The sequence below is a fragment of the Helianthus annuus genome, chromosome 12 (assembly GCF_002127325.2).
Source record: "Helianthus annuus cultivar XRQ/B chromosome 12, HanXRQr2.0-SUNRISE, whole genome shotgun sequence".
Lineage (NCBI taxonomy): Eukaryota > Viridiplantae > Streptophyta > Magnoliopsida > Asterales > Asteraceae > Helianthus > Helianthus annuus.
The window spans coordinates 40,300,875-40,372,963 of NC_035444.2; the positions used below are offsets into that span (position 1 = coordinate 40,300,875).

General features: G+C 35.6%; 4 protein-coding genes and 1 long non-coding RNA gene across 16 annotated transcripts; 3 read left to right on the forward strand and 2 right to left on the reverse strand.

Moving 5' to 3' along the window:
* Window positions 1–9,736: 9,736 nt before the first annotated feature.
* LOC110869085 (glutamine--tRNA ligase-like) lies at window positions 9,737–13,775 on the forward strand. 11 transcript variants are annotated; one of them, XR_004874825.1, is made up of 10 exons: window positions 9,738–9,856; window positions 9,954–10,113; window positions 10,302–10,507; window positions 10,689–10,754; window positions 10,844–10,992; window positions 11,988–12,114; window positions 12,192–12,328; window positions 12,406–12,505; window positions 12,586–12,681; window positions 13,163–13,775. XR_004874825.1 is itself a non-coding variant. In XM_035980948.1 (9 exons), exons 5-9 carry the CDS (start codon window positions 12,105–12,107, stop codon window positions 12,750–12,752), a joined length of 357 nt encoding a protein of 118 aa, XP_035836841.1. In that variant the 5' UTR covers window positions 9,739–9,856; window positions 9,954–10,507; window positions 10,689–10,754; window positions 10,844–10,992; window positions 11,988–12,104; the 3' UTR covers window positions 12,753–13,775. The 11 variants fall into 11 exon arrangements, 4 of the variants coding, with proteins under 4 accessions (XP_035836841.1, XP_035836839.1, XP_035836840.1 ...); XR_004874824.1 differs by adding an exon at window positions 11,899–11,952 and having other exon boundaries at window positions 9,737–9,856; window positions 9,954–10,507; window positions 12,040–12,114; window positions 12,586–13,775; XR_002552920.2 differs by having other exon boundaries at window positions 9,737–9,856; window positions 9,954–10,507; window positions 13,149–13,775.
* A 3,399-nt stretch (window positions 13,776–17,174) lies between these two features.
* On the forward strand, window positions 17,175–21,580 carry LOC110869084 (protein CROWDED NUCLEI 1). The gene is made up of 3 exons (XM_022118381.2): window positions 17,175–18,546; window positions 19,400–20,086; window positions 20,781–21,580. The coding sequence occupies exons 1-3, from the start codon at window positions 17,392–17,394 to the stop codon at window positions 21,360–21,362; spliced, it is 2,424 nt and encodes an 807-aa protein (XP_021974073.1). The 5' UTR covers window positions 17,175–17,391; the 3' UTR covers window positions 21,363–21,580.
* An 810-nt stretch (window positions 21,581–22,390) lies between these two features.
* On the reverse strand, window positions 22,391–24,622 carry LOC110869086 (UDP-rhamnose/UDP-galactose transporter 2). The gene is made up of 5 exons (XM_022118382.2): window positions 24,304–24,622; window positions 23,770–23,954; window positions 23,310–23,510; window positions 23,057–23,224; window positions 22,391–22,968 (listed from the first exon to the last, which is right to left on the reverse strand). Exons 1-5 carry the CDS (start codon window positions 24,431–24,433, stop codon window positions 22,615–22,617), a joined length of 1,038 nt encoding a protein of 345 aa, XP_021974074.1. The 5' UTR covers window positions 24,434–24,622; the 3' UTR covers window positions 22,391–22,614.
* Window positions 24,623–29,426: 4,804 nt separating this feature from the next.
* Window positions 29,427–34,396, reverse strand: LOC118484880. Of its 2 annotated transcripts, none has more exons than XR_004874827.1 (3): window positions 34,322–34,396; window positions 29,986–30,092; window positions 29,427–29,543 (listed from the first exon to the last, which is right to left on the reverse strand). It is a non-coding gene; the product is annotated as an uncharacterized LOC118484880 (long non-coding RNA). The 2 variants fall into 2 exon arrangements; XR_004874826.1 differs by lacking the exon at window positions 34,322–34,396 and adding an exon at window positions 32,666–32,717.
* Window positions 34,397–53,013: 18,617 nt separating this feature from the next.
* On the forward strand, window positions 53,014–54,042 carry LOC110867137. The gene is made up of 3 exons (XM_022116273.1): window positions 53,014–53,354; window positions 53,445–53,585; window positions 53,682–54,042. Exons 1-3 carry the CDS (start codon window positions 53,014–53,016, stop codon window positions 54,040–54,042), a joined length of 843 nt encoding a protein of 280 aa, XP_021971965.1.
* Window positions 54,043–72,089: the final 18,047 nt, after the last annotated feature.

Genomic DNA, 72,089 nt, shown 5'->3' on the forward strand with positions numbered 1-72,089 from the left:
ATATATTGTGTGGTTTGACTATATTGTTGCCAACTACGTCACGGTAATCCCCCACCGGGCCTACCGGTGAAACACATGGAAATCGGGGTGTGACAAAGACGCACACAATCCTAAGTTAAAATTTTTGTAAACTAAAGTTTCACAAAATCACAGAATAGCAATCAGATAAATTAAGTATTTCTAAATACTTAATTGGCTTAAACCAGTGGCTCTGATACCACCTTTTTCTGTCACGACCCCCGTGCCCGGTTAGTCCCGGTCCAGGAGCCGCGGGACAGAAAACCCGTGGTATTCATCTTTACAGCGGAAGTCTTAACAGGATCGTTTAAACTTGAAAATGCCCGAGTTTTGTTTATTTATAATTCGGGATAAACCCCGTAATTTACAGTAGAGGAATTTCATAATTCCTTTATTTTACAAAACATGTTTATTTATTCGAGCCACTACTTCAAGCTTGGGAGTGCTCCTGAGCACTTGTACTTGATTCAAAGTAGGTCACCTGAAACATGTTGTAAAAATATTTTGTCAGCGGGGAAATACTGAGTGAATCATTCAGTTTGATAAAATGACACTTTGTTATAATCCACAGTATTAAGAGCGATTACAATGTTTAGATGTCAACCAATTACCCACAGTATTTGTCACTCGACTCGTTTTTGTGACTATGGTCATATCGCTGTTGGGTCCGTTCACCCAAAAGTGACGTATATCATGATTTAGGCACGCTCGCCTAAAATGATAAAAACAGTAGTAATGTGCACAATACCCCACATACCGGCTGTAATTGAAGACTACAAAGACTTAATCCCTGTAATTATAACTTTGGAAAATAATTTGGAGTATTGTAAAACAGTTGATAAAAAGAGAATGACTCACATTGCAAGTTTAACGGGCAGAGTTTTAGCCTACTGAGTAGCTTGATTAACCTAATTCAAATAATAATGCACACGAAAACTAGGTCAGTAACTAATACAACATTTACGATAACTCACGAGATACAACCCTCACAACGAATGACAAAGTGCGATACTTAAATATCCAGCGGATTCGCAACGAATGACAGAGTATATCCCGGATTTGGGCGACACCCAAACATCCTGTCGGAATCACGACGAATAACAAAGTATAAACCTAATGCGGGCAGCACTTAAACATTCGTTGGATAGTTTCAATCGATCGGATATTTAATCGTAGCAGCGATCGAGTTATTACCCTGTTTGTCGTGGCAGCGTTTCGTGCGGTGTGTGTTTTGTAGTAAACAGTGTATAACTCAGTGCATGAAGCGAGTTTTAACGTCGAAGTGAGGAAACAGTTCAAGTCCCAAGCCCCCTATTTATACCCGAAATTTGCACCTCCCGCGTGTCGCGGAAGAATCCACGACACTTGCCGCGTGTCGCGGGGCAAGTCCCCCTAGCCTAGAGTAGGCTTGTCACTAGTATAGCCCTGATGAGTCAATGTACGACGAAAATTTGATTTAGACAGCGAATTGTAATGATAATTATCAATTAGGGTTTAACCCCCCTTGAGTTTTAGGGGCCCTGATCCTGATTCTAAAGGTTCTGAAAATTTTAGGGTTTATGCAGGATCACTTGGGGGTCTCAATTAGGGTTTTCTATTGGATAAATAAAATAATAAATTAATAGTTTTGGTGGGAGTTGTTACACCATGCGTGTACAGGACAAACCTACAGTTCATCAGCAAACACTCCGTTAATCCAGAGCTTCCTACATGTGCACCTCCACGTGTGCGCATTGTGACAGCTCACAAAGGGAACAAGTAGTACACGTGACAGTTATTTCCACGTGTGCGCATTTTTTTTATTCATCTTATTTCTTTAATTACTGTTAATGTCTTTTTTTATTTTTAATAGTTTTGTTTTATATATTATTCCATATATAACTTTGCAACTTTTTTGTGCTTCATTAGTTGTACATTGTGCTATGGGTGTTTTTCAAAAAAAAAAAGTTTATTTTTTACTTTTAACCCAAATGTTTTTACCTTTTACAATTTTAACCATACATAATTTATTTTTTGACTTTAACCCAAAACTTTTCATTATTTGCAATTTCACTTCACAACTTTTGTCACTTATACTTTTCATCTTTCGCAAATTTTCGTTTTACGTATAATTCTAATTTTTTCGAGTTAATACGACGCAACGTGCATGTGTGGTTCAACGTTTTTACCTCTATTTTTCCATGTTTGACAGCTTCGTCGCAACACGCGTATCCTAGGTCGAGTCAGTGTTGGTGGTCGATGACGGTGTGTGACATTAATACTATTTGACACCGTTTTACGCCCTGCCGCAACGCGGGGTGTGCTTTGGGGGGTTTTCAAAGAAAAAATGGTTATGCATATGGTTGTCGTAACGTTGGCTTTGGGGGTTTTCAAAAAAAAAATGATTTTTTTACTTTTCACCCAAAAGTATTTCATAAATTACTTTTAACTCAAAACTATTTGTTTTTTTTATTTTTAACACAAAACTTTTTATCTTTTGCAATCTATCCTTATAACTTTTTTTACTTTCAACTTTGGTCCTTTATAGTTTTCATTTTCCGCAAATTTTTCGCTTTATGCTTGGTTCTAAATTTTGTGACTTAACACATCGTAACGTGCGTCTTTTGTTTAACGTTTTTACGCTTCGTTCTAAATTTTGCGAGTTAACACGACGCAACGTGCGTGTATGGGTGAACGTTTTTACATCGTCTATTTTTCCCCGTTTGACAGGTTTAACATAACATGCGGGTCCTAGATTGACTTAGTTATAACTAAAGAATCCCCGCCGCATTGCGGCGGGTCGCAATCCTAGTTAAATATAAAATAATAACAAAAAAATGTATGTCATGTGTCACACTACGTCACCCTTTCACGCCCTATCCTACCCTGCCTTTTTTTTGCACCACGCCACTTTTATGACAAGTGCTGATGTCATGTGCTTCTTGCCCTCTTGGCAAGCCCTCTCACTCTATATAGTCTTAGATTATACGGTTTGGGTGTGGAAAACTAGCGTGGATGCCAGTTCATGCCGGGCACACCACCCTGGAAATGGTGTGGTCAGCGGCGTGGGGGAGAGGGTGGGGGATGTCTGCCGGCATGGAAGGCTTTTGTTTGATGATGTGGAGACTCTTGATTGGTGGATGTAGTTTGGGCTGGCTTTGAATGATTGATGTTTATGAGTTAAATGTCATTTTAGTCCATGTGGTTTGGGTCATTTTGTCAGTTTAGTCTAAAGGTTTCATTTTTCTCATGTGGATCCAAAAAGGTTTCACCGTTGCCATTTTAGTCCACTGGGTTAACTTCATCCATTATTTATGTTAACGAGAAAGGCGATTCGGTCATTTTATATGGCCGAATTGCCTTTCTAGTTAACAGAATTACATATAAAATGACCAAATTGCCCTTCTGGTTAACAGAAAAAATGGATAAAGTTAACCCAGTGGACTAAAATGGCAACGGTGAAACCTTTTTGGATCCACAAAAGAAAAATGAAACCTTTGGACTAAACTGAAAAAATAGCCCAAACCACAGGGACTAAAATAGCATTTAACTCGATGTTTATTATTATTATTATTATTATTATTATTATTATTATTATTATTATTATTATTATTATTATTATTTAATGACGCCACTATCATGCCCTTCCACTCTTTACCTTTTTTTATCACGCTCTTTAGCTAACGTGGCTATGATATAACGCTTCATACCCTTGTTTATGCTTGTCCACTCTATTTGTTCCTAGTGAGTTAAGATTAAAATATACATATTTAAAGTAAAAGTTTTAACCCATAAAAACATAGGATTACACATTTTTAGGCAGGCCTCTCATCCTTTATCTGGTCATATCTTCTTTTTTAACTTTAAGATTATATAGTGGTAATGTGAATAATGATATTTAAAACACATAATTTCTTCCCTGTTTATATATAAAAAATATATTAACTTCAATATTATACAAACCAGATGTCACCCAATCTATTGAATTTATACCAGAAAAAAGTTCAATTTTATAGCTTTATACGACACATTACTATTACTATATAAAAAAGCCTATGTCGGTTTTTGTCTCTTTTTTATTTTTTATTATTTTTTTGTTTTATCGTTTCTTATGCTTTTATTCTTTTAATATTGTAATATTATATTATTATATTACTTGAACTATATATTTTACTTCACTTGTAACCTTTAAATACGATGTTTCAACATTCTTTTTTATGGTTTTCATTCGATGTGATTGTTATACCGTATACCAATATTGTATTGGTACTGTAATAAACCAACCTGATACTAACAAAAACTCGCCATCAAGTGCGGGAAAACCCCAATGGTTTATAAAGTATTGCATCGTAATTTCACCATAGTTTTTTTTTGAATGGCTCAGCGGTACACCCCTCTACGGAACTTACCCACGTCCCGAGTTGGATTCGAACCCGCACCCCTCCAGAAGAAACCCCCCAAGGAGGAAAAACTCCTGACCTCCTCCCAACCACTTAGGCTGGGACTCTAAAAAGATGTAGACTTTATTATTTTTGAAAAAGGTATTTTAGAATACCTCATTATCTTCTTCCATCTTCCTCTTCCATACCAACCTCGAACCCGCGATCTCCCGATTCCAATAGGAACTTGGAAACCAACAAGCCACAGGAAAGGCGGTGTAATTTCACCATAGTTAACTCTTTAAAAGACAGAAAGAAAACATACATGTATAATAAATTCAAGTGTAAAAATATGTATCACACAAAATTTTATATTTATAAAACTAGATTAAAAATCCTTTGTATTACACTGACTGAATAAAGGAAATATTAAATAGTTAGTAATGAGAATATAATAATCATGAAACGATATTTTGAGATAAGATATGTTTAAAATCATGTATAAGAAATAGAATACAAAGGGTTGAAATAAAAGAAACGAAAAAAATCTAATACTTGATAAAAACCAAAGAGAAAAGAGATAAAACTGAATTCACTTCTTCACAATATTCAACACTACAATATATAGAGATAAACATAGACCATAAACCCTAAAGCCCATAAGTAATGAGTTGGGCCTAAAATGTCTGGTTTATAACACTCCCCCTCAGACATTTAGAATTATAAACAGTTTAACAACATACTTCAGGATGATGTTAAATAGGTACTTCAGGACCTGAATAAATAAACTGATACTACTGGATCAGCTATGCTGCCTAATTAAAAACCTTAATAAGAAAACCCAGTGGGACAAAACTTAGTTAAGGGAAAAAGAGTACAGCGTGTATAATTCTCCCCATGAATTCAATAAACATCTTTAAATCTACGAAGACCGATCTTGTATGATAGGTGCTCGAAACTGCTTCTAGGTAAAGATTTCGTGAACAGATCAGCTAGATTTTCACTTGACTTAATCTGGCGAACATCGATTTCCCCTTCTTTCTGCAAGTCATATGTTGAGAAGAACTTTGGTGAGATGTGCTTTGTTCGATCACCCTTGATATAACCTTCTCTGATCTGAGCTATGCAAGCAACATTGTCTTCATAAATAATTGTCGGCTCCTTCTTGATCTGTTCTAATCCGCATGCTTCTTGTATGTGATTAATCATTGATCTCAACCACACGCATTCTCGACCAGCATCATATAGTGTTATCAATTCGGCATGATTTGATGATGTTGCTGTAAGTGTTTGCTTAGTTGACTTCCAAGAAATTGCTGTGCCACCATATGTGAATACATAACCTGTCTGAGATTTTGCTTTGTGAGGATCTGATAGATATCTGGCATCAGCATACCAAACAAGCTGGGACTTTTGATCTTTCTGATAGAAAAGACCTAAGTCTTGTGTCCCGCAAATATACCGGAATATATGTTTCACTCCATTCCAGTGTCTACGTGTTGGATTTGAACTGTATCTCGCTAGTACATGTACTGCAAATGCAATGTCAGGTCTTGTGTTATTTGCGAGATAATTAAGAGCACCGATCGCGCTTAAGTACGGTACTTCTGGACCAAATACTTCTTCGCCTTCTTCTTGAGGGCGATAAGGATCCTTGTGTGGATCTAGCGGTCGGACAACCATAGGTACGCTAAATGGATGTGCTTTATCCATATTGAAATGTACTAACATCTTCTGGATGTAGTTTGATTGATGGAAAAATGTGCCATTGCACAGATACTCAAATTGTAGTCCGATACATACTTTTGTCATACCAAGATCTTTCATCTCAAATTCCTTCTTTAACAACTAAGCAGCTTTCTCTATCTCTTCAGGAGATCCGATGATGTTGATATCGTCAACATAGACTGCTATTATAGTGAAATTCGAGAGTGATCGTTTTATAAAGACACATGGACTGATTACATCAGACTTGTATCCTTCCTTTTCGAGATATTCACTAAGTCGATTGTACCACATACGACCAGATTGTTTGAGACCATATAAAGATCTCTGGAGCTTTATAGAACACATATCTCGAGTTGTTGATTTTAATGCTTCAGGCAATTTTAATCCTTTAGGGATTTTCATGTAGATGTCATTTTCAAGTGTCCCGTATAAGTATGCAGTGACGACATCCATTAGTCTCATATGAAGTCCTTCAGAGATTGTGAGGCCGATTAGGAACCTAAGGGTTATCGCATCCACTACAGGGGAATACGTTTCCTCATAATCAACTCCTGGGATTTGGGAAAACCCTTGTGCTACAAGTCGAGCCTTATATCGTACAATCTCATTCTTTTCATTTCTCTTTATTGCAAACACCCATTTATAACCTACTGGTTTGACGTCTATGGGCGTTCGGACTACAGATCCGAAAACATGTCGCTTTTCGAGCGAATTTAATTCGGCATTTATGGCTTCTTGCTATCTTGGCCAATCATTTCTGTGCATGCACTCTTCTAAAGTTTTAGGTACGTAATCATTTTCATTGATTACATCCGTTGCTATAGCATATGCGAATATATCATCAACACGTATTTTATTCCGGTTCCACATTGTACTGTCTTGTACATAATTAATAGAGATCTCATTTTCGTTCGGTACCGGTGTTTCTTCTGAAACTTCATTTTCCTCTGGATTCACAGTTGTCTCTTCTGGGACATTTACCTCTACCGGGGTTTCCCTTATAATCTTTTGTGAGTTTTCACCAACTGCGTTACTTTGCTCTTTTCGTTTCCGTGGGTTTTTGTCTTTGGAGCCGATTGGTCTCCCACGCTTTCGTTGTATAGTAATCGCTTTTGGGATTACTTCAATTCGAGCAGGTGCATTTGATGCTGGTACATGTGACTTTGTCACTCTATTCGTGTCTGTGAATGCATCTGGTAATTCATTCGCTATTCTTTGCAAATGTATAATCTTTTGGACTTCATATTCACATTGACCACTTCGGGGGTCGAGATTTGATAGCGATGATGCATTCCACGTTATTTCTTGTGTTACCAGTCTTTCTTTGTCCTTATCTCCCCCTAAGACTGGGAACATTGTTTCATCAAAATGACAGTCAGCATACCGTGCTGTAAACATATCTCCCGTCATTGGTTCTAAATATTTAATTATGGACGGGGAGTTAAAACCAATATAGATACCCAGTCTTCTTTGGGGTCCCATTGTAGTACGTTGTGGTGGCGGTATTGGTACATATACCGCACAACCAAAAATTCTAAGATGGGACAAACTTGGTTCTCGTCCGGAGACCAGTTGCAATGGGGAGTATTCATGATCAGCAGTTGGTCTCAATCTAATTAGTGCAGCGGCATGCAAAATAGCATGACCCCATGCAGAAGATGGTAATTTACATCTCATTAAGAGTGGTCTAGCGATTATTTGTAATCGTTTAATCAGAGATTCAGCTAAACCGTTTTGTGTGTGAACATGAGGTACTGAATGTTCAACATTGATCCCGAATGACATACAATAGTCATTAAAATATTGAGATGTGAACTCTCCCGCATTATCCATCCGGATGTTTCTAATTTGATTATCCGGGAAATTTGCTCTCAATTGTATGATTTGAGCTAAAAGTCGGGCAAATGCTACATTTCGAGTAGCTAAAAGACTCACGTGTGACCACCTTGAGGATGCGTCAATTAAGACCAAGAAATAGCGGAATGGTCCACATAGAGGATGAATAGGCCCACAAATATCCCCTTGGATTCTTTCTAAAAATGATGGGGTTTCATATATCAATTTAGTTTGTGAGGGCCGAGTTATAAGTTTGCCTAGAGAACATGCTGCACATAATAAGTCTTGTGGTAGCAAAACTTTTAAGTTTTTGAGAGGGTGCCCGGTTGCACTTTTGATTATTCGTCTCATCATTATGCTACCAGGGTGACCTAGACGGTCATGCCATATATTGAATGTGTCTTTATCTAACAGCTTTTGGTTACTCACCATGTATGATTCGATAGGATTGATATTAGTACAATATAATCCAGAGGATAAGGCTTCTAATTGTTCAACAATTGTTTCTTTGCTATTTTTGTTTGAAGTAATTTGAAGATATTCGATATTATGTTCAGATATTGTTTTTAGGTGGTAACCGTTTTTTCGAATATCTTTAAAGCTAAGTAAATTTCTTCTGGATTTACTTGAATATAATGCGTTATCAATAGTTAGTTGGGTACCCGAAGATAATATTATGTGTGCTCTGCCAGAGCCTTCGATAAGCTTACTGACACCAGATATAGTACTAATCGGTGTCTCTGCCGGAGACAACTCAGAGAAAAATTTCATATCTTTGAGAATAGTGTTAGTACTACCGCTACTACCGCTGTCTACCAGACATTCATCACCAATAATAGCTCTACTGGAGCTAGTATACCTATTTCATGATGTGGTAGAATAGAATAGTTTCTGAATCACAAAAATAGAGTCCGGTGAATATGTGTTGTGGCCGGTGAGACGGGGAAACGACTACAAATTCTTGTGATTGATTTCAGATGTCCGATAAATCTCAGTGGAGAGTGCTGATAACGTGATAAAAACCATAGAGAAAAGAGATAAAACTGAATTCACTTCTTCACAATATTCATCACTACAATATATAGAGATAAACATAGACCATAAACCCTAAAACCCATAAGTAATGGGTTGAGTCTAAAATGTCTGGTTTATAACATACTTACGTAATTATGACACATGATCCAATAATAACTTATTTATTAGGTATAGATTTTGGCATTATTTGACGTAGTAAAAATTATAATTTGATTTTGTATAGGGTACCCATGTTGTATATATCAATCAAGTAAGTAAGAGAAAAATAGAAAACCACCACTTATCAGTTATCGCCGCCCATTGGCCCACTTTGATCCGCCTATATTTTTATAATGAATGAATCACCCGGCCCATACCACAAAACGGCCATTTCAGGTTTTTTAATTATATCTCGCAAGTTCAATGCACATGGTTAAATAATTTCACATGTTCTCACAAAGTCACAAGTGTAAATAAGACCACAAATGATTCGAATTTATAACGACCTTGAAATATATAACAAGTTTTTTTTTAACAAGATTTAATTATGTTTTACGAGCCAATTATATATATCTATGGAACCCATTAAGTCTAATCACTTTTTTGAATCAATTCCTACCGTCGGATCATGCTGAGATTAAATCTCAGCCCTTTAAACTCATAAAATTAACTGCTCCAGTGGTGGTTCACAGCAGTTTTTTACAGTTTCTCAGTTGGTGGTTTTACTCCACATTTTTCTGACCATGATCAAGCCATTTAAACTACAGCAGGTAATACTCATCATTTTAACCGCTTTTACGTCAGTTATCAGCAGTTTTATGTTCTCCCCTTTTTCCTCCCATGTCCCAGGTAACCTCCATCCTCAATTTTATGGTCTCCTCTTTTTACTCCCTACGTCACAGGTAACCTCCATCCTTAAATCTGTACAGTATGCATTAATCATCTCCATCCTCACTCTTCTTTCTTCAGAAAGCCCTAACTTTTTTTCTTCTTTCTCAGATCCACCTATAGATGAACAAATGGATGTTTCTATGAATCAAACTCTCAAAAAGATTGATAGCTTTACTCAGCAGGTAATCATATCCAGGTAATCACAACCCGATGACATTGAGGAGATTCTCTATGGTTGCAAGAGTTCGAGACGTGATTTCATCCACATGTACGTTTTCAAAAACATACGATTAAAGTCTCTGAAACTTCATCTCTCTCTCTCCCTTTATTCTAAATCACTCGTCTGAATTTCATCCACACATAGGTGTTATCGATCAATTTTGTGTTTATCTGCATCTCTAGGATGTTTAGGGTCGAAACACTGTCAATTCTGCATTTTTTTGGCAATTCTTGCAGATGATTCTGTAACAATAGCCTTATATTATGGGTTCAAGAAGCAAATCCACGACGATGTCTAAAAAGGTAAAGGAAATTGGGATAATTCAAGACCCACTCTGCAAAACATACCCTACCATCGCTACATAATGGAAGAAGAACACGAGATTGGTATTTGGGGGATTCTAATTTCTGGTCTAATTGGAGCTACTGCCACTACTCTTACTGTATGTATTTGTTTTATTTGCGTTGTTAATCAAACAATGTCTTTCTCTTACTTGCTCCTAGGTTCTTTTTTCCATCACTAATTGTTTGATTCGTTTTAGGTCATGTATACAAGTTTATTTGAGTGAGTCTGCACAATATATGTGTGTTTATGCGTACTAATTACATCTATTCATGGTTTAGATGTGTATCAAGCACAAATACAGTTACAATTTTGCCCCTTCCACTGATTTGGTTAAAGAAATGCAGGTTGGATGTACCCTATTTTAGAAACATATGACTTTTTCATATTCTAATTTTGATTGGTTTCCTTTGATAACATAATAATCTTCTTTCAGATGTTTTCAAGGCATTGATTCTCTCTGTGGCAACATGTTTAAATAATGCATCAGGTCCTCGAAAGGAACACTTAGTGGTTCAGGTGGAACACTTAGTGGTTCAGGTGCTGGGCTCATAGTGTTGTCTTCACAATTGGCCAGATAAGAAGGTTTGCTATTCTTGCATATTTTCAATTTCCCAGTTAATAAAAAGTGGACCAGATTAGTTAGTTTCATGGTATGATTGGTGCACTAAACGTTAATTGCTTATGTTTAAGTTCCTACCGGTACTTTTAAAAGATACTTTTTACAATCTGTGATGACTAAGTTATGCATACAATTATGTTCTTGTGAGCACATGTGCCAGGCATTTCTAATATCGTTTTAAAGAAACTACTTTGTAGGTTGGGGTCAAAACTGGTATGAGTAGGGTCACAGCTGGTCAAAACGGGTACGGGTACTGGTCAGGCTGGGTTCTTTTAAAAAATGATCATTTTTGTTTGTGTAAAAACGGGCTTGTCAAATTGGATAGGGTCGAAATGGGGTGTTTTAAAAAAATATAGAATAACTATGTTTATTATATAGAAATGTGCGACGTGGGTAATACTTGTCGGGTTGCATTGTCATAAATTGCTTTGCTTCTATCCGAATCTTGCTTTGCTTTCTTGATGCATGTATTGGTTTGTTTATAAGCATAAATTGCCTTAACTTTGACGGGTCAAATTGATAAATAAAAAGTTGTATTTAAAAAGATAACAGTTAAAAATGCCTATGAAATCGCATTATCTAAAAAAATCATTCTTCTTCTTCTTTTTATTATTATTATTATTATTATTATTATTATTATTATTATTATTATTATTATTATAACAATATATATTCTCTAATCAGATGTATACAAATTATTTTATAAATTGAAAAAATACATGGCAGAAAGAAGTTAATCAACCCTGCTCGAGCCTTTTGACCCATATAAATTAATATATCTACTTGGAGTTAAGGTCACTGTTAGTATGTTGCCATGAATCAACCTGCTAATATGTTCAGTATTCATGTATATTGTTACATTAACGTAGGTACGCAAATCGACTTTACACAACTCATTTTCTCCTCAAATGTCCATGTTTAAGGTTAGTTATTTACTATATACCAGTGATTTTTTCAGCTCTGCACACTTGAATTTGAGACACGGCGTGCTTCATATTACTGGTTACTAGATGCACTGGGTCTTTACCAGCCTTACGTATGGGAGTATTCACGTTTGAATATAACCAACACTGCGATGTCAAAAGGTAAAGTAATTGTTTTTGTTTTTCTTAAATAAAATATGAAGATATTTACCGTTGGTTATTAATAATTACTTTTGTAGTTGAACCGACTAGTGATCGAGAACTATGTGGATGGATGGGATGATCCACGTTTGATGACACTAGCGGGTTTGAGGCGTAGGGGTGTCACTTCTACAGCAATAAATGCTTTTGTTAGAGGAATTGGGATTACCACAAGGTTGTAGTTTATTTTTAAAATAAACATTTCATTATGTGTTTTGGCTGTGGATTAATAAGAATAGTATGGGTCTGCAGTGATAGTAGTATGATACGTTTGGAGCGCCTTGAATATCATGTACGGGAAGAACTTAATAAAACAGCTTCTCTTGCGATGGTTGTGCTACATCCACTAAAGGTATCTATATTATTATTATTATTATTCATTTTGTTTATTATCATGTTTCTACTGTTAATCTTTAGTCTTTATGATTATAGGTAGTTATTACCAATCTTGAACCAAGTTCAATAATAGATCTTGATGCAAAGAAATGGCCAGATGCCCCTGTTGATGATGCATCTTCATACTACAAGGTAGACTTCTCACTCTCTCTCTATGTATTGGTATTATGATGGTGTATTGCAAAAATGGGTAGGTTGGGTAACAGGTCAGGTACGTTGGGGGTCGTACTAAATGGCACCAACGGGTCAACTTCATAAAACGGGTCAAGCAGGTAAGCTTTTTTAAATAGGTAGAACAGTCATTTTCTTTTTAATGGGTCGAATGAGTTCATTTTACCAAAGGGTGAAACAAGATAGATTTCTTACTTGGGTAACGCGGTTAAAACGAGTTTTCTTTTAAGTATAGGTCAAAGCAGGTCAAGTAAGTTGGTCGAAACGGGTCAGGTAGGTTGGTTCCATACTAAATGGGAGGTGGTTCCGACCTTGCTTACTTCAAACTTTTAGAAATCAAGTTCTTTTTTTTAATATGTTTTACATAAACAATTCTTTGCACATATGTCTGATGACATGGGAGGTGGTTCCGACCTTGCTTATTTCAGCTTCACTGTCATAGGAGGTGTTGCTAATGACAATCGTGTAGCTTTTAACTTTTCTTCATCTTCACATGAAAGACACAGGGGGAGGAAGGTGATCCTGCTTCTAAGCAACTTCATAGTTGTGATTGTGAGTCAGTTGGGTCTAATGTGTGTGTAGTTTGCGGGGTGTGGGGGACTTGGGTTGACATGTGGCGGAGGTGGGCTCCACATTGTGTGGCTTGGCTGGGCGTGGCTTTTTTTTTGGGTGTGGGGTGGCCTGGCGTGGCTTTTTTTGGGTCAAATATGCCCAGCCAGTCCTAGCCATCCACGTCATCTCCTCCCCTGCCCCACGTCGGGCTTCATAGCCACGCCAGCGGGCAACACCGCAACCCACGCTGACCCGATGTGGCTGAACCGGCGTTGCTTGGCTTCCCCGCCCCAACCCACGCCCCACGGTCTAAGTAGTGGTCATTTAGTTTTTTGTTAGTTTTTGGCGAAAGTCAGTTTTACTTTTATCCGCCGACATTTTAAGGCTAATGGTGAATATTATATTCTATTTTGTTTATTGGCCGTCTGAATGAATATAACAAAACCATCTACACACTTGTGACGTTCGTTTTCCTTTTATAAAAAGAATGGTGTTTTTCTTTGTCCCGTTGTATAATTTTGTGTACACTTAATATAGGTTAGCTTTTTTATGTCACATTAGTTCATATAATTGTGTAATCTGACTCTGTTTTATATCTTTATATTCATTCATTCATGTTATATTACATTAACGTACGTAACCCGTCCAACGGACGGGTATTAAACTAGTTGTTATTGTGGTACGTAGGTATTATATACATAAATGGTTGTTAATGGACCTAACAAATGAGGGCTACTAAATATTAAATACAACCCCTAATTACTAAATACATCCTCTCCTCTCACATACTTACCGGTGGGGCCCATGTGGGACCAACACTTTTTCTCGAGGGGGGGGGGGTTATAATTAGTAAGGATGATGGTGCATTTAGATCAACCCCTAACGAATACGAACGAGACTTTGTTCATGTTTATTAGTTAACTTTAACCGGTTAAAAATCTGGATTATATCAAGACCGAGATCAGGTTCTAATAGCTGAACAAAAAATTGGAAGGAAAAGGACCCATGCGAGTTTTTGGAGTTGTTTTCATGAATTGAAGCTCAAAATAAGTTTCTAATCTACCATCTATTTCCAAAGTGATTGGAATTTATTTTAGGTAGGGGTGTGCATGGGTCGGTTTGGGTCGGTTTTTACTATTAACCATAACCATAACCGCTAGTTCGGTTATGGAGTTTTCGTAACCATAACCATAACCAAACTTCGGTTATGGTTAATCGGTTATGGTTCGGTTTTGGTTAATTTCGGTTACGTAACCAAGCAAGGTTTGAAATAAATAGGGTTGTGCATGATTTGAACTTAGCTTGAGCCTATTTTATAAGATAACGAAGACTAAACTTTTTGGTTAAATTACCGATTTAGAGTTCTTTTTAATAAGGTAATTCTCAAACAAAAACAGTTATGGCCATAACACCTTAGTTCTTTATCAAAATAAATGACATCTACATCAAGATCATTTTGTTACTATCATACTTTTATATTAGTAAAAACCCTCTATATGGTTTTGTAAAACACAAATCTGTTATATAAAGTTAACATCACAACTTCGGTTCGGTTTCGGTTATATTCGGTTAACCAAAGCTTCATAACCATAACCATAACCGATTGAGCGATTATACAAAGTTTCATAACCATAACCATTGGTTATATTGGTTATCGGTTATTAGTGGTTCGGTTATGTCGGTTATGGTTCGGTTATCGGTTATGGTGGTTAATTTGCTCACCCCTAATTTTAGGTAAATTTTCAGTCCCTAATGTAAAACCGAATATGAAGCCATAATCGAAATTCATACTTAAAACCAAAAACCGAAACAAATAATTTCGGTTTTTGGTCTGATTTGAGCCTGAACTGACCATATCAGTATGACTAGGGCCAGAAAGTAGACACCGTCCTCCTGATTTGAAACCTAGGAGATCTTGTCATTGAGAAAAAAACGAACCATCTTGTCCTCTGAATTTGTATCCTTTCACATATAAAATAAATATATTACATTTACACAGGTGGGTAGAACCTAAAATAAAAATAAAAGAATAAAGCTAAAATCCAAGGTAGTAACTCAGTGCTACTTATTTTTTAAGATTTTTTCATTTATGTAAAAAGAAAAAAAAAACAGAATAAAACCGGATCATAGATTGTAAAATATTATCCATAATTATATGGAATTTCTGTTTCTGGTAGCATCTAGATTCTTAACCCGTTTTTTTTTCATAGATTGTAAAATATTATTCATAATTATATGGAAGTACTTAAAACACTTAGCAAAAGAGTTCTATACCAATAAACTATGCTATGCTGATGTGGACGCCACATGACGAAAAACACCCTAATGGGCTGAACCACTACGGATTGTCTATACATTTAAACTTTGTAATTCTTGGAACCAAATTTAATGCAAAATTATCATTTGATCAAATATAGTATAATACTGGTTTTGAAAATTTGGATGCTACAAATTATCCTAGAGTGAGCCCGTTAATTTGGGTATTACTTGAATGCTATTATGACCGAGCTTGAATCTTTGGGTAAATTTATGAGCTTGAAACATATAAGAGACCAAATTCAGGTGTTTTTTGAATTTGACTAAAACGTCTTTGTGTATTTTAAACCATGTGCATGCATATGTGCTTAGTTGTTGATTACTACAAAAGTTATGTATTGATTCTAAAATCAATCTTTATTTTCAAACATAGTTATAATTATCATATTAGAGCCATAATCTTTTTCATCAGCTAAAAACAATCATGCACTAATCAATACAAAGCTATCATCATCATCATCAAAACAAGATATGACGAATTTGTTTTCTTTCTTATTCTTGTAACATCTATCTACAACTTACTTCTGGTTGATTAGCTCTATGATCGTCAAGTTGAATTGGAACCTGTATCAAGACATTTGGGGTGCTAATATAATAATAAACTTATTAAAAAACCAAGATTAGGGGTGCAATAAGACAACTGAAATTAGTAAAATGTCAATGATGTCATTTACACCAAATTCAACATAGGCTACGCTACTATATCCATCCCATTCAAAATCTAACAGCACCCACAACATGTGGGTTTGTTTGTGGGTGTCCGAATCTACGTGGCAAGTTTGGTGAACTTTGCCAACGATGTAGCTCAAGTTTATGGTGAAGTCCTTGGTTGTAGACCTGTTCTGGATGAGAAAGGTGCCCACCCCCCATACAACACTCTCATAAACATTCTTAATGCGGTTTAGGAGTTTTTCTACATAAAAAAAGTGAGGGTTTTTAGACTAGTTTGGAAATTTAATATTACGCTGAGATAACAGTTTGTGGAGGTTTGTGCAATTTTGCACCTGTGGGTGCCTTAAAGGCTACTTCTGCAGTCTGTACTCACCTTTTCCTTTCCCTTTCCCAAATACCGCTTGACACGTCCCTCCCGACGTCTATCTTCTCACCTCATATTTCCTTTTCCTTCGCGTACAACATATTTTGTGCCTTCCTTAGTTGTAAGTACTTTGTATTTTTTTACATCATATCTTAAGGTGAAGGGGGTGCACCCCCGAGGGGAAATTTTCACCCACCCAATCATGATGTACCATGTCAATTCCTCACCCATACACCTCTCTTGCCCAAAAAACACAAGGGGTGGTTTCTCACCCAAACCATTAAAAAAGGCATGATTGGTTGAAAGATAGGGGGCTCCACCATTACCCCCTCTCCCACACCTTCCCCGCATGCAGCAAGTAGTCCCCGCATTCACCTTCCCCGTGCGGCAAAATTAAGGTTGGTGGCACCCTCCACTCGCGGCAAACGGATTCCCCGCATACACCCCGCTTACCCTTATTGTTAAATGGACAATATTTATGGCACATCTATCATCTATGTATAGTATCTCAACTTCAAACTCTTGTGCTAAAAACTTAAAAAGAGTTAAGATGCAACAAAAACCTCAAAAAAGTCAATAATGAAGGATTTGACTCATTTCTAAACTTCAAAGCTGAATGATCAAAACTGAAAAGGGGGACACACACAGTCTGTCTCAATCGCATTGCTCTTTTGATCATACAGATTCAACCAGTTTGATCTGTTAACCTAAAACAATCAATCAGCAACTGACCAACTGAATTCCGTTCAATCGTCACCGCCATTGCCATGGATGACATGGAGGATTCCTTGTTCGAGGGTATGGTCCTCTTCGATCCTTCTTCTTCTCAATTTCCAGCAGAATTACCACTAGATCATACTAATAAACACGATGATTCTGTTAATTCTGTTGAACTATCGAATCATGGTGAAATTAGTCAACAATCTGTTCAATCCACCACTTCTGGAGCTTCGTTTGAGCCGCTAGATGAAAACCTGTTCTCGGATCTAACCCTAATTCAACCGCAATCCGAATACGACGACGTTTCCAACTCTCTTGATCCTCCGCTTTCACCGTCATCTTCATCCACATCATCTCGTAGTACTGTTACTACTGATTTCGCCGCAACGACGTCGTTCTTATCAATTCCACAAACCTCAATAACTTCAACCAGATCACTCACTTCGCAGATTTCATCCACCAGGAAGAAGAAGAGAGCTGGATTACGCATCGGTTATGGCAGAACTTCTGCTGTTCAATCACTCGATTCCGATTCCGCCATTGATGTTGATAATTCGCAGGTTCTGGTTCCGGCTTCTGTTTCGGTTTCATCTGTATCATCGCCTGTAGTTGTTTGCCAAGTAAAACTTGAATTAGAAGAAGAAAAACCGCAAAATCGAGTTACTGAATCTGAAATTAAAGCAGTGGCATCAGAAACCGAAGATCTCGAAGGAGGGATCGAGATAAACGAGGCGGTTACGACTTCGTCGACGTTAGAACATAAAGTAGAAGAAGAAGAAGAACAGGAGGTTGCGGAAGATGAAAGCAAGGAGGATTCGATAGATGTGAGATACGAGCAGGTTAAGAAACAGGTTGCGGAGAAACTGGATTATGCGCGGGGAATGGTGGCGTCTGTGTCTGGTAAACGGAAGGAGGTTATTCGGAAGAGAAGGAAGGCTGCGGAGGAGTTGAATAGTGTGTCTGTGAAGTACAAGGAGATGGAGAAGGAGTTGGAGGAGGCGGTTGAGTCGGAGGATTTTGAGACTGCGGAAAGGGTTAGTGATGGTCTTGCAGCAGCGGAGAAAGAGAAGGAGGTTCTGTCTGTTGCGTTGAGAGAAGCAGAAGCAGAGTGTGATGCGATTGATTTGAAGATGCAGGAGGCTTTGGAGATGCAGATTGTGGCTGAAGAGGAATGTGCAGCTCTGCTACAAAGCTTTGCAGTGGTAAGTTTGCTATCTTTGTTATCAAGCTTATGATCTAATATCTATATATCATGTGTCCAGTCAGTGGCGAAGCTTGAAATTTTTTACGGGGGGGTCGAAAACGTATATACCCAAAAATTTCTATAGAACCGGGGGGTCGAAAACATATATACCCAAAAATTTCTATACGAAAACAACATATATAACACTACTGGCCGAAAAGTTCGGGGGGTCGGGCGCCCCTCCCGGCCCCTTCAAAGCATCGCCCCTGTGTCTAGTGATTTAAAACACGGTTGTGTGTTTTTACTATACTCCTGGTTAACATAATATAAATGTACTCTTCCATTGGGAAATTCATGACCTGTTACATTAAGGACTCATTAAGTGGCTGCAGTGCATAGCGTTAGTAATAACTTAGATCTCAGATTATACACACATATGTAGGAAGTAGTTCTAATTCTATTATAACTGGGACTTAAAATGTGTTCAAAGCAAAACAGATTACTAAGTATAAACTGATAATTTTAAGTGGTTTTCACCTCAGAAGGTGATGCCATTGTATTTATCTAGTTTAATCGCCTTTGTTAGCATCCTTATTCTAGTAGTGAAATTAGGGTCAGATACATATAGATTTAACGTGCAAAGCATACAAATAACTAGAGTAATTATTATTACTCTACAGTTTTTGAACCAGTGTAATTATTATTATTACTACTCTCTACATTTTTGTAGTATAATTACTCTAGTTCAAAACTGTAGATTAATAATAATTACATTAGTTATTTGTATGTTTAGTAGGTTATTTTCATTTGTAGAGGATCCCACCCCTATTCTAGTAACTCTAGTAATCTGGACTTCTGGTTTTTCTTCTCAGGATGCTGATCATAATGCAGATTCTATCATCACAAATGCCAAAACTAAAACTTCAGAAGAAATGGAAAAATGGGTTTCGTTATCCGAAGCTTTAGAGGTGAAGAAAATGGAAGCTGAGATAGAATCCGACGTTCTATCCGGAGCACGTAAAGGGTTAGATGATTCCATTGAACATATAGTCAAGGAGGACAAACAAAAAAGTCAACTCCTCCACGAGAAAAAGAAGATTTTAGCAGACGAACTACAGGAACTACTTGCTTTAGTGAAACAAAAAGAAGCAGAAATATCAGAAAACAATTCACAAATCGAAGAGATCGAGAAAAAGATGGCGGGTGCGGTTTCTAGCTTCCAGGATGCACTATCGGACATTGATTTAAAGTCTGCAAATCTTCAATCGGGTCTCTCGCAACTGGAATCAGAGAGCGATGATTTATCTAATAGAAAGAAGGAAATTGACGATTTTGCCCTTCAGGAAGAAGCCAGAGGTTTGAAAATCAGGGAACTTGGACGGGTTTCTGCAGATGAAGCGGCTGTGCACCAAGAAGTTATAAACATGCGTAAGAGTTTAATAAAGTTTATCTCGAAATCACGCGAAGATAAGATACGGTTAGCTGCAACTGAACAGAAATTGTTTGATGATGTCCAAATGCTCAAACAAGATATCTCTGCTGTAAGAGCTTCTCTCCAGGTTAGTCATCAGATTATTCGTAGACTCACGCTTTGATGGACATACATATAAATGTTTTCCAAAAGTATCAGAAATTACAATCTTATATGAGGTTCAGTGGGCTTTTATTATGTTTAGAGTAAAATGCCATTTTTGTCCCTGAGGTATGACCAGTTTTGTGACTTTCGTCCACAGGTTTGTTTTTTCGCATTTGGATCCAAAAAGTCTGAAATCTTGCCATTTTCATCTGGCTAGTTAACTCCATCCATTTTTTCTCAGTTAAGTTAGGGGTCTTTCAGTTTTTTTTGTTAATTTAAAGAGCAATTCAATATTTTTTCAGGGGTATTCGGTCTTTTTACATAAGATGAAAAAGACCGAATTGCCCTTTAAGTTAACAAAAAAGATGGAAATACCCCTGAATTAACGGAGAAAATTGAGAGGAGTTAACGAACCGGATGAAAATGGCAAGATTTCGAACCTTTTGGATCCAGATGCGAAAAAACAAACCTTTGAAAGAAAGTCGCAAAATTGGCCAAAGCTCTGGGACGAAAATAGCAGTTTACTCTTTATGTTTATTATGTTTACATATGGTCATGAAGTGTGATGATCCATTCCAAAACCTTGAATATCACATTATTGATATATGATTATTCAATTAAAACCATCATATTGTAGCAGTACAATTTTTATAAACTTTTTTTTATTGATGTTATAGGATCTATCTTCAACGAAATCAGGAACCCAACAATCAATTGAATCATCCAAACAGAGGCTTCTCTTCATAGAAAAACGGGTCCCAGAAATGGAATCCGAAAAGAGAGTCTTTGCAACCGCAAGAAATTTCAAGGAAGCAGCCCGAATAGCCAACGAGGCAAAGGCATTGTACGTTGAAAAAGAAACCTTACAGCTTAAAATAGATGAAGATACAACCGCCCTTAAGAAGATAGAAGATGATATCAACCACAATGTGCAGAAACTACAAGAAAAAGAAGAAAATATCGCACTAACGGAAAAGGAGTTGGAAACAGTTAGATACCAACGTCTGATTTTGCTTGTGGGTGCTGCAACAGCTGAACAATCGGCTGCTATGAAGTTAGGTGATGTTGAAGAAGCGGATATTTTGCGGCAAGAAGCTCAGGCTGCAGATTCGGAAGCTAAAAAGATTCAACCGGATTCTAAAAATGAAAAATTTGATAGTAAGATATTGAATTCGTTCATTTCGATGGAACTTGTTTCCACTCTTGATAAGAATCAGTTGGCTGAGCTGGTAGCATCCGCTCAGATTTCGGCACCATGATATGAAGCAACACCAGTGGTGAATCTAGAATTTACCTTGAATGTTATCTTTAGAGCTATTCTTTTTCTTTTATTTCTCATACACCCATGTTTTGTTATGGGATTTTGATTTGTTAAAACTGTGTGTTTGTTTCATTGTTTGTGTTTTCTATACAATGTTGTATAAACAATTGAACTTGATGATTTGCAAAGCTAAGATATTTCATTTGGTTTCATTTCTGTTATTTGTTTGGAGCCAAAAAAATTGTGATTAAAGCGACACGGCATTGATTGGCGACCCGGTGGTTTAAAACCACGGTATTGCTTGAGTTCAGTGAAGTCACAATGTCACATCATGGGTTTGCTGATGTTGCATCTTTAATGTATGTTTGAATGGGTCGTGGGGCCTTAGACGGGTCGTTAGCAGGTGGATCCAATAATTTTACACGAACTTGAAAATCGTGTCAAACATATAAAGCTGGACAAAACATGATTTTCCGTGGATTAACACAGCCCAGTTTTAGTTTTAGTTTTATTTTATATTTTTGCATATTAATACTATAAAATTATAAATTTACAACCAATGAACCAAAAATACAAATTTACATAAAACGTTCACACTATAAAATTTGATGCTCATTTCTCTTTTCAATGTTAGACATAATATTCAATCAGTTCAAATTATGACCACATTTTAAACAAATTAATATAAAATTAAATAGGACAACCCGTGAACCTGGCAGGAACCAAACACGACCCGTTTAGCCAAATGTGTTAACGGGTTTGACTCTAAGTAACTCGGGCCCGTTCAAACTAAAACAAAATTACGGGTTTCACACCCCTGGACAGTTTGCTGGTTTCATATTAAGGCCTCCATATGATGCAAACTTAGGATATCAGCATTCGGAGCGTTTTCAGGGTTAAAACACAACCAGATCGGAAACAGACCGAGCTAAGAGTGATCCCAAACAAAAATGGAGCAAAAAAAAAAAAAAAAAAAATAATAATAATAATAATAATAAATAATAATAAAAAGAAAAAGAAAAAAACAGAATCAACCTGATGATATTTAATAAATATATTAACTGGACACAAGAGTTTCTATAACTGCATAAACAAATGATCTTAAAAGCTACATAAATACTATAGATTCCAATTTGGAAGAACAAAGAACAAAACCACATTAAAAACATACAAAACCACATTAAAAAGCAACCAAAACTATGGATTCCAATTTGGAAGAACAATAAACCAAATGCATATTTCAAATTTCTCTATTTAGATTCCCCAAACTCAGGGTCCTTAATTGGACCCTTCTCCAATCCATCTTTCAATAAAGTCAACTCTTCTTCAGTCAAACTGTGCTTCGAAAGCGGTACGCTTTTGTTAGCCGCCTTTTCGACCTCAACCGCCCAACTATAGATCACCATACCCGCAACCGCAACAAGCATCCCCGCAATGTTCTTGAAAGTCAACTCAGAGTCAAACAACAGCCACCCTAAAGTCAACACGGCTACGGTTTTCATGTGACCCAAAACTTGAAATGAAACGGCTGAAAACCGTCCGATGCAGAGGTATTGGCTAATGTTGCAGAAAACCGCCAATGAGCATGAAATCAGTATGAAAATCTGTAATTTGTGAGATCGAAATTAGCTTCACGGTTCGCTAAAACAACCGAAATGAAACAAGAAAGAAAACCGAATATGTTTTGCTTACAATTGCACCGGAAGATATGGTTTTCATGTAATCTGAAATTAATCTTCCGCTTAAATAATAATCAATGAAAGGACCAAATACGAGAAGTGAGAGAGCTTGAATAGGAGCGGTTTTACTCAACAACTCAAAAGCTCCGATCGAGTATTTCTTCTGCAAGGACCCGATAGACTACACACCATAGAAATAAAATCATTATTAAAGATTTGCATGCAAAAAAGATTACTAAACAAACACCCGTGCTCTGTGTGCTCACAATTTGTTGCAACGATGTCGCTAACACTGCTACACACGCGCATATAAAACCTTTGGCATTGACTTTAACATCAGTCACAGTGCAAACACCAACGCCTATAACCACAACCACAACGGCAGCTTTGACTTCCTTTGAATACCGCTTGCTATGAAGAATCCATTCCATCACACAAACCACCGGAATCATGCTGAGTTTGGAAATCTAGAATATAAGAAAAACATAAGTAATACTCAAGGAAGCAACTTTTTTTTTCGTGAGAATGAGAACCCGTCAGGGAAAACTCACGGGCCCACCAGTACCCTATTGACAGGCAGGAAACTAGTGGAAGATGGATCGGAACCCGAGGCCTCTACTAGAGGAGAATCAGGCACTTACCACTGCGCCACCCTCCCTTTGAAGGATGCAACATATAACATGAAATCGTAATTTATTCGTAAAAAAGTATGCAAAGAAATGTTACCTGGTAAAATCCAACTGAATTCAGCATGAGACTAAGGTTCATCCCTGTAATCGACATATTCGCTACAATCGAAAACCAAAGAAGTTCCCACAAAGGAACATGCTTGGCTGAAGTGTATCCCGTCGAATTCGACACGAATCCAACTAGCGCAGTTACCGCAAAATGAAATCCAGTTAACGTCGTAGCTGAAAAAAGCACACATTGCATCAAAACCACTTAGCAAAGTTACCAAATCTCGTCACCGAATCCGACTACAACCCCTTGTGTTCAATCAAGAAATCAACTACCAAATTCAAGATCTATACAAGTATACAACAAAGTAATTTTTAAACACTTCTTGCATAATTAGAGCAATGTAGACAATATAAAAATCACCTCATAAAGATCATGAACTAAAAGCAAACCAATCAGATAAACAGATCAACAAGATCACAAAAAAAATGAAAAAAAAAAACATATTTTTATGAAATTCCAGATCTACCCACATAACAAATTGAACTAATTTACATAAGATCTGAGCAACAAGTGACTAACCAAAGGTGAACGAGTACCCATTAGCAGACATAAGTTGCTTGTTCGCCATAATGATCCCAACAGAACTTACAACATTCATGGCCCATGCTCCCACATCAGACACCGGTGAAGTTTTCTTCTCGGTGGCCATGATTGATTGATCGATCTGTGTTCGATTTCACACAAGGGTTTTGAGTGAAATTGAAGAAAGATCGAATTGGGAGCAGACCCAGATGACGGCAAGTTCAAGAAATTGAAATGATGGGGGTGAAGACGATGATTGACAGCTTGAAGAAATCAAGATTCGGAAGAAGAATAATAGGATATATTGAAGTATGATGGGCATGTTTGGGTAAGCTTATTGAAACAACTTATTGACTTATTGGCTTCTTGGAAAAGTCAGGATTTTGTGACTTATTGACTTATTGGCTTTTCCCCCTCATATACACCCTCTTTGCCAAACATTATTTTAGAGCTTATGACTTTTCAAAAAGCCAATAAGTCAATAAGTTGTTTCAAAAAGCTTACCCAAACATGCCCGATGATATGAACGGTGATCTAGCATATGGAGACAACTAGACAAGATCCCATTTGAGGAAAATTAATAAAGCTTTGAAATTTATTTTAAAGTTGTTGTCTTGGTGAGTTCTATTTTTGTCACTTTTACTAGATAAAGACTATTGGTTTACTCTTTTTATCTTTTTTTTTTGTTGGTAGTAAAAAAGTTGTTTTAAGATTTGGTTTTTGAAATTAAGGGTGTTTTATGTTTGGGACTAGGATTATTCGGTTATTACGGTAAGGAGGCTGCAAATGAATCGAACGGACATGAACAAGATCTTTTCATGTTTGTTTGTTAGAAAGTGTATGTGTTTATGAACTATTCATGAACGCTTACCGAACAAGATTTTATGTTAGTGTTCGTTTGTTAAGAAATGAGCTTGTTCGTTTTCGTTTGTATTTGTTTGTTAATTTTAAGCAACAAATGAAAAAAGAACGTTGATGAACACAAACTAATGTTAATGAACACAAATGGAAACAAACGAACACAAACAAGCATTCATGAACATAGTATAATACACTGATACTTATTAGATATTTTATTTGTCGGAATTTTGAAGTATTTAAATAAAATATAAAATCAAAAAACGCTAATGAACTATGGAACACAATCTAACACGTTACCGAACATTCATGAACATAAATGTACAAACGAGACATGCGTTCATGTTCGTTCATTTAACTAAACGAACGAAATTTCTTGTCTGTAATTGTTTGTTTAATAAACGAACGAACACAAACGAACTTCCCACCGAACGACTCACGAACTGTTTGTCGGATGTTGGTTCTTTTAGAGCCCTACATAGGATGTTTTAAGTAAACAATGTTTGCTGAGTTTCCTGATTCAGTAGTTTCAGATTGTCCTTTTACGAATAAGTTAGAACAACAGTTTAGATGTATAATCCCCTTAATCATATAACCATTGTAATATGCAGTCTCCTAACAGTTTGATGTATTAATTTTAGGGAAATAACAAACATGTCAAAATATTAAGGGGCTGTTTGGCAACTTCTAAATGGTTAAGTGCTGAACTAGTAAGAGGTCTAAACCATTAAGAGGCAGTATAATGTTTAACCCTTCAGCAGGGGCGGACATATATATAGCCCAAGGTGGGCGGGCGCACCCCCGGGGAAAAAAAAATTTAGTGCTATTTTCCGTTGAAAATCTCGTCTGCACCCCTTGGATTTTTCGTCCGCACCCCTTGAATTTTTTCATCCGCACCCCTTGGAATTTTTCGTCCACACACCTTAGGAAAAAAATGTTTTCGATTTATATTTTAAATTTTTTAGTAAACTCTAATTAAAAAAACTACCTAAATTATATAAACTTATACTACCCAACTTAACCCAAATACCCAATACCTTAACCCACTATTTCATTAAACATAATTAGCCCACTAATTACTAGCCCATTAACCAAACTCAACCTAAGTTCAAACTATAATAATTAAAATAAGCCCAATAGTCCCTTAGAATTCATCTCGCCCTCCCTCTCTTGCGTCGTCTCCTACCAGCGATCATCGACCACAACAGGAACCACAACAGCACGTCATCAGCAGCCGCGAACCACCGCCGTCTGACACCAAAGGGTAACAAAATTCTTAAATAGGTTTGAAATTTCATGTGTTTTGACGTTGTTTATGGTTGTTTAGATGATTTTTAGGGTGATTATGTTGTTTAAATGATTTTTAGGGTGATTACACACGATTTCTAGGGTTGAAAATTAAAACTGAAACATTATTTTATAGAGCGATGAACTTATGCATCAATTTGTTTGTGATAGGAATCATGAGTAGGGACGTTATGGCGCAATTTCTTTTGTTTTACATGACCCGACCCGAACCGACCCGATACGAACCAATTTTTTTACTTATATACCTAGAGGCCTAAAATTTTTAAAAATGTTTCGCACCCCCATGAAAAAATTTCTAGGTCCGCCACTGCCCTTCAGAGGCAAATGTCTGACCAATTCAGATTAGAGGTCTTAACCATTCAGACTCTGTATAAAACTTAACCATTCAGAGGCAAATGTCTGAACCATTCAGACATCTGCTCACGAAACAAACAGTGTGAACCATTAAGTGCTGAACCAGTAAGAGGTCTGAACCATTAAAACTCTCATTAAGAGGTAAACAAACAACCCCTAAGTGACATGATAATGAGTAATTTACTTGATTATTTGACATTGTTTGTTATTTAAATAATTAAGAAATGCTATATATGTATTTTTATATTACAAAACTAGTATTAAGCCCCTGCGTTGCAGCGGTTATCGTAAAACTGTGTCAAATGGTATCAATGATATATCACTGGCAGCGACCACCAACACCGAAAAAACTCGTAAAAACAAAATAAATAAAAACAAAAAAAAATAAAGTCGAGCGAAAAGCAGACGTAAAATCTTTGAATCACGCACACTCGTTGCAGAGAAATTAAACCGATACGTAAAACATAGAAAAAAATAACTAAGTCAATCCAGGATCTGCGCGTTGGACGAACTTGTCAAACGGAGAAAATAGATGTGTTGCGATGGGCCAGTTAAACAGCAAAAAATATACGAAAAAATGTTGAACCCAACACACACGTTGCGGTGCGTTAACTTACTTAACTCACAAAAAATAGAACAAAACGAAAAATTTGAGAAAGGAAAAGTATGATGGACCAAAATTGAAAATAAAAAAGAGTTGAGATTAAATTGTAAAAGATGAAAAATTGTGGGTAAAAAGTAAAAAAAAAAAAAAACAAAAGGGTCTAAATTTCAAAATTGAAGTTATTTATTAATCTTAGATAAAGATAAGGATAAAAATAAGTGATATCTATATATTAGTTATTAATATTAATATTCAAATAAATTTATTAAACAAATATAAATAAAATTTATGAGGTTGAAGAAGAGAATGCCATATGACATTATTTAAAGTCTTTTATTATAAGTTAGAAGTATCAAATATATATAAACTAGGTTATCACCCGCGAACTTCGCGGGTAGAAACATTAACTTTATATTAATCGAACTATGTCATTAAATAAAATAAAAATACATGTTTTCGAACATAATTTTTTTTATAATTGTTTTGAATTGAAAGTTGTAGTCATTGGGTTGCGAGTAAGGTCAGAAACTTCGGGCAAGAACCAGAGGCAGAAACTTGCCTCATTGAATGACCCAAGAAACAAAAAAAACTTTTATTTTTTATAATAAAATATACGCATGGAGTTGTTCGAACCTACAAAAGAAACTCATTTAATTAAATTTAGAAATTAATTAAAAGTTTACATAAGAAAATATAAACAACAAAAACTTTATTCATTAAATATACATTATATATTTTTTTAACAATCATGACCAATCGAAATATAACAAATTAGTAACATGGAGATTAATATAGTGTTGATTGTTCCCATTTTCAAATAATCACTTGCTTATTAAAAAATTCCATTAACTTTGAAGGCATTAAACTGACTTGCTAATGGTATTCATTCATACCTAATACGATACGCTAATCAATAAATAAAACACACACACTAAAAAACCATTCAAATAATAATGTTGAGTAAATCATTCAAAACTCTATCCAAATGTACTCAATGGTAACAAAACACACAACAAAGTGAAACCATCATGCTGCCTCCTGCAATTGAGGTGCCTACATAAAGAGGTACTGCAGAAAACATAGATTAAACTAATCGCTCTTAAGACGATACATTTTTCGTATAAAATGAGCGAAACTTAATCTTCCAAGTACCTCGAATGGTTTGCCGGATCGTTCAAAATCCAGTATGTTTAGAGCAACTTCACAGCTCTATGAAACAATTCTGCTCTGGATCTTTGGAGAATTCCTCAAGTAGAGATATACATTGGTCCTCTACAAAAATGGTTTATTAAGGTTAAAAACATAAAGTTTTTCATAAAAGTGTCCCGAGTCAACCCAACAGAGCCGTTTTGACCCTAAAAACCATATTTGACTACCTACTCAACATAGTCCATTTTCCACCAAATGTTATTAAAAAGTATAGTAGATTTTAGAAGCATGGGTACCTTATATTTTTGGTTTTAAAAAAATGTGGCAACTCTCTCTCTCTCTCTCATTTTCTTTATGTTAAATTGTTTTTTTCCCTTTTCCTTTCAGTTTTTCGTTCAGTATATAATTCAGTTTATAACAACCTCTCATTTTTTATACTTAAATGTGAATCTAATAAGTTCTGTTCAAACTTATTTGTCTACAATCAACAAAATCTCATATAACCAGCAATTTCATGCGTAATCAAAGGTGTCACAATCAAACACAGACATCAATAAATCTACACACTTTCTCAAAACATAATCTCTAACATCACTAACCTGTATCAACAATTCAAACCCTAACTAATGTGTTGTGCACTCACTAATATCTGCTACACACGTCTCACTTATTCATCTTCACAACTTCAAACACATCTTATCTAATACCTTATGCCAATCAACAAAATCTCATATATCAATCAGCAATACAATGCACAATCAAAGACCTCACAATCAATTTCAAACATCAATCAATATACAAAATTTCTCAAGACACAAAGTCTAATATCACTAACCTGATGCGCTACTGCTCAATAATGTGTCGGTGCCATAAAAACTTCATAACCCTAACTAATGTGTTAACTTGCCAAGGCTCAAGGCTGTATCTTATCCCAATGTTGTTTGTCCGACGCATCGTCACAAATCTAACAACCGAGTCAATCAAACTATTAGCTAAAAAATTAAAATAATGATTGAGTTCAAAATTTAAAATTTAAAATCTGAAAATCAAATCACTAATATCTAATCTCGTAAATCAAGCAAACTTATTAGGAAAGTCTAACCTTGCCAAGCAAAACCAACCGACATGGTACCAATTTCCAGCCATCGCTACTGCTCAATAATGTGTCGGTGCCATGAAAAACTTCATAACCCTAACTAATGTGTTAACTTGCCAAGGCTCAAGGCTGTATCTTATCCCAATGTTGTTTGTCCGACGCAATCTAACAACCGAGTCAATCAAACTATTAGCTAAAAAATTAAAATAATGATTGAGTTCAAAATTTAAAATTTAAAATTTAAAATCTGAAAATCAAATCACTAATATCTAATCTCGTAAATCAAGCAAACTTATTAGGAAAGTCTAACCTTGCCAAGCAAAACCAACCGACATGGTACCAATTTCCAGCCATAGCAAGCATATCTCTGTCCAACATAGTTGCAGCCAAAAACTCCAGACCATCCAAAATAAACACCTAATGAATCAAAATAAAAACACATAAACCTTGAATATTACTCAATTTATGACTACTATCCCACAAAACAAAACTTTGTCAACAAATTATACTAACTTATGCAATGGTAAACCATAAAAATAACAAATTAATTTAGATGATTAGCCTTGCAGGAAACCAAAATCGGGAAAGTTTACCTGAATTGTTAACGAAAAAAATCAGACTCAGATTGGGTTACTTAAGCGGATATTAATCACTGGAATAAGATCTGGTATCAAACATAAGAGCACACATGAGTTGATTAACGGAACAAAATGGTGAGGAAAAGAATATACATCAGTTAATCGAATAGAGATCAATTTCCCATAGGATCCCATTCAAGATATATAGATATATAGATATAGATAAAGAAATGTGCAAGATATACCTTTCCTTCAACTTCTCATAGGATCTCATTCAAGAGTTCCTTGTAAGGGAAGGAGTCTGAAAGAAGTTTATCACCAAAAATTACAAAACACAGTTTGAATTAGATATGCAACTCGAGTACAAAAACAATAGTCGAAGACTCGAAGCATTCCTAAAATTACAAATAATATAGTCAAAGCATCTGATAAAAAAACATCAAGATTTCAAAGCATTCAAAATTTAAAATCAAACACAATAATGATTTACTTCAAAATTTAAATTCAAAATAATGATTGGCTTCAAAAATTAAAATTTAAAATCTGAAAATCAAATCACTAATATCCAATCCCATAAATCAAGCAAACTTATTAAGAAAGTCTAACCTTTCAAATTTAAATTCAATTTACATATTCGAAATTTAAAATCAAACATATTAATGGCAAACTTTCAAATTTAAGTTTAAAATAATAACTGACTTCGAAATTGAAAATTTAAAATCAAGCACAACAATGGTTTACTTCAAAATTTAAATTTAAAATGATGATTGACTTCAAAATTTAAAATTTAAAATCTGAAAATCAAATCACTAATATCCAATCCCGTAAATCAAGCAAAGTTATTAGGAAAGTCTAACCTTGTCAAGCAAAACCAAGCGGCAATTTCAGTTTTTCGTTTGTTTATAACAACCTCTCATTTTTTATACTTAAATGTGAATCTAATAAATTCTGTTCAAACTTATTTATTTACAATCAACAAAAGCTCATATAACCAGCAATTTCATGCGCAATCAAAGGTGTCACAATCAAATACAGACATCAATAAATCTACACACTTTCTCAAAACACAATCTCTAACATGACTAACCTGTATCAATAATTCAAAACCCTAACTAATGTGTTGTGCACTCACTAATATCTACTACGCACGTCTCACTTATTCATCTTCACAACTTCAAACACATCTTATCTAATACCATATGCCAATCAACAAAATCTCATATATCAATCAGCAATACAATATACAATCAAAGACCTCACAATCAATTTCAAACATCAATCAATATACAAAATTTCTCAAGACAAAAATTCTCATATCACTAAGCTGATGCGCTACTGCTCAATAATGTGTCGGTGCCATGAAAAACTTCATAATCCTAACTAAAGTGTTAACTTGCCAAGGCTCAAGGCTGTATCTCATCCCAATGTTGTTTGTCCGACGCATCATCACAAATCTAAAAACCGAGTCAACAAACTATTAGCTAAAAAATTAAAATAACGATTGAGTTCAAAATTTAAAATTTAAAATCTAAAAATCAAATCACTAATATCTAATCTCGTAGATCAATCAAACTTATTAGGAAAGTCTAACCTTGTCAAGCAAAACCAACCGACATGGTACCAATTTCCAGCCATAGCAAGCATATCTCTATCCAACATAGTTGCAGCCAAAAACTCCGGACCATCCAAAATAAACACCTAATGAATCAAAATAAAAACACATAAACCTTGAATATTACTCAATTTATGACTACTATCCCACAAAACAAAACTTTGTCAACAAATTATACTAACTTATGCAATGGTAAACCATAAAAATAACAAATTAATTTAGATGATTAGCCTTGCAGAAAACCCAAATCGGGAAAGTTTACCTGAATCGTTAACGAAAAAAATCAAACTCAGATTGGGTTACTCAAGCGGAAAGTAATCACTGGATTAAGATCGGGTATCAAACATAAGAGCACACATGAGTTGATTAACGGAACAAAATGGTGAGGAGAAAAATATACATCAGTGAATCGAAAAGAAATCAATTTCCCATAGGATCCCATTTAAAATAAATTCAAACACAATAATGGTTTACTTCAAAATTTAAATTTAAAATAATGATTGACTTGAAAATGTAAAATTTAAAATCTGAAAATCAAATCACTAATATCCAATCCCGTAAATCAAGCAAACTTATTAGAAAAGTCTAACCTTTCAAATTTAAATTCAATTTACAGATTCGAAATTTAAAATGAAACACATTAATAGAAAACTTTCAAATTCAAATTTAAAATAATAATTGACTTCGAAATTGAAAATCTAAAATCAAACACAATAATGGTTTACTTCAAAATTTAAATTTAAAATAATGATTGACTTCAAAATTTAAAATTTAAAAATCAAATCACTAAGGAAACATACCAAAAATATAGGATCATATTCCTCAATCACCTTTAACAACGAATGAGAGATGTATTTAGGATCCATAACTGCAAAGTAAGTAACCACTGTTTTAAAAAATATATAGTGGTAATCTATTTATAGAAACAAAGTCAATTTACAGAAATTGAATCATAATTTCGAATACAAAAATCATCTTTAACAACAGTAATCTGTTTATAGAAACAAAAACAACTTTAAAAATGAAATTAAAGACATCTTTAAAGAATTAACAACTAACTAAATACAAAAATTATAACTAAATGACTCACGATAAATCATCATCAATAATTTTAAGACATTAACATATGGAAGTTGTTCACCCCACAATAAGATTGCAAAATCATACGGTATTTCTTATCAATCGAAACAAAAAAAAACATATAAGTTGCAATAACTTATTGTGTGCACAAAACTGAAAACTTAAGAAACATACCAAAAATATAGAATCATAGTCCCCAATCAACATTAATAACGAAGGATCGTTGTTTTCATGATCCATAACTGCAATGGAAGTAACCACTGTTTTAACAAAATATAACGGTAATCTATTTATAGAAACAAAGTCTATTTACATAAACCGAATCATAATTTCGAATACAAAAATCATCTTTAACAACACTAATCTATTTATAGAAACAAAAACAACTTTAAAAGAAATTAAAGACATCTTTAAAGAATTAACAATTAACTAAATACAAAAATTATAACTAAATACAAAAAATTATAACTCACAAAACAAACCATAAGAATTTCAAAAGATAATCACATAAAATTTCAAATTAACAGCTAAAGAAAAAAATAAAAAAGAAAGACTATACATATTAAAAAACAAACAACAACAACAAAACTGAACTAACCTGTTTTTGGTCGACGAACAATTCGAAAAATATAGGATCATAGTCCTCAATCAACTTTAACAACGAAGGAGCGTTGTTTTCATGATCCATAACTGCAAAGTAGTAACCATTGTTTTAAAAAAAATATAACGGTAATCTATTTATAGAAACAAAGTCTATTTACTTCAAAATTTAAATTTAAAATAATGATTGACTTCAAAATTTAAAATTTAAAATCTGAAAATCAAATCACTAATATCCAATTTCGTAAATCAAGCAAACTTATTAGGAAAGTCTAACCTTTCAAATTTAAATTCAATTTACAAATTCGAAATTTAAAATCAAACACATTAATAGAAAACTTTCAAATTTAGATTTAAAATAATAATTGACTTCATAATTGTAAATTTAAAATCAAACAAAATAATGGTTTACTTCAAAATTTAAATTTAAAATAATGATTGATTTCAAAATTTAAAATTTAAAAATCAAATCACTAAGGAAACATACAAAAAATATAGGATCATATTCCTCAATCAACTTTAACAACGAATAAGAGTTGTTTTTAGGATCCATAACTGCAAAGGAAGTACCATTGTTTTAAAAAATATATAATGGTAATATATTTATAGAAACAAAGTCTATTTAAGGAAACCGAATCATAACTCCGAATACAAAAATCATCTTTAACAACAGTAATCTGTTTATAGAAACAAAAACAACTTTAAAAATACAATTAAAGGCGTCTTTAAAGAATTAACAACTAACTAAATACAAAAATTATAACTAAATGACTCACGATAAATCATCATCAATAATTTTAAGACATTGACATATGGAAGTTGTTCTCCCCACAATAAGGTTGCAAAATCATACGGTATTTCATATCAATCGAAACAAAAAAAACATAGAAGTTGCAATAACTTATTGTGTGCACAAAACTGAAAACTTAAGAAACATACCAAAAATATAGGATCATAGTCCCCAATCAACTTTAACAACGAAGGAGCGTTGTTTTCATGATCCATAACTGCAATGGAAGTAACCACTGTTTTAAAAAATATAACGGTAATCTATTTATAGAAACAAAGTCTATTTACATAAACCGAATCATAATTTCGAATACAAAAATCATCTTTAACAACACTAATCTATTTATAGAAACAAAAACAACTTTAAAAATAAATTAAAGACATTTTTAAAGAATTAACAATTAACTAAATACAAAAATTATAACTAAATACAAAAAATTATAACTCACAAAACAAACCATAAGAACTTCAAAAGATAATCACATAAAATTTCAAATTAGCACCTAAAGAAAAAAAATAAAAAAGAAAGAATATACATATCAAAAAACAAACAACAACAACAAAACTGAACTAACCTGTTTTTGGTCGACGAACAATTCGAAAAATATAGGATCATAGTCCTCAATCAACTTTAACAACGAAGGAACGTTGTTTTCATGATCCATAACTGCAAAGGAAGTAACCACTGTTTTAAAAAAATATAACGGTAATCTATTTATAGAAACAAAGTCTATTAATTCAAAATTTAAATTTAAAATAATGATTTACTTCAAAATTTAAAATTTAAAATCTGAAAATCAAATCATTAATATCTAATCCCGTAAATCAAGCAAACTTATTAGGAAAGTCTAACCTTTCAAATTTAAATTCAATTTACAGATTCGAAATTTAAAATTAAACACATTAATGGAAAACTTTCAAATTTAGATTTAAAATAATAATTGACTTCGTAATTGTAAATTTAAAATCAAACAAAATAATGGTTTACTTCAAAATTTAAATTTAAGATAATGATTGATTTTAAAATTTAAAATTTAAAATTTAAAAATCAAATCACTAAGAAAACATACCAAAAATATAGGATCATATTCCTCAATCAACTTTAACAACGAATGAGAGTTGTTTTTAGGATCCATAACTGCAAAGGAAGTACCATTGTTTTAAAAAATATATAATGGTAATATACTTATAGAAACAAAGTCTATTTACATAAACCGAATCATAACTCCGAATACAAAAATCATCTTTAACAACAGTAATCTGTTTATAGAAACAAAAACAACTTTAAAAATGAAATTAAAGGCATCTTTAAAGAATTAACAACTAACTAAATACAAAAAATATAACTAAATGACTCACGATAAATCATCATCAATAATTTTAAGACATTGACATATGGAAGTTGTTCTCCCCACAATAAGGTTGCAAAATCATACGGTATTTCCTATCAATCTAAACAAAAAAAACATATAAGTTGCAATAACTTATTGTGTGCACAAAACTGAAAACTTAAGAAACATACCAAAAATATAGGATCATAGTCCCCAATCAACTTTAACAACGAAGGAGCGTTGTTTTCATGATCCATAGCTGCAATGGAAGTAACCATTGTTTAAAAAAATATAACGGTAATCTATTTATAGAAACAAAGTCTATTTACAGAAACCGAATCATAATTTCGAATACAAAAATCATCTTTAACAACACAAATCTATTTATAGAAACAAAAAGAAATTTAAAAAGAAATTAAAGACATCTTTAAAGAATTAACAATTAACTAAATACAAAAATTATAACTAAATACAAAAAATTATAACTCTCAAAACAAACCATAAGAACTTAAAAAGATAATCACATAAAATTTCAAATTAACACCTAAAGACAAAAATAAAAAAGAAAGACTATACATATCAAAAAACAAACAACACCAACAAAACTGAACTAACCTGTTTTTGGTCGACGAACAATTCGAAAAATATAGGATCGTAGTCCTCAATCAACTTTAACAACGAAGGAACGTTGTTTTCATGATCCATAACTGCAAAGGAAGTAACCATTGTTTAAAAAAAATATAACGGTAATCTATTTATAGAAACAAAGTCTATTTACAGAAACCGAATCATAATTTCGAATACAAAAATCATCTTTAACAACACTAATCTATTTATAGAAACAAAAACATATTTAAAAAGAAATTAAAGACATATTTAAAGAATTAAAAACTGTTTAAACACAAAAATTATAACTAAATACAAAAAATTATAACTCACAAAACAAACCATAAGAATTTCAAAAGATAATCACATAAAATTTCAAATTAATGCCTAAAGACAAAAATAAAAAAGAAAGACTATACATATCAAAAAACAAACAACACCAACAAAACTGAACTAACCTGGTTTGGTCGACGAACAATTCGAGTCCAATTGTCACAAAAGATTGAGGGTTTACCATGAGAAAAACAAACCATAAAACATTCAGAACATATGTTATTAATTTTTGAAAAAAAATATCGAACATAAAGGATAAAATCAAACCTACACAAACTTAAAAAAAAAAGAAAACAACTATAACACTTAACTAACCTCTGTTGTTTCACGAATGATCGGAGTCCGATTTTATCCAAGATTTAGGGTTCCACATGAAAAGCAAAATCAACAAAAATCAGTAAACTTGATAAATGTAGATGATGATAATAAAACCTCTTATCTTGATTTTGTTTGCAAAAAAACAAAAAGATAAATGTTCAATCGCTTGATTAAAGATACACAATAGATAAACAACAAATTAAAACAACATACCTTCAATTTTTATGATCAGATCTACAAAGTTTAGGACAAAGAAGAAGTTAATAGCATTCGACACAATCTTTATAAAATCAAGTTTCTATAGAATTGAATAACATAAATAAAGCAGATTTAGGATCGATTGTGTAGATTACAATTGTAAAACAAAGAAATCAGAAACAATAAAATCAAAAACATAGAAACATACCTTTGATTGGTTAATAGGATTGATTTGTGTGAAGAAGATGATGTTGCAGAGGTTTGGCTATGGTTTGGAATTGAGGATCTTGGTGGTGGCGATAGGAGAGAGGATGCAACTTAGTTTTTTAGGGTTTGTAAAGTGTGTGCAAGAAGAATGAGAAAAAAAAGGAAATATATACTATGACCCGAATTCAAAAAACCCGACCCAACACATTTCGGATCCCGCCTCTTTTTTCTTGGAATCGTGAATGTAGAAAGCAAAATGGGATTTCCCTCCTAAACTAAATTGCCACATCAGCCAAGATGGCCAAATAGAAATGCCACCTAGCCCAAATTCATCTCATTTATATATATATATATATAACACGTGAGCATAGTAACCATTTTGAGAACTTTACCCGTTTTTTAAGTTAGGAATAACTTAAAGAATTTAATAAAGAATATTCATTTTGAATAAATTAGAGGGGTAACTTTGTAGAATAGTAACTAAGTTTTAAAAGTGTTACAATTAGGTCACTCAAATTTTAAAAGTGTTCCAATCAGGTCACTCAATATTCATTTTTCATTAAAATTAAGGGTTTTTTCATCCATTTCACAGGTAACCGTGGTTATGTGGATTTTTATTTATTTTTCTCTTTTATTTGATGCTAACGTCGAGTGATGACATGGATTTTAACTTGTTTTTTTTTAATTTTTAATGTAATTAAAGTGTTTTTAATTTTTATAAATATAATTTTATATATTAAAATAATCCGACCCCAGGATCTTATGCTCCATTTTTTTCTTGACACATGGAAAAAAGGACATGACTCGATTTGAATTTTAAGTTATTTAATTGGGACAAAAACGATACGAGTGACCTAATTAGAACACTTTTAAAACTTGGTTACTATTCTATGACATTTTCCCAATCTAAATAATAAATTTGATAAGTAGGAAATTAAATCATCTAGTAGGTGTGTGTGTATATATATAAATATTTTATGTAAGGGAGCCGTTAAAATGAAAACCATCCCCAGTTGTAAGAACTGTGAGAACCACTCTCAACCAATTAGATTCTGCCACCCTAAAGGGTAGTTTGGTCATTTACCCAAAATATCAAATCCCTACCTCTCTCCACATTTATAATGTCAGATCTTTCTCTCTCCCCACCTTTAAAATGTCAGATCTTTGTCTCTCTCCTCATTTTTGAAAACCCATCCCTGATGAAGCAAATCTTTCATCATCTTCATCAGTGACAAGAACAGAGGGAGAGGTGGCGACATTCACCTGCAACCACACCCCACACCCACAACCCCTCTCCATCGCACACCCCTAATTTCTCCCGCTTCTTCACTCACACACCTGTAAATCCCTCTCTCTGACCCAATACGGCAGTGACGAGAACAGAGGGAGAGGCGGCGTCGCTCTTCCAACGACCACCGCCGTTAACGAAGATGATGATGATGATGACGATTGATGGTGAGGATGACTGACGACACCGGCAACGTTATTTCCGGTAAGTCACGATTTTCCGGTAAGACCTGTTTACCCTCTTCTCCTTCTTTCATTTTCACTATTTTTTTAAAAATCTATAAGGATCCACATATTTCCCCGCCGGCGTCGATGTTTCAGGTGGTGATGACTCATGACATAGATGATGGTGGTGGATCAGAAGACGCCGGCGACGGTAAAGAAGCGACGACCGGCGGCCGTTCACGACAACCGCGAAACAGAACTTTTGTTGTCTCTCCGGTTCTGTTTGGTTCAAATTGTTTATGGTTCGGGTTTGAGTAGGACCAATTTTGAGTTTCGGGTTTGGTGTTGATGGTGTTAGTGGTGTTTGGGTGTGTCGGAAGTAATGGCGGTGGTGGTTATTCACGGTCATGGGTCTCGGGTCAGATTCAGGCGATAACGGTTCGACTCATTGTTTTTGAAGAATTCACTCATTGTTTTGATTTTTGTTTGCTGGGTTTTTATATTTTTTTTCCGAGTCGATGATGATAGCAATCTATCTGAGACACCTACCGAGTTGTGATTTTTGGGTGCGTTCATTTTATGTAAAAAAGTTTTTGAAAAAAAAAAGTTAAAACCATAAACTTTTTAACGTAAAACGTAAATTTTTTAACGTAGAACGTAAACTTTTTAACGTAAAACCTAAAACGTAAACTTTTTAACGTAAAACGTAAAATGTAAAACGTAAAACGTAAATTTTTTTAACGTAAAACGTAAAACCTAAACTTTTTAACGTAAAACGTAAAACGTAAACTTTGTAACGTAAAACGTAAACTTTTTAACTTAAAACGTAAAACGTAAAAGGTAAAACGTAAAACGTAAAACGTAAAAACGTAAAAACGTAAAACGTAAAAACGTAAAAACGTAAAACGTAAAAACGTAAAAACGTAAAACTTAAAACGTAAAACGTAAAAATTTGAGGTAAAAAAATTTATCCCGTAAACCGTAAATTTTTTTTGAAAAAAACGGACGGTAAAAAACGCCGCGTAAAAAAACGGGGCGTAAAAAAAAATGGGCGTAGACGGGGCGTAAAAACGGCGTGCAAAACGGCACGCAAAAAACTGCCGCGAAAAAAAAAATTGTTTAGTTAAAAAATCTGAATTTAAAATGGGTTTTAATAAAAAAATTTGTTTAAAAAAACCAACTATTATAATAACACAAAAAAATAATAAAGACAAAAAGACAAAAAAGTAATTTTATTAAACTACCCTTTTACATTAAAATATTAAAAACATAATAAGACAAAAATAATATTAATTTTAACTACTTTTAATCTCATCCATCCATATTGTAGATCTAGTGGTTAGAAAGTGGTTCTCTCAGTTATTACAACTGGATGTGGTTTTCATTTTAGCTGTCCCCTTTTATGTAATATTAGGGGTGTGAATTTCTTACACGACCTGAAAACATGACACGAACCTAATACGAAATTCGTGGGTTTGGGTTTAGTCTAAACGGGTTCGGGTCAGTTTCAGGTTGAACCCGTGAATCCGTTTAGCTAAACGGGTTAGGTTCGGGTCAATCCAGTCGGGTTGACGGGTTGACCCGTTTAACCCATCTCTATTATGTTATATTTTTTAAAATATGTTTTACGTCATAAATTAAATTGTGTGTGTATTTTATGCTATAAATATAACTTAAAAATGGAAGTTGACATTAATTTTTATGATCTTAATGTAATTTTATTATATAAATTTGTGTTTTTTAGTAGTGTTAAATTTAATATATTCATTTGCTGAAAAAAAATAAAAAATAAAATAAAAAATTTGGGTTGAACGGGTCGGGTTCGGGTCAGTGTGCGAATATTCGGGTCTTTATATGTATGGCACGATTTCGGGTTCGGGTTCATCTAAAATTTTCGGGTTTGGATCGGGTTGAACCTGTCAACCCGCAAACACAACCCCTTTAACACCCCTATGTAATATCCTAAGTAAGTAAGTAATAACACCAAAGCACTCAACTTGGTCTAAGGCATTCAAAGATGTTAAGAAAAGTAACATTTCAGTTGTAACCACTGATGAGTTATGAATAAATAAGCAAACCACTGTTTGAGGCTAAACGGGACAAACAACTGGTGGCATTCTAAGCACTGCTTGTGATTAAACACTGATGGTGGTTAACAACTGATAGCAACAACTGATGATGGTAAACAGCTGCTGTTGAAATAAGCAGTATATAGTGAATCAGTGGTTTGAAATGCTGTTGTGAAGTGAGTCAGTAGTTGAAGTATCAGGGAGCAGTTGTTTAGGTATAAGGTCTGATACTTACATTCTTGTAAGTTCAGGGGGTGTTTGTGGAAATTCTTACAACGGATAGTTGTAACTGAATTTAGGTCGATTAGTATAAATAGGGGTTTGCGGTAGTTTGTAGTTAATTCATTACTTTCAATTTCTTTGTAATTCTTTTCTTGTAATTCAATTTCTGATTCAATAAGATTCAATCGTTAATCGTTGATTCAATTCTCTGGGTCAATTTCTGGGTTGTTTTTCTAACAAGTGGTATCAGAGCCATTGGTGGCTCGATTAGAAGAAATTGACGTTCAATTCCGCAATCAGAGATCAAAGATGGTGTCAACGAAGTTTGAATTGGAGAAATTTGATGGGAGGAATGATTTCAGTCTATGGCGTGTGAAGATGAGGGCTCTTCTGGTTCATAATGGTGTGGTAGATGCGCTGAAAGGAGAAGATAAACTTCCTGAAGGCTTAACTGATAAAGAAAAGAAGGATATGCTCGAGAAGGCTCATAGTGCAATCATATTGAGTCTTGGTGATCGAGTTCTTCGTGAAGTATCAAAGGAGACGTCTGCTGCGGGGATTTGGGCAAAGTTGGAGTCATTGTATATGACTAAATCTTTGGCAAATCGGCTGTATTTGAAGAAGAGGTTGTATACATTTCACATGTCATCTGGAAAGAGTCTTGAAGATCATACAGATGAATTCAACAAGTTGATTTTGGATCTTGAAAATATAGATGTGGCATTGGATGATGAAGATCAGGCCATAATATTTCTCACTTCTTTACCATCATCATATGAACACTTTGTGGATACATTGATGTATGGTAGAGATTCTCTGTCTATGAAAGATGTATTGTCTGCCTTGAATTCAAAAGAATTGAAGAAGAGGTCAGATTCTAAAGAAGAAGGTGGAGATGGCTTGTATGTGAGAGGAAGGTTGGATCAAAGGAATTACAGCAGTGGCAACAGAAATTCCAGGTCAAAATCCAAGTCAAGATTCAAGAGGAGATGTTTTGTTTGTAATTCAGAGAAGCACTTCAAGAAAGACTGTCCAGAATTCAAGAAAAGAAAAGGTGAAGGCAGTTATTCAAGAGGGCAAAGTAGTAATTACTCAAAGGGGCAGAGTAGTCATGTAGATTCTGATGATCAGTCAGAAGGAGGCTATGACAGTGCTGATGTTCTTGTGGTCATAAGTGAATGTGCTCAAGAAAAATGGGTAATGGATTCAGGGTGTTCATTCCATATGACACCTCTGAAAGAAGCCTTCAAAGAATTGAAGATGGTGGACATGGGGTCTGTAAAACTTGGAGATGATAGGCCTTGTCAGATTCTTGGCATTGGTACAGTCACAATGAAGACAGAGTCTGGTATCACGTTTGATCTCAAAGATGTGAGGTACATCCCTGATCTTAAGAGAAGTTTGTTATCTCTTGGTACTTTAGAGAAAATGGGATATCATGTTAGTCTTAAAGACGGAAAGGCCAGGGTTATAAAAGGGTCTATGGTGGTGGTGCTCAGTGGTACTAGAATCAAGAACAACATTTACATGTTGGATTGTAAAGTTGTTGATGGAGTGGCTGCTGTGGCAAGTGAAGAAGGTGATGATGAAGCCCTGAAGTGGCATAAAAGACTTGGTCATATAAGTCAACAAGGCCTGATTGAGTTGTCCAAACAACAAGTTCTTGGTGATCTAAAGAACTGTGATATAAGCTTTTGTGAAAGCTGTGTTTTGGGCAAACAGAAAAGAGTAAAGTTCAGCAAAGGAAAACATAGTTCTAAGGGAGTCTTAGACTATGTTCACTCTGATCTGTGGGGGCCTGCAGGAACAGAAACCTTGGGAGGTGGTAGATACTTCTTGTCCATCATAGATGATTACTCAAGAAGAGTGTGGGTTTATGTGCTTAAACACAAGAGTGATACTTTCAAGAAATTTCAAGAATGGAAAGTATTGGTGGAGAATCAAACTGAGAAGAAAGTGAAGAAACTCAGAACAGATAATGGGCTGGAGTTTTGTAATCATGAGTTTGATAAATTTTGCAAAGAAAATGGTATTGCCAGACACTTAACCATTCCTGGTACTCCACAACAGAATGGTTTGGCTGAAAGAATGGACAGAACTTTGTTAGAAAGAGTGAGGTGTATGTTGGCAACCTCAGGTATGCCAAAGAAGTTCTGGGATGAAGCTGTATCCACTTCAGCTTATTTGATCAATAGATGTCCTTCATCAGCAATTCAGATGAAGACACCTATGGAAATGTGGTCAGGTACTAAACCTGAGTATGAAGATTTAAAGGTTTTTGGGTCTTTGGTGTATTCTCATGTGAGTGATGATAAGTTGGATCCAAGATCTCAAAAGTGTGTAATGCTGGGATATACTGAAGGTGTAAAGGGATACATGCTTTGGAGGTTGCAAAATCCAAAGGTGATAGTGAGCAGAAATGTTCAATGCAGGGAGAATGTCCTGTACAAAGATGTTATGGAGTCAATAAACAGAAGTGTATCCAAGAAAGATGATCTTCAGTTTGAGGTGGAGCCAGTGTTAAACAGACCAAAGGTGAATGTTGAAAGGTCTGGTGCAACTCAGGGTGAAACAAGTCAAAGTGGAAGTTCTGGTTCAAGTCAGGATGAGACAAGTCAAAGTGTACCAAATTTGGAGGATTACATTTTGGTGAGAGACCGGTCAAAAAGGAAAGCCGTGAAACCACTGAGGTACAGAGATCAAGAAGATATTTCTGCAGTTGCTTTTGTAGCAGCAGAGAATGAAAGCATCTATGAACCGCTAACGTTTGAAGAAGCTGTTAATTCAAAAGATAATCAAAAGTGGTATGAAGCAATGGATGAAGAGATGGATTCTCTGTACAAGAATGGTACGTGGGAGTTGGTAAACAAGCCTAAAGACCAGAAGTTGGTGTCTTGCAAGTGGATCTACAAAATTAAAGAAGGTGACAAACCAGGAGGAGGTCCAAGATACAAAGCAAGACTGGTGGCTAAGGGATTTACTCAAAAGGCAGGTGTTGATTACAATGAGATCTTTTCTCCTGTAGTCAAACATGTCTCAATTAGAGTTATCTTGTCACTGGTTGCATCATTAGATCTGGAGTTGGAACAAATGGATGTGAAAACTGCATTTTTGCATGGTAATTTGGATGAGAAGATCTACATGGCACAGCCAAAGGGATATGAAGTCAAAGGCCAAGAAGATAAGGCATGTTTACTGAAGAGGTCCTTGTATGGACTGAAGCAGTCTCCCAGACAGTGGTACAAAAGATTTGATGAATACATAGTGAGCAGTGGTTTCAGCAGAAGTCCTTATGACAGTTGTGTGTATCATAGGGAGTATGACAGGGGTAAATTTGTCTATTTGCTCTTGTATGTTGATGTTATGCTGATAGCTTGTGAAAGCAAAAGCCAAATAGAAGAAACCAAACAACTGTCGATGAGAGAGTTTGAAATGAAGGATTTGGGGAAAGCCAGGAAGATACTTGGTATGGAAATCCACAGAAACAGGGCAGAAAAGGTGTTAACACTGTCTCAATCTTCTTATATTGAGAAAGTGTTGAAGAATTATGGAATGGGAGAATGTAAGCCTGTTACAACTCCTCTTGCAGCTCATTTCAATTTGTCAAAGAAAGATTGTCCTCAAACAGATGAAGAGGAAGAGTATATGAGCAAAGTTCCATATGCAAACACTGTTGGGAGTCTGATGTATCTCATGGTCTGCACACTGATATTGCATATGCTGTTAGTGTGGTGAGCAGGTATATGGCTAATCCTGGTAAAAATCATTGGTCAGCAGTGAAGTGGATTCTCAGGTATTTGGCTGGTACAAAGAAACTTGGTTTAAGGTTTGAGTGTCATGCTGAGAAGGAGAATATGGTCAGTGGTTATGTTGATTCAGATTATGCAAAAGACAAAGATAATGGCAGATCAATAACTGGTTATGTATTCTCAGTCATGGGGAATGTGGTGAGCTGGAAGTCTCAGTTGCAGCATGTTGTGGCACCATCCACAACTGAGGCTGAATTCATATCTTTAACTGAAGGGGTAAAAGAGTCTTTATGGTTAAAGGGTATGGTTGCTGATCTGGGAATTAGATTGGATGGTGTGGAGGTAAATTGTGATAATGAAGGTGTTGTTCAGTTGTCAAAGAACAGTGTATTTCATGAGAGAGCCAAACACATCAATGTGAAGATGTTTTGGATCAGAGATGTGGTGACTTCTAAGGAAGTGGTGGTCAAGTGGGTTGGAACAGATGTTAACCCAGCTGATGTGATGACCAAGGCTTTGCCAGGTGCAAAGTTTACATTTTGCTTTAACTTGTTAAGTTTAGGTTAAACTGAATTGTTACTTAGGTGGAGATTGTTGAGAAAAGTAACATTTCAGTTGTAACCACTGATGAGTTATGAATAAATAAGCAAACCACTGTTTGAGGCTAAACGAGACAAACAACTGGTGGCATTCTAAGCACTGCTTGTGATCAAACACTGATGGTGGTTAACAGCTGATAGCAACAACTGATGATGGTAAACAGCTGCTGTTGAAATAAGCAGTATATAGTGAATCAGTGGTTTGAAATGCTGTTGTGAAGTGAGTCAGTAGTTGAAGTATCAGGGAGCAGTTGTTTAGGTATAAGGTCTGATACTTATATTCTTGTAAGTTCAGGGGGTGTTTGTGGAAATTCTTACAATGGATAGTTGTAACTGAATTTAGGTCGATTAATATAAATAGGGGTTTGCGGTAGTTTGTAGTTAATTCATTACTTTCAATTTCTTTGTAATTCTTTTCTTGTAATTCAATTTCTGATTCAATAAGATTCAATCGTTAATCGTTGATTCAATTCGCTGGGTCAATTTCTGGGTTGTTTTTCTAACAAAAGATTTTAATTTTTAATATACCAACAATTATGGAACTAGCTTTTAAGGGTTAGGCTTGGAATGATCTTTGGGGTTCGGACTTTTTATAGTTTGTTTTATTTCTTAGTTTAATTAAATATGTAGATTATAAAAAAATCATTGGGCATCTAAAGTTTTATTTTGGTTTTTACTATAAATTTCTAGTAATTTAAAATAACATAAAATCATATTCTATAAACATTATACAAATCATATTTAAACCTTAAAATCTGTAACAGCTGAATGAATGAAACATAATGATATTATTTTCAATATATGAAGAAAAATAGTTAATATAATATCAATGATGATAAGTATTGGTGATTGTTACATATGTAATACCATAATTAAAGAGTAAGCATTTAATGAATTAATGTATGGCATTAGGATCTACCAATATACTTGTTGCCAACTTTTAACGTTTAAAGTTGTCCATCATGTGGTATGCACGTGATAATTTTTAATGTTTAAAATGGATGTTGTTTTGGGTGGGGAGTGAAATCGTGATAGGCTTCATAGATCAGAGAGTAAAATGACTATTTTTAAAAGATTGGAGCAAGACCATTAAAACGACTAAACTACAGGGAGCAAAATAGAAGTTTACTCTAATAAAAATTGATTGCAGATTGGGCTTTGATTGAATTAAATAATTAAGTGAATAAGTGGTTAATAATTATTTTTTTCTAAGTGGGGCGGTTGAAAATTTTCAATGGGTGCGGGTGAAAAACTACAAGAGGTGCGGTCGGAATTTCCGACGAAAAATAACACTAAAAAATATTTTTTAGAGGGTGCGTCTGCCCACCCTTGGCTTAGGGTGGGTACGCCCCTGCTTGTTGGCATGTGGCATGAAAGCTATAGTTGGATACATGTTCACAATTTTTAATACAATGGTCATGTGGCATGTTCATGATTTTTTTTTTAAACAAAAAACTACTAAAAAAAAAAAAAGGCATGTTCATGATTTAGTTTTATTTTTATAAGGTTACATACTCAGCACCGACAATTCTTTGTAAAATGTGTGATTCTTCGGATGTATGCTGTGTAAAAAAAAAACCCATTTCACAAATTTTAAGTTTTTATTGTTTTTCGTTTAAATTGTATTTACCAATTCTAATCATGAATCAAAATCGTAAATATCTTTTTTTAAGATTTTTATTTTCCCATTTTATCCAATAATCAAAATCAATAACAGTATATATAAGAAGGAACTAAATATTTCGAAAGGTTACCAATTAAATTATTTAAGAGTTAACTTTGTACAATAGTAATCAAGATTCAATAATATTCTAATTAGTGACTTAATTGAAAATAAATTTTATTAGTGACTTAATTGGAACACTCCTAAAACTTTATTACTATTTTATGGTATATTCCCATTATTTAACACCACATTTTTCTCCCAAGTTTTTAATCAGACAACATTGTTTATCCAAGACATGGCATAAAAACTTCAAATTCTTTTGGATTTATTATTTCTTCGAGCAATCATCATTAATATCTTTACCTAATTTTACTTCTTTACATCAATATTCTAAAACTATTTTTCCTTGCCCATATTTGACCTGAGACTTTCCCTCTAAGGCTATGGGGTGTACCTTAATATTTAAGGTTTTAACGATGACATAACATGTTAACCGGTATTGCACATCATTCACTCCTTGTGCTAAGAGGCGTTAAAGAGGTTATTTGTTAACATGTTAACAGGATGTTAAAAGATTGTATTAATTATTTTTTTTAAACAAAAAACTACTAAAAATAGAGTTAGAGAAAGTTAACGAGATTAAAACATTTCCTTAGAATAAGGCATAAGAAAATAGGGAAAACGGATGATGTGACACATAAACAGAGTTAAGGAGTATTAAAATATATCCGAAAGAGTCTTACATTAGCCAATCATCATTAATTGGTTTGATTTTTTTTTTTAGAAAAAGTATCAACCAACCATGTTAAAGATGACAAAATTTTGATAAAAATAGAGCACTTATACAATATAACACAACAATCAACACAATATTATTAGTATTACTATTACTATTATTGATATTACTATTTTTATTTTTTTTATTCAAATATTTTTTTTAAAATTATATATGTTGAAATGTCAAAAGAAAATATTTATATTTATTAAAAGGATATTGAATTTAAATAAACTCAACTTTCACTAATTGGTCGATAACACTCACAACTTTTGATTTGTACCACACTACTCCCAACTTTCAACTTATTTTCCTACATCACTCACAAACTAAGCCAACACTAACCCAGTTTGCTAACGTCAGCAGCCATGTCACCAAATCAGCACCACATGAGCTGCCACATTATCAAAAAGCAAAATCAGATGTCACGTCATCAAAAAGCCAAAATCAGATGCCATGCCAGTTGCCAAGTTATCAAAAAACGCCACGACACCACACAAGTGCCAAGCATCAACAAAAAAACTAACTGGGTTGGTGTACAATTAATTTGGGAGTACCAGAGGAAAAAAAGTTGAAATTTAGGAGTGGTGTGACACAAATCAAAAGTTGGAAGTGTTATCAACCAATTTATAAAAATTAGGGTTATTTAAATTCAATATCCTTTATTAAATGTTACAATGAAGACTTGTCTCACAAAACTGTAAGTGAGAGGTATGAACTCATTAAATTCCTTCCAACCCTTTTGTATGACATTTTGAAAATAATGGATGTGATCCATTAGTGGAGTTTTTTCTCAAACTAGTGTATTTACAAAAAAGTATTTATTATTTTGGGTATTTTGAAAAGTATTTACCTAAATGGGTATTTTTTCTAATTGGTTTGTCTCTCTCCTAATCTAATTGGTTAAAACCTAAATTAATTATTCCCAAATAAAACATAGTGATTTTGTTCAACAAACTTATTTTGTAAATTATTATATTTTTTTAGCTTATGTTTTTTAGTTAATATATGTATGTTTTCAATTTATAATAAAAATACTTTAAGTTTGAAAGTAAAAAATTTATGTATTTAGCTGTTATTTTAAGAACAACAAACTTATTTAATTATTTACTTAATTAAGGATACCTAAAAAAATATGTATTTATCTTGTTATAAGTTTTTTTTTATCGTACGTTTTTGTAAATTGATGTTCAACGTAATTGTGTTTTTCAATTAATATATCTTGGATTTTTAATTTCGAATAAAAATACCTTTAAGTTAAATATATGTAGTTTAGCTTTTATCTTAGTAATAAAAAAACTAATTTAATCATTCACTCAATTTATTAAGAGAGTAATTTTGTTCTCTTTACTATTTTGTGTTTTTTGTTCTCAGTTGTTGATCGATTCTGTTAATAAGTAATGACTAAATAAGTTTTTATTCTTAGAATAAAAAGCCAAGCAAAATACATAAAATTTTTACTTCTAAACTTAAAGTATTTTTATTACAAATTAAAAACAGACACATATTAATTATAGAGTAAGCTTCCGTTTTGCTCCATGTGATTTGGTCATTTTAACGGTTTTGCTCCAATAGTTTAAAAATAGCCATACGTGTCCGTGGGGTATGGCAGGGCTTGGGTTGGGGCGTGGCTTGGCAGTTTATTAAAAAAAATAGAAAAAAATTACAAAAAATTGAAAAAATACACACAACATTAAAAAAAAGCCTAAAATTTTATTAATTACAAAATAAAAAACCTAAAAACGATTACAAAATAAAAAAAACCTAAAAATTACAAAAAAAACCTAAAAACGATTATAAAATAAAAAAAACCTAGAGCGTTAGGTAAATTTCAAAAAGCGTGAGCTTGTCGAACGGCTTTCACTCCTTGCCCCGAAATTCAATGTTCGCCATCGCCACTCAGTCCTCGTGGCTTAACTCACCGCTCGGAACGGCTTCATAGTAGGCTTTGAAACGATCAAGCTTGGGCCATAGTTCTCGCCATTTATGTTGGCACACGTTTAAGTTGTGCCGGTCGTGTCTGACGTTATGTCGGTAGCTTGCGAAGGCTTCCGGCCAATATCGGGTTTGACCGGGTTGTCGCCCCTTCATAGCGTCAACGACGCTCATGACGAGAGCTAGCTCTTCTTCGTGTGTCCAAGAGGCCATTGGTCAAGTGGGTTGGGGTAGCAGGTTCGATCAAGTGGGGTAGCGGTGGACAGCAATTGTTTGGGTTGGGGTAGCCGGTGGGGTTAGGGTTATATTTATAGTGATGTTGATAGGTTGGGGTGACCGCTTGGCTTGGCCAAACAGTTGAAATTTAAATTTTAAAATTTAAACACCCCGCTATGACATGGCCACCAAGCGAATAGGAGCCGCCACATAGGATCGCTAGCCCGCCCCACGCCCGGCTTCAAACTCCCGCTCCTTGGGCCACGCCCCAACCCAAGCCCACCCGGGGTGGTGGCTTGGGCGTTTTCAGCCAACCCACGCCCCAACCCAAGCCCCATACCCCACAGTCTTAGGTAAATATTTTTCAAAGTACCCAAAAAGGTAAATACTTTTTGTAAATACACTACTTTAGGAAAAAACTCTCCATTAGTGAAGCTATTTATGGACTTGATCAAAATGCTAAGTGTACTTGTAACACCCCGAAATTTATAAAACTTATTATTATAGAAATATAAAGTACAAAATAAACGAGAATAAGCTAACTAGAAAATAAATAACCCAGTTAGCTATGGGTCTTGTAGTAACACATGAAAGAACTAAAATGCCCAAGTTATAAACCAAACCAAAGTTGAGGGGCTTATGTTGTTAAACTTGAAACTTAGTTAATTAAAAAAATTAACTTACTCCAAACACACACAAATGGTGTGTCTGGTCGATCAAACCACATGGGCGACAAGGGGGTTCTCCACCAAACCCTAACTTTCATAAAACCCACAAATTGAGGGCTCAAATCAAGTCAAAATCGAAATCTGAACATAGATTCGTGATCACCTCGTCAAAGGGATCATAAGGTATGCCAATTTAGGTTGTTTTGATTCAACTCAAATTGCTAGCATATGATGGAAATTGAATGTTTAGCTTGATTTTGTGTTGTATTGATGAATTAGAAGTGATATGATGTCTAGGGATAAACCCTAGGTGAATTCTTGTTAAAAGATTGCATGATGCTTGTAGGGTTCATAATCACCATTGTAGGTGATTAATGAGCTTGAAGAAAACTTGATAACCACTAGAATTATGATTCTTGTTCTAGCATAATCTGAATTTAAGAGGTAATTTCAGAAATATTGATGTGAAGATATGTATAGAATTGTCTAATTGAAGCTAATTTAGATGATAATTACAAGTCATGAACTTGGTTTGGTTTATATACAAATCTGATCCGCTAGGCGTTTGTAAAAATGCCTAAGTAGAGATTAAAATGTAAAAAATTGGATGAAAACGCTGATTTGATTATTATAAGAAAATTATGCGTTAATGATTATGAAAAGAGTTCTAAATCAATTGTAAATTGAACTCTTTAGGCAAAGAGTCCGGGTCGTCAAGCGGACAAGCCGGAGGGGATACGCGTGGAAAAGGTGTGCTCTAAAGGTACTTGACTTTAGTCTCGTTAAATTATGTATACATGTTTTGGATCAATGTATAAATAACGTCGTAGTGTAATAGATGCGTTTGATGGGTCTTTGAAGTGGTGAAGTTCACTCGACAATCAAACGGGTCAAAATAAAGGTTGGAAGTGGGTTGGCTTGTCAACAAAGTGATGGTTTTCACTAGATAGCCAAACGAGTCGAAACGATGCGTTTAAAAGGATCATATGTGTAGAGACTTGAAAGTCTTATACTTCATTAAGTGTTGGATAGTACTACGCCAATGAATTGGCTATGTTAACTTAAGTTTACGAATCCGAGATATCGGGTCAAACAATAAAAATAAATCGTAAGTGTCACTTGAAGCGGAAATGCTTGAGTTTTGAGAAACAAGCATTAGGTTCTAATGTGAGCGTAAAGCCATGGAATGGCGTGGATACGCCATGGTTTATAAGCCCGGGGAAATGGGTAACTATGTCCAAAGAGTCTTAGAACTGAATAATGGTATTTTGCACTTAGTGCTAATGGGTTGGATAATCGAAACAGGGATTTTATGAATAGTTGGTATGTAAATTGGTTTCCGTGATGTGAAACCTACATGGTTGGTTCCGTAATTTTATTACAGACTCATAGGAAAAAGAATGGACTAAAACGGACAACCGAGTAAAAAGTTATGATGGTTTAAAGTTGGATTTTAGTAAATTTTCGGAGCTGGGCAAAATGCAGGTCCAGAAACTGGACCTGTTGGAAAATGCACTCCCCCGCGCCACGCGACGGGGGCACAAGGGTCTGTCGCGACACGCGGGGCCGCTCGTGGCATGCGAAGATGTTGACTGGGTCTGGCGCGTGGCGCGACAGAATTGAACCCAAAATTTTATTATTTTTGTTATGTTTTTGTCATTAGGGCTTGTCAAGGCTCGGTTAGTATTGTCAAAACTAATTATTTATGTGGTTTTGACCCCAGGTGATTAGGGCTTGTCAAGGCTCGTTAGCTACGGATGCCGATCAAGCGTGAAATCAAGAACCGAACACTAATTTTTGAAGCTTCCGCACTTTTCTAAACTTGTCTTGAAAATGTCGTTGTGTAAACTCAGTAGTTGTGAATATTTTAATCTAGATAGTGGCTTATGTTGACTTGCTACACAACGTACATATTACTTTATTAGCTAAGCTTTTCCTAAATATGCAATTTTGTTTAAAAAGCCCCGTACTTTATGATTAAAATAATAGAAATTAAGACGAGTGTTACAAGTTGGTAATCAGAGCTCAAGGTTGGTTAACCAAGTGTGTTCGGTTCAAGCTTGATCAAGCATCCGGTAAGAGCTAATTGTTTCAATTAGATTTATTAAGTATAGAAGGGAAACATGAATGGACGTGCATGGGGAGAGTGTGTTAACACACTCAAACCCGGAAAGTGCATTAAATAAGAAGCGGTTAAAACAAGTTACAAACTTGACTAAACTAGAGTAAATAAACCATATGATATAGATGAAATGTTTAACGCATGATGTAAACATCAGTTATAAAGATGACAGATAAGGGTAATGATGATGCGGTGCTGAGAGTCACCGAGCAAATGAGAGAAGTGATTGCCGAGGAAGTAGGAAAGGCAATCGAAAATAGCTTATCCGGTTTTATTGATAAGATTCAAAATATGGTGTTATCGGTTGTTGATGAGAGAATCAAGAAATTGGAAGATCATGCTAATGTAGCTAAGGAAAAATCTGGAGAGCGCAAGGGCTGCTCGTACAAAGAATTTATGGCATGTAAACCGCCACTCTATCACGGAGAGGTGGATCCGATAGTGTGCCAAAGATGGTTGAGTGATATTGAAGGGGTGTTCGAGAGAACCCACTGTGACACAAATGACTTCATAGCTTATGGCACGGGTCAGCTGAGAGGTCAAGCAAAAGACTGGTAGGATAATAAGAAAAAAGAGATCGGAAGTGAAGCGACAAAAGTGATGACATGGGAAAAGTTTAAGGTACCATTCCTTAAACATCACAGTCCCAAAACGGTTATCAATCGAATCAAAGAGGAATTTATTCAGCTTAGGCAGAAAGGCGAATCTATTGATAAGATCACGGGGATCTTTCTCGACAAACTTAGGTTTTGTGATGAATTGGTGACATCCGAAGAACAGAATGTGTATTTTATTATAACATGCTAAGCGAAGAGTATGGGAGTTCATGACTCCCTCGAAATATGAACCCTCACCGAAATTATTAACACTGCTCGAGAAAGGGAGATAGAGCTAAAGAAACAGATTGAAAGGGGTGAAAGAAGGGCGCAAGTGGTTAATCCAAGCCCTATAAAAAAGGCACGTACGACTGAGTCGTCAAAGAAGCAAGAAGGAAAAAGCAGTTCGCCCAGTTGTAAAGTATGCGGGAAAGGGCACAAGGGTGAGTGCCGGTTTAAGGACAAGCCGTGTCCTATTTGTGGGAAAACAGGGCACACGGCTGCGTTGTGCCCAGGGAAAGTGTCGGTATGTTACAAATGTTATCAGCCGGGCCACAAGAAGTCTGAGTGCCTGGAGTTGATCGGAAAGAAAGATGACAAGGATACACATACTGAGACACCAAAAGCAAAAGCTAGATCCTTCTAGTTAACAGCAGCGGAGGCGAAAAGGGAACCCAATGTGGTTTCAGGTATATTTGCTATAAATTCAATTCCTGCACATGTGTTATTTGATACGGGTGCGAATAAATCCTTTATTTCGCATGGATTTATTCGACATCCTTCCTTTGTACTAACAAAATTGCCTATGCCATTAGAGGTAGAAATAGGTGACAATAAAAGTTTCATCGTGTGTGATGTATGTCGAGATTGTAAGATGAGCATTGATGATGAAGAATATTCAATAGACTTGATTCCAATGTCGATGGGGAATTCCAAGTAGTGGTCGGGATGGATTGGTTATCCCGACATCATGCGAAAGTCGGGTGTTTCCGCAAGGAGATAAAATTAACATCTCCAAGTGGAAAATCTGTTACCATATATGGTGAAAAAAGGGATAATCCTGTCATGTGCTCGATGCTAAAAGCTCACAAACTCATGAGGCACGAATGTAGAGCATTCATGATATACGCAAACGAACCAGACAAGAGATCGCTAAAGATTGAAGACATACCGGTGGTACGCGAATATGGGATGTATTTCCGGAAGATTTACCGGGAATACCGCCAGAACGGGAGGTAGAGTTCGGAATCGAATTGATTCCGGGCGCGAAACATGTGGCCAAGGCGCCATATCGGCCCGCGCCATCAGAATTGCAAGAATTTATGTCCCGAATTCAAGATCTCCTCGACAAGGGTTTATTCGGCCAAGTGTGTCTCCGTGGGGCGCACCGGTGCTATTTGTGAAAAAGAAGGATGGGAGTATGCGCATGTGTATCAATTACCGGGAGTTGAACAAACTCACGGTGAAAAATCGATATCCGCTCCCAAGAATTGATGACCTATTTGACCAATTGCAAGGCACAAATTGGTTCTCTAAGATTGACCTTAGATCGGGGTATCATCAGTTGAATGTCAAAGAAGAGGATGTGCCGAAGACAGCCTTCCGTACACGATATGGCCATTATGAGTTCCTCGTGATGTCCTTCGGGTTAACCAACGCATCCGCGACTTTCATGGATCTCATGAACCGGGTTTGCAAGCCAATGTTGGATAAGTCGGTGATAGTATTCATCGATGACATTTTGGTATATTCAAAGGATGAGGCAGAACACGCCATCTATTTACGTGAAGTATTGGAGACGCTCAGTGTCACACCCCAACCAATGGCGGAAACATCGGGATGAGACGAATTGTGAAGATTGCTAGAGTCATCATAACGCTATTTGTGACAATATTTAATAAACCGATTTCATTTCATAATTCTTTTGTTAACATTACAAAGAAATCAAATAACATCAAGTTCAAAGGAAATACAATACAACATAATCAACATTGATACAACGATTAAACCTAAACGTCTATATGTGTATCTAGGCATCAACGCTACTTCATTTCATAGCATCATCGTCCTCAACCTATAATATGTTTAAAATAAAGTTCAATGCAAAAGCAAAGGCGAGTATACAAGTTTGATACGTACATAGCAAAAGATAAGTTTGAACAATTCCTCATAGCAAGCATGTGATTCAAGATAAACGTTTAAACATGGCATGTGTCTAACATATCAAACCAAGAAAACGCAATATGCTCATGACATAACCGATGATAAAGGGCGGGTCGTTAATCCTATAGCGCTACATATGTCACGGTTTGGCTCGTACGAAGTTAATGATAAATTCAACACATAAGTTTCACCCAAGTTTAAAGTATCAAGCCATCACGTATACAAGCATGTTATAGGAATGTTCATGTGTTTAAGCAAAATGTTCATGTGTAAGTTTGTTGATAGATAAACATGTTACACCCCAAAAGTGATAAAAGTAAAAGGGGGAATACGAGTATACTCACAAAGTTTGCATATGTTTTCCGATTATCCAATGTGACAAAGTTGCCGAGGTTGGAAGGTTGAATGCGTAAGGGTTTAAGTTCAAGCATGTTTAGAGTCGAGATTTGGAATGAAAGTGACATGAAAATATTATATCAAAATATTCATCTTCACACATAACACTTGTATGACACTTGATAACTTCATGGGTTATAATGATTTTATGAGTTGAACACCCATAAGAATCATAACAAGGTTTAGGTCCTTAGATGATAACCTACTACTTTGACAAATGAATATGATTTCAACATCAAAGATTCGAGTGTACATAGATAGTATGTAGGTCGTATATTATACACATATTATTAAGTCCAAATGTTCAAGTATTCAAGTAAGAGGTAGAAGATTACATCTTCATTTAGGTACCTCAAGTTGAGTCATGGGTGTCATGGATGGGGTAGGAAGACAAGGCTTCCATTTAGGTACCCCTTTGATGTTCACCACTACACTTGATGTAAAAACAACCAAGGAGGGTCATGAACTAAGGTCTTTACATGTATGTAAAGTAAACTAACTAATAGAAATCATCAAATCATGTGAGGATTGTATGTTTGGACAACCCAAGTTGTTCCATAATCACTCATGTATCAAAGACTATGTTTGACATGATTTGTGGGTTGAAACCCTAGACAAAACACCAAGTTTATGAGGTGTAATCCTCTGATTTTAAATGTCTCAACCTTGTTTTTAAGCTTAACCAACCATGGGATAAGTTGTAAGCATTAGGACATTGGCATGAGATGTGTTAGACACAAGTTGCATAGGTTTAAACAAGTTTTGAAGAACATAAAAATCAAACAGAAAGTTTGTGGACTATTTCGGGGCATTTCCAGGTCTGATTTCCCCAAGGAGAAGTCTAGGAATCGAACCCCATGATTATCCAAGCAAGTAGGAAAAAGAATCAAGTGAATCGGATAAGAATTAAGTGAGTTATGCTCATTTTCGTGAAGGGGTGTCAATCTGCTCGAACCTTTGCTTTCAGCTACGGTTTGGAGGATGTTTTGAGAGTTTTTAGTGTTGCAAAAGTGGTAGGGAGGCTGGTTATAAGTGGTATTTATAGGGGGAAGGATTAGGGATTCAATGGGTTGGGCTTTGGAAGTGTTTAGAAGGGGTTACACCTTGAAACTAGCCCACAAAACCCAACTATATGGGGCTGAATTTTGCTGAATTGGGGCTGCCATATTTCTTTATTTTTTTTTATTTTTTAAAACATTATAATGAGTAATTTTGTTAATCAAGTTGTGTAATAATATGCAACAATGTTTCCCCTAACTTGTAACAAGGTGAAATATGAAATAAAACATGATTTAACTAGGTAAAAAGTGTAATGTACAAGTATGTAACATGTTTGTAAGTGACAAGTATATGTCACATATTAGATGATTAACCGTTGTATAAATAAGCATATTATTAGGGGTTTTTAGGTATCAACAATATAAGGACAAGCATGGACATGCATCGTGAATAAGTATAAGTATGAATTACAAATAAGGATTCGATGTACAATGAATTCGAACGTATGAACATGTATGAATATGTAGATGGTGAATTTAAAGAAATACGAATTTTATTTATGATCCAAGACTCGGATTTTACAACGAAAAGACGACTACAATAATACAAGATTTCCAAAAATAGCATTACAAGGAGAGCTTTCTAATTATGGAAAGTATGAAAAAGCAGGGCGTTACAGTCTCCCCTCCTTTAGGAAATTTCGTCCCGAAATTTATTCAAGAGGAAGACCTTGGAGAAAAAGCATTTTGGCTAAAAGAATCGAGACTTGGGAGTTTTGAAACGTTTAGAAAAGTACGAAATTTTGAAGAACGATAGGATAGGAATTTGTTTGACTAAAATGGGTTGAGGCGTTTAAGCATAGGTAAAACGGGTATGCGTGCGCATAGGCAAAGGAGTTTAAATAAGTTTGAATGTGAACGGGGTTCATATGAAAGAAAGGATAATGGAGAATAATAGGAGTATGGGGTGAACAATTGACACTAAATGGATGCAAGTATATGAATGATATAAGTATTAGATAGACGAAAGTAGCGTGTTAAAGATGAAGTCTCGGCATGGATAATCGGATATGATGCGTTTGTGAGTTGTTTAAAGCTTGTATTAGGTCCAAAAGGTCTGTAAAACACTGAATTTCTCATGGCACGTTTTACGAAAGTTTGGTAACATGGTGAAAACACTTATATATAGGAAGTACCAGCGGCGTATCCACCATGTTTTGACCATGTTACGTCCGTTTCGTCTTCGGTGTCATGTTACGTTCCGTGTATTACCATACGCAGTAGCACACTCTATGGTTCTCATACGCCTATCACCATAATCCCGTGTGCACCCATGATTATTTTGATCGCCGCATGATCCGCATAGCTTGTACTAGTTGTGTATGAATCGGGGTATACATAAAAAAATTTAGAATGTGTACGTACAAGAATGTAGTATATAAGCAAGTCCATGTTTAAGTATGTGTGGGACCCACGCAAGCGAATCCCTCGGGTTGCGCTCGCGTATAGGTACGAATGTATGAATCATGAGTAAGGATGAAAGTATGAGCATAAGTTTAAGTATGAATACGCATGTATGTATGAGCATAAACATAAAACGTGTAAGTAGTATGTGTACAAGTAGAAGCGTAAAACGTATAAGTAGTATGCGTATAAGTACAAGCATAAGACGTATGAACATAGGTGTAGGTATGAAAAATAAATATTGCGTAAATAGTGTTTGTTGGGACACCACGGATCTAAGTGTATAAAACATTCAAAAGGTCGAGTATGTAAATACGAATGATATAAATGATGTTATCGCGAGGTATCGACCAAAATGTGTACGATGATATGCATGTATAGTTGTTTAAATGAAACATTGAGTTTATCGAATCAAAATTAGGTTAACCTTGGTTGAAAGGGTAGAATATAGTTGTGTATGTAAGAGGATATAAAGTACTAATTGGTTAAGCATAATGTATTTTTGTAATGATTGAAATGCTACTTTTGTTAAAAAAAAAAAAATTCATGTAAGTCAAAGATTGTCGGTTCCCATGAAGACTTCTTGCCCGCGTGTTTTGTAAATTGGTGTAGGAAAAAGGTTTTCGTTAAAAAGTAAGTTCGTTTCATCAAATAAGAAATTATGAATTTAGGAGGTTCTTGTGAAAACTAGGATCCTTAGAAGAGAAATTTAGCAAAAGGACTTAGTGATTAAAAAAATTAACAAATGATTTGTTGATATTGAAAAGGGTATTTGGTAAAACAATCATATAACTTCTATAAGATCTTATAAGTATTTGAAAAAGGTTGGTTGGATTTTGATTAAAAGTAGAAGGTGAGCATGTTTTAGTGATTAAGTCGAATATGAAGTTCAGGGGCAAGAGTTTCATTGAGCCGATTAAATTGATAGGTAGCATTTCGTAAGGTTTTGAAGTTCGAGCAATAAAACGTTTTAAGACATGATTATGAATCTCGCGGATATGAGTTGAGTGAAAATAGATTGTAGAATAAGAAGTACGTTTGATAAAACAATGCATTTTGAAATCGGTATGAGTGGGTATTTTGAATAATGATAAACAATTTGGGTATAAGATATGATCGAGTTTGCATAATAGATATTTTGAAGAGACGTTTTGGTAACGATCACCTAGGTAAGGGAATCACCCTTAACTCGTTGGTGATGTCGTTTTTTTTTAAGAAAAAGGGGAGTGGAGTTAGTCGTCAAGGTAAGGAAATCACTCCAATCTTAATGATATGTCTCCACTCGTCGTTACAAGGAATATGAAATTATATATGAAATCATGCATATATATAAATGTATGGAAAAGGTTCAATATGTTGTGTGCATGAAAAGAGAATATCGAAAGTATACTCGAGTTTGAAAGATTGCATCGTATAAAATAAATATTAGAAACACATGTTGATCAAAATTTGGATGGTTCCAAAACGGAACTTTGACTAACCAAAGTGGTCGAAAAGTCTTTCGAATTTGAGGAGCATGCTTTGGCCTAATAGGTAAAATACTCTCGCCGACAAGTCGGTTAACGGTATTTACCCTTCCGGTTACTACATGTCCCAAATCAATCGAAATTTCGAGACTTGGCGGGATTTATGAAAAACAAAATATCAAGGAGTGGAACTAGTCGACAAGGTGCGGGTTTCACCCCTTACTTGACAATTTCGTATCCTAAGTGTGGTTGGTACTCGTCCGGTCAAAATTTAATTTCGACATGTTGACGAGGGTCCACTAGAATTTGAAATTTGAGATTTACCATTAAGATGTGGATTTCACTCCTAGCTTAATGGCGATATCTCGTGTAAAAAGAAGAATAGGTAGATTGTGAGTCGTTCACCAAATTGTGGGTTTCACGCCTATTTTGGTGAATTCGTCTCGAGTGTTTACGGATTTAGAATAGTCGAGTAAAATGCATGAGGGAAAGAGTATGTTAAAGGAATAAACAACAAATATAAACGCACAATGAAGCATATTAAGAATAGCACATAATGAGTGGGATAATAAAACATGTATTAGCACATAATAAAGCAAGTATAGCATGTCAAGTGTTAACACATAAGCGCCATATATGCTTAAAAGATCAAAAGAGAATGAATAAGAGCAAATAAGGTAGCATGCAAGTAGTTTCAAGTAAAACATAAGAATAAGGCTCTAAAACTATAGACTAGGCTAAAGCATTCCTACTTTTCCTAATTCCCTATAGTTATGGCTCTGATACCAATCTGTCACACCCCAACCAATGGCGGAAACATCGGGATGAGACGAAGTGTGAAGATTGCTAGAGTCATCATAACACTATTTGTGACAATATTTAATAAACCGATTTCATTTCACAATTCTTTTGTCAACATTACAAAGAAATCAAATAACATCAAGTTCAAAGAAAATACAATACAACATAATCAACATTGATACAACGATTAAACCTAAACGTCTATATGTGTATCTAGGCATCAACACTACTTCATTTCATAGCATCATCGTCCTCAACCTGTAACATGTTTAAAATAAAATTCAATGCAAAAGCAAAGGCGAGTATACAAGTTTGATACGTACATAGCAAAAGATAAGTTTGAACAATTCCTCATAGCAAGCATGTGATTCAAGATAAACGTTTAAACATGGCATGTGTCTAACATATCAAACCAAGAAAACGCAATATGCTCATGACATAACCGATGATAAAGGGCGGGTCGTTAATCCTATAGCGCTACATATGTCACGGTTTGGCTCGTACGAAGTTAATGATAAATTCAACACATAAGTTTCACCCAAGTTTAAAGTATCAAGCCATCACGATACAAGCATGTTATAGGAATGTTCATGTGTTTAAGCAAAATGTTCATGTGTAAGTTTGTTGATAGATAAACATGTTACACCCCAAAAGTGATAAAAGTAAAAGGGGGAATACGAGTATACTCACAAAGTTTGCATATGTTTTCCGATTATCCAATGTGACAAAGTTGCCGAGGTTGGAAGGTTGAATGCGTAAGGGTTTAAGTTCAAGCATGTTTAGAGTCGAGATTTGGAATGAAAGTGACATGAAAATATTATATCAAAATATTCATCTTCACACATAACACTTGTATGACACTTGATAACCTCATGGGTTATAATGACTTTATGAGTTGAACACCCATAAGAATCATAACAAGGTTTAGGTCCTTAGATGATAACCTACTACTTTGACAAATGAATATGATTTCAACATCAAAGATTCGAGTGTACATAGATAGTATGTAGGTCGTATATTATACACATATTATTAAGTCCAAATGTTCAAGTATTCAAGTAAGAGGTAGAAGATTACATCTTCATTTAGGTACCTCAAGTTGAGTCATGGGTGTCATGGATGGGGTAGGAAGACAAGGCTTCCATTTAGGTACCCCTTTGATGTTCACCACTACACTTGATGTAAAAACAACCAAGGAGGGTCATGAACTAAGGTCTTTACATGTATGTAAAGTAAACTAACTAATAGAAATCATCAAATCATGTGAGGATTGTATGTTTGGACAACCCAAGTTGTTCCATAATCACTCATGTATCAAAGACTATGTTTGACATGATTTGTGGGTTGAAACCCTAGACAAAACACCAAGTTTATGAGGTTTAATCCTCTGATTTCAAATGTCTCAACCTTGTTTTTTAAGCTTAACCAACCATGGGATAAGTTGTAAGCATTAGGACATAGGCATGAGATGTGTTAGACACAAGTTGCATAGGTTTAAACAAGTTTTGAAGAACATAAAAATCAAATAGAAAGTTTATGGACTATTTCGGGGCATTTCCAGGTCTGATTTCCCCAAGGAGAAGTCTAGGAATCGAACCCCATGATTATCCAAGCAAGTAGGAAAAAGAATCAAGTGAATCGGATAAGAATTGAGTGAGTTATGCTCATTTTCGTGAAGGGGTGTCAATCTGCTCGAACCTTTGCTTTCAGCTACGGTTTGGAGGATGTTTTGAGAGTTTTTAGTGTTGCAAAAGTGGTAGGGAGGTTGGTTATAAGTGGTATTTATAGGGGGAAGGATTAGGGTTTCAATGGGTTGGGCTTTGGAAGTGTTTAGAAGGGGTTACACCTTGAAACTAGCCCACAAAACCCAACTATATGGGGCTGAATTTTGCTGAATTGGGGCTGCCATATTTCTTTATTTTTTTTATTTTTTAAAACATTATAATGAGTAATTTTGTTAATTAAGTTGTGTAATAATATGCAACAATGTTTCCCCTAACTTGTAACATGGTGAAATATGAAATAAAACATGATTTAACTAGGTAAAAAGTGTAATGTACAAGTATGTAACATGTTTGTAAGTGACAAGTATATGTCACATATTAGATGATTAACCGTTGTATAAATAAGCATATTATTAGGGGTTTTTAGGTATCAACAATATAAGGACAAGCATGGACATGCATCGTGAATAAGTATAAGTATGAATTACAAATAAGGATTCGATGTACAATGAATTCGAACGTATGAACATGTATGAATATGTATATGGTGAATTTAAAGAAATACGAATTTTATTTATGATCCAAGACTCGGATTTTACAACGAAAAGACGACTACAATAATACAAGATTTCCAAAAATAGCATTACAAGGCGAGCTTTCTAATTATGGAAAGTATGAAAAAGCAGGGCGTTACACTTAGAAGAGAGAAACTGTATGCAAAATTTTCAAAATGTGCCTTCTGGTTACGAGAGGTACAGTTCCTTGGGCACATCATTAGTGCAAACGGGGTGCTAGTAGACCCATAAAAAATAGAAGCAGTGGCAAGATGGAATCCACCGAAGAATCCTTCAGAAATCAGAAGCTTCTTGGGGCTCGCGGGATATTATAGGAGATTCATACAGGATTTCTCCAAAATTGCTATGCCATTGACCAAACTAACCCGTAAGGACGAAAAGTTTAATTGGGGTGAAGATCAAGAAAGGGCGTTGCAAACGCTTAAGGAAAAATTGACCCATGCACCGGTATTGGCATTGCCGGACGGAGTTGAGGATATGGTGGTTTACTCGGATGCCTCACATTCGGGTCTCGGATGCGTATTGATGCATAGGGGAAAGGTCATAGCCTATGTCTCGAGACAATTAAAAGCTCATGAAAAGAATTATCCTACACATGACCTCGAGTTGGTAGCTGTAGTGTTTCCCTTAAAGATATGGAGGCATTATTTGTATGGGGTAAAATGCACTATCTTTACCGACCATAAAAGTCTGAAATATTTCTTCGATCACAAGGAATTAAATATGAGGCAGAGGCGGTGGTTAGAAACTGTCAAAGACTTCGATTGTGATATACATTACCACCCGGGGAAGGCTAACGTAGTGGCAGATGCGTTGAGCCGAAAGGTGGATTATACGCCCATTCGAGTGCGATCAATGCAACTAATTGTAACATCAGGATTAGTTGAACAAATCCGGAAATCTCAAATCGAAGCATTGAAGGAGGAAAATGTGAAGAAGGAAAGGATAGTCGGCCAATCGAGAGAATTGGCGGACAATAATCAAGGGTTAAAGACGCGCTTTGGGAGGATATGGGTTCCAAATTCGTGTGGAGAGAAGGCACTCCTAATTGACGAAGCCCATAAATCCCGTTACTCGATCCATCCGGGGGCAACCAAGATGTATAATGATTTAAAGCAAAATTATTGGTGGCCCGGAATGAAGAGGGATGTTGTAAAATATGTGGAGAAGTGCATGACGTGTTTGCAAGTCAAAGCAGAGCATCAAAAGCCGTATGGTAAACTACAACCGTTGGATATCCCAATATGGAAATGGGAACAAATCACGATGGATTTGTTGACCAAATTGCCCAAAACCAACCGCGGTTTCGATGATATATGGGTAGTTGTGGATAGATTGACAAAAAGTGCTCACTTCATTCCGATCCGCGGGACTTATACGTCCGAAAAGATGACAGAAGTATATACTAATGAAATAGTGGCACGCCACGGGGTACCGATATCTATTGTGGCCGACAGAGATACCCGATTTACTTCGAACTTTTGGCACGAATTCCAAGAACAAATGGGAACTAAATTGTTCATTAGCACCGCGTACCATCCACAAACGGATGGACAAAGTGAAAGAACAATACAGACGCTGAAGGATATGCTACGAGCATGCATTATCGATTTCGGAGGTAGTTGGGATGTCTATCTACCATTGGTCGAATTTTCATATAATAACAGTTACCACGCGAGCATCGGTATGGCACCGTACGAGATGCTTTATGGTAAAAATGCCGGACCCCGGTATGTTGGGGTGAGGTTGGTCCGCGAGAACTTGCTCATACGGACGTAATCCGAATCACGAACGAGAAAATCGACACGGTTCGAGCTCACCTGAAAGCGGCTCAGGATCGACAAAAGTCATATGCGGATAAACGGAGAAGATCGATTGAGTTTCAAGTAGGTGATAAGGTGATGCTGAAGGTGTCACTGAAGGTGTCACCGTGGAAGGGAATTATTCGATTTAGAAAAAGGGGAAAGTTAAGCCCGAGATTTATTGGGCCATTCAGGATTATTGAACGGTTGGTAAGGTAGCATACCGTCTTGAACTGCCTGATGAATTGAGTGGGATACACAACACGTTCCATGTATCACATCTCTGGAAATGTCTAGCCGACGAAACGACTTACATTCACAATGATGACATTGAAGTGGATAACAATCTTAACTACGCGGTGAAGCTAATCGCGATTATAGACCGTAAGGCGAAAAGCTTAAGGAACAAAGTGATTAATCAAGTAAAGGTTAAATGGGAACACATGAAGGGTTCGGATACCACATGGGAGTCCAAAGAAGAGATGCAACGACTCCACCCTACATTATTTGGTACGTACTCTGGTTTCGGGGACGAAACCCTTTTAAGGGTGGTGGACTTGTAACACCCCGAAATTTATAAAACTTATTATAATAGAAATATAAAGTACAGAATAAATGAGAATAAGCTAACTAGGAAATAAATAACCCAGTTAGCTATGGGTCTTGTAGTAACACATGAAAGAACTAAAATGCCCAAGTTATAAACCAAACCAAAGTTGAGGGGCTTATGTTGTTAAACTTTAAACTTAATTAATTAAAAACAAATTAAAATACACCAAACACACACAAATGGTGTGTTTGGTCGATCAAACCATAGGGGCGACAAGGGGGTTCTCCACCAAACCCTAATTTCACAAAACCCACAAATTGAGGGCTCAAATCAAGTCAAAATCGAAATCTGAACATAGATTCGTGATCACCTCGTCAAAGGGATCATAAGGTATGCCAATTAGGTTGTTTTGATTCAACTCAAATTCCTAGCATATGATGGATATTGAATGTTTAGCTTGATTTTGTGTTGTATTGATGAAATTATAAGTAATATGATGTCTAGGGATAAACCCTAGGTGAATTCTTGTTAAAAGATTGCATGATGCTTGTAGGGTTCATAATCACCATTGTAGGTGATTAATGAGCTTGAAGAAAACTTGATAACCACTAGATTTATGATTCTTGTTCTAGCATAATCTGAATTTAAGAGGTAATTTCAGAAATATTGATGTTAAGACATGTATAGAATTGTCTAATTGAAGCTAATTTAGATGATAATTACAAGTCATGAACTTGGTTTGGTTTATATAAAAATCTGACCCGCTAGGCGTTTGTAAAAATGCCTAAGTAGATATTAAAATGTTAAAAATAGGATGAAAACGCTGATTTGATTATTATAAGAAAACTATGCGTTGATGATTATGAAAAGAGTTCTAAATCAATAGTAAGTTGAACTCTTTAGGCAAAGAGTCCGGGTTGTCAAGCGGACAAGTCGGAGGGGATACGCGTGGAAAAGGTGTGCTCTAAAGGTACGTGACTTTAGTCTCGTTAAATTATGTATAAATGTTTTGGATCAATGTATAAATAACGTCGTAGTGTAATAGATGCGTTTGATGTGTCTTTGAAGTGGCGAAGTTCACTCGACAATCAAACGGGTCAAAATAAAGGTTGGGAGTGGGTTGGCTTGTCAACAAAGTGATGGTTTTCACTAGATAGCCAAACGAGTCGAAATGATGCGTTTAAAAGGATCATGTGTGTAGAAACTTGAAAGTCTCATACTTCATTAAGTGTTGGATAGTACTACGTGATGGAGAGTGTGAAACCCGAGTGTTAACGTGCTTATTTTACGTGTCTTATTGTGTTTTAAGCGACTACGTGCTTTGAATGTGTTAACTACGAGTGTTCGTGGTTTTACAGGTAAATCATTTAGTTTGGTAAAGTTGGAGAGTTTAAAGATGATGCGGAACACCCGTGGATGTGAAAGAAATGCAACATACTGAAGTCTCGGGCTTGTTGGTAAATTATGTAAAGTTGGAATTGTAACACCTTGAAAGTTCATGTCCAATAATGTATGAACACGTGTCATAAGCTCTGAACTTGTGAAAGAATACTTTAGAGGGACTAAAGTTGACAAACGAGGAAACTATGTGAATATAAGGGTCCAAAGTGTCAACAATGGATAGTTATATTTAAAAATAGCCCTACAAGATGTTTATACCTTCAAACGAATAAATCATGGATCATACGAAGCTAAATATGAAAGAAAGTGAGAAATTACAAACCACAGGGGCTCAATGTGTCAACATGTGTAAAGTATACCTCTGAGTGACCTTTTAGCAGACCCGAAGCTTTGTAACGGCAAATTATGCTCAAAGTGAATATGTGGTAAAAATTTCATAAAGTTTCGTTATCGTATGAGAAAGTTATGATCAAATTCGTGTGTGAGGGGTTAAAAGCGTCAACGATGAAATTCAAGGTCTTTCGGGTGATCACAAAGTTAACAAGGGACTTAACAAAGTTAGTAAAGGTCCTAAAGCACTTAAAAATAAAGTTAGAGGGCTGAAATAGCAAAATTAGAACTTAAAACCACGTAACAAAGGACCAGGGACCAAAAATGCAAAGTTTGAAACTTGTTTGGCTGGTTCAGGAAGGCCAGGCGGCCCGCATAAGAATCCCCTATGGGCTTACGCGGCTCGCGAGAGAGTGCCAACGACAGAAAACTTGCACAGCTGCCAGTTCAGGTCTGTAACCGACTTCAAAGGGTTGTTTTCTTATACCAGAGCCCTCTCCGATGGTTTTTCATGCATAGGGGCACCTGTAAACATCTGGTAACAATTGTAGACTAGTGTGGCATCATCTTGTGAGATTAAAATCATTATATAAGGAGCTCTAGTTGTAACCATTTTGTGCATTCATTTGCAAAAGTTCACAACTTATTCTCTGGAGCTCTCTGGACATCAAGCCAACTTCCTAGTGGTCCCTAATCCTAATTAGACTCTTGTAAGTACTTTTAACCTTTCTAAATTCGTTTTAGCTTAGTTAATTAGCTAAAAGTCAAACCGTCGTAATTAAGGTTTGACTTCGTGATTAATTAAAATTTGTCCAGTCAAATCACGAATTAAAAATACCTTTGAGTAGGTAATTATGTGGGTAATAAACCCTTAAAAGGGTATTTTCAGATTCCCACTCTAACTATGTTAATTGTCGAGTCAAAGCTTACCTTAAAAAGTCAACAAAATGCTTATTTTTGAATTAATGCATAATTAGCAATATAACTTGGTAATTAATGTAAGAACATGTCCCAACATGTTCAACTCGACAATTTTCAGTTTAGGCTCGGTTTGGAACCGAAAGTCGCATAGTTTGACTTCTGCTTTGACTTTCAGTTCTGACCCGTTTAAGCCAAGTTTAGGATTTCCTTAGAGCTTATTTTGGACCTATTTACATGTTAGTATAACCCTCTGTGATTATACAACTTGGTTCATTAGATATCCTATTCACATGCATGTTTCCGTTAAATGCTTATATGTTGACCATTATGCCCAAATAACCTTAAAATATGATTTTTGAAAAGGTAAAAGGGTAGACACCCTAGCTACTGATTTATAAACTTGTACCTAAAATTTGAGATCAGTTTGAGGTATAAATTAAGAGTTATGCTCATTAGCGTAATTAGGAGCTTCTTTAGTAATTAAATAGCGTAAATTGCATATAGCCTATCTAAACCCAAATTTTTATACAAAACTTTGTATCTACTAATATAAAATAATATTTTGGGATTTTTAAAGATTTTTATTCAATTTTAGGCTGAGCATAACTTAGTGTTCTAAGCTTAATTCGGTTAATGCCGGTTTTGCCCTTTTGGACTATAAAATGAGTTTTATAAATCCTATTGATCCCAAACCTTTTTCTACTGATTCAATATGTTAAATAAATTATTTTGAGCCTTCTAGAATATTAAAAATATCAGCTTTTTATACAAAACTCGGAAATGGCTCCAAATCGCCTTTTAAGCGTTTTTAGCGCATAAGTATGTACTAGAACCTTTTTAAGCTTATGGGGTTGAAACCTACTGATGTATTCAGTAAATTTTTATATTCTAACAATAGGCAAATATTTTAAACTCAGAATTCCAGTTTTGACCTTTTTGGCCTATGTGAAATTACCAAAATGCCCCTACGGAGCATAGTATGGTTATAAGTAATAAATTTCACATATATATGATACCCTACTGTTATAACTTATTAAACTAAGTATATTTACTGGTTTAATCAGACCTGTAACCCAGGTTATTATTTAAACTCTTTTACACCCTTTAAAATGACCAAAATGCCCTTATGAGGCATAGTTTGGGTTTAAAACCATTTGGGGCATAATGGAAGGTATCTTACTGATATCACAACATGTTTAAGGCATATTAACTTAGGAAACTTGTATATGACTCTTATGGTTACTCGTTACGCACTTTACGTGTTCGGATCGGCTTATGTAACTAGTTTACCCATTTTAGCCGAAACGGGTCAAACCATATCATTTCTGTCTCAAAATACAGAATGTGATTAAGTTACCCATATTAAACAAGTATGCAAGCTTGTTGGGTCAAAACCACATTCTAAAACGGTCTTCGCCTTGTCGTGCGTTTAAACCGTAATCTTCATTTAAAACTAACCGGTCTAAGCTTAGGCTAAATTAAAAGACCCGTTAGGATTCTAATAGGTTATTAAAAAGCTTCATTCCAGATATAGGAGCCCAGTAAAAGCTATCTGTACTTGCTGATTTGATACGGCTGGGATTAAATTTATATTTAGCTCAGGTAAATACATTTAACTTATTTTCCCTTATACGGGCTTGGGGTACGGTATATAAAATACCGCTTGGTCGGGTAATTGACCTTAACCGGTCGGTGGTTAAGTGTTTTCAAAATGACCCGTTTGAAAATGTTGTTTTGTTTGTTTAACGCCTTTGGGGGTTTAATGACCATGTCCCGGATATCCTTGGCATCATTCAAAGAATGGCCACGACCTTAGCACACGGGTGTAGGCGTACACCCGTAGTGCATTCAAATCAATAAAGTATAATCGTCGGTACGAGAGAAGTCTCGCGGCAGAACTATACAAAGTGGTGTGTCTATTAATCTTTAACCCGGCACGACCTGGACAACTGAACGTATAACAAACATGTAATTCTTTACAAGATTATAAGCAAATAATTATCCCAAGTTATAAAAAGTTTTGTGCCGCGGCCATTCAAATCAATTTTAAACCTTTTCAAAATGAGTCCGTTAAATTGTATTTACCAGTGTAAACTGACGTATTTTCCAAAAAGGCTAAGTGCAGGTACTACGCGTAATAGGCTGGCCACTCCTTAGCATCAATAGAAGTCTCGCAAGCTTAGGATGCATGAAGTCTGTTGAATAAAAGTTTCCTCTTTGTCTTGATCCGCCTGTGGATCTATTTCAACTGTTTGTGATACTGGATATTACAATTTTATTTGGTTGAAATAAATCTTTCTTTTGCTTCCGCTGTGCATTTATATATTGTATTGTTTGACTATGACGATATCAACTACGTCACGGAATCCCCCACCGGGCCCACCGGTGACAAGTGATAAAATATGGGTGTGACAGGTTGGTATCAGAGCCAACACTGAGTGAATTAAACACTAGCCTTTTGTGTTTAATCTCAGTTAAATAAATGCACATTCCTCGAGTTCCATGTCTAGACAAAGAACATAGGACAAACTCTGTTTTGTTTTATTTCATTTTGTCTTTATTTTATTTTGCTTTATATATATGTGGTTGTATCATTGTTTTGTTGACAGGTTTGACCATGCCACCAAGAATGAGACGCGGATGGGGAAAGGCTCCTTTCACTAGCCACGATCATGAAGCCGGGCCTTCGCACCGACGTACCCCTTCGATTACAATGAGCACAAGTCCCCAGGAACCGTGGAGGACATACGTTGAACCTGGGAGGCGATCCGTCTCCTTAAGATCTTCACCTTCTTACTTGCATTCTTTCGGGCCTCAATATGAGAACGAGCCCAATAACCCTCCAGCCTCTTTCATACCCTTGCAACGATCCAACTCGCACCACTCTTTTGGTGACCCCACTCCCACATTCCAAAGCCGGTTCAACCCGGCTAACTATCTTCAAGAACCCGTGGGTTTTAACCCACTAGGACCCGAGGATCACTTCTCGGGTGAAAATGATATGGATGAGGACACGGATCCTGTGGAGCCAGCAACCGGGACACCGAACCATCCCATCGAAATCTCGGATGGGTCCTCATTTCACGGATTGCCTTACCGCGGTCCGGACAGCTACCAGGCGAGGTTTAACTAGTGGGACTGGTACTTTACTCCCTCTGAGCACTCGTCTCCGTACCAACAGCAGCAGCATCAGCAGCAGGATCCTTCCGAGGATTCTTGATTTGTGGCAGTCACACCGCCACCACCACCACCAGTTGAGCAACCGCCTTCGGAGCCACCGAGGCGGAGAAGGTCAAACGCACGGATGTCCGTGCGGGGAGGAGTCCGCATCAGCACTCCTCAGCCCTCGAGTGGCAGTCCGCCACTCCAAGAAGAAGAACCGCAGATGGGGGGGGGGCATTAAACCCCGTCTTGGAGGTAGACTCTGCGCCCTTAGCGCCACCACCGGGTTTTGGTAACCCGATCCCTGCTTATGCCGGTTCAGCGGCATATAACCCGTTTAAGCTGCCGGTCACAACAGCTTCAACTATTCTAACGTAGACTCATACCAGGAGCCGTGGGACTACAACGCTCGCCACCCGGAAGGGCCCTATGGTGGTCCATGGACTACCGGGTACCCTCCGTATGTGTACCAGCAACAGTCACCTCCTCAACAGCCGTACCAGCAGCCGCTGCAACCACAACTGATTCCACCGGAACGTCAACAAGAGGTCCTTGATAGATTGGGCCAATGTGAAGAGGAAATCCGAACGGTGCGCGAGAGCAACCGAGGCTTCTTCAAAGGTCTGTCAGACCTACTCAAGGGGAAGTCCAAAAGAAGGGGTCATTGAAGACCTTTGGTTGTTTATTTTATTTGGTTGTAATCCAGTCCCTGCGTGGACTTTATGTTTCTGTACTCAGCTCCTGTGTGGGCTTGTCTTTCAGTATTCTGCCCCTGCGTGGGCATGTCTTTCAGTTAACCCCTGCGTGGGTTTGTTTGTTTGTATTTCGCCCCTGCGCGGGCAAGTTGTTTCTAGAAAAGTCCCGTTTAGGGCAAATGTTGTATGATGTGCGTGAAGTGTGTTATATTTTTAGATATATATTTAAGCCCTTTTTACACTTT

Excerpts from the sequence above, each read along its gene's own strand:
- LOC110869085 (XM_035980945.1), top strand. Across the intron at positions 12,329-12,405 it reads GGAATTGGGATTACCACAAG|TGATAGTAGTATGATACGTT; the intron begins GTTGTAGTTTAT and ends ATGGGTCTGCAG. Across the intron at positions 12,506-12,585 it reads TTGTGCTACATCCACTAAAG|GTAGTTATTACCAATCTTGA; the intron begins GTATCTATATTA and ends TTATGATTATAG.
- LOC110869084 (XM_022118381.2), top strand. The coding sequence starts at position 17,392 with ATGGATGACATGGAGGATTCCTTGTTCGAGGGTATGGTCCTCTTCGAT. Across the intron at positions 18,547-19,399 it reads TGCTACAAAGCTTTGCAGTG|GATGCTGATCATAATGCAGA; the intron begins GTAAGTTTGCTA and ends TTTTCTTCTCAG. Across the intron at positions 20,087-20,780 it reads CTGTAAGAGCTTCTCTCCAG|GATCTATCTTCAACGAAATC; the intron begins GTTAGTCATCAG and ends TTGATGTTATAG.
- LOC110869086 (XM_022118382.2), bottom strand. The coding sequence starts at position 24,433 with ATGGCCACCGAGAAGAAAACTTCACCGGTGTCTGATGTGGGAGCATGG. Across the intron at positions 23,955-24,303 it reads TGGGTACTCGTTCACCTTTG|CTACGACGTTAACTGGATTT; the intron begins GTTAGTCACTTG and ends TGCTTTTTTCAG. Across the intron at positions 23,225-23,309 it reads CGACATCGTTGCAACAAATT|TCTATCGGGTCCTTGCAGAA; the intron begins GTGAGCACACAG and ends TATGGTGTGTAG.
- LOC110867137 (XM_022116273.1), top strand. The coding sequence starts at position 53,014 with ATGAGAGAAGTGATTGCCGAGGAAGTAGGAAAGGCAATCGAAAATAGC. Across the intron at positions 53,355-53,444 it reads AGAGGTCAAGCAAAAGACTG|TCCCAAAACGGTTATCAATC; the intron begins GTAGGATAATAA and ends TAAACATCACAG. Across the intron at positions 53,586-53,681 it reads ACATCCGAAGAACAGAATGT|GGAGATAGAGCTAAAGAAAC; the intron begins GTATTTTATTAT and ends TGCTCGAGAAAG.